The following is a 60948-nucleotide window of genomic DNA, read 5'->3' as shown; positions in this document are numbered from 1 at the left end:
CTTTTATGCACGTCTTAAACCATTAAGGTTTTGCCACTTTTTCCTTTTGTTGGTTTTGTTACTGTATTACTTTTTTACAATATCATTTCTTTTTGCGTTCTGACAAAGAAAAATAAATTGAATTGAATTGAACCTAGCGCAGACATTCTCACCACGCAGCCGACACATAGCCTATATTTAACTAACTGCAGACAGGACGCCACTGTTCCGACCTTAAGGTCTTGGCCTATATTTATATTTTTTGTCAGCTTTCTAACATTTTTTTATCAGGCTACAATTTAGTCTAAAGTCGCCATCGGTAGTCTACACTTTACCACTGTGTCTGTCACAAATCTCACCAGCGCTTCTTTCGTCACTAACCGACACTTCAAGTCAAGTTATTTTGTTTCAATAGCGCCCATGGGCTGTGTCCAAGGGGGGTAAGGGGGGTGATCACCCCCCCACACTTATTGAAGAGGTTTAGAATGACTAAGACGATTTTAGCTTCTTCTTCTTCTAGCCCACTGTCTATAAATCACCCCCCCGAATTCTAAAAGTGGATAGAGCCCCTGATAGCGCCCTATATAATAAAACAACAAGTGAGTCAATAGTTATATCAATTTATTTGTTTTGATAGCGCCATGTAACAGAGTTTAAAAAACTCTCAAAAGCAATAGCCGACGTTGTGTACCGACAGCTCGACAGTTTATTGAGCGCCTGCCGTTAAAAACAGCAAGATCAAACTCGGTGACCGGGCTTGCGTCAGTGGTTCAAAACCTCCACAAGTATGCGAGACTTCCAGAGTTCCAGGATTATACTCTCAAAGAAGCTTTTTCAGTCCGGGCTCAAAAGATTCCCACAATCAATCAGTGGACCAAAATTAAATGTTGTTCGTGTTCGCAATTTCCACTCCAACCTTCAGCCAAGCATTTCGGTGACGTTGCTAATGGTTAGACGACATGCTTGAGTGAACATTTTAGACACTGAACTGAGCAGTGAAAGCCAAGAATGATTGTTCGTTGTGCAATCTCTTGTTTACAAATTTTTAGCCTGGGCTATCACATGAAAGTAAACCAAATTGCGCAAGGTTTGTACCTTAGCTGAAATTAGTATGACATATTTAACATTTCTGTTTGTCTGATGCAATGTTGCAATTTCCAAAGTATGGTATGTTTAGCTATTTTGAACCTTTTTTTTTCTCTTTTGGATGAAATCATTTATATAGGGGTATATCAGAAGAGTCAATAACTTGCAAGATTTTATTTTGACATCCTAAGTGTGGCATCACATATGTATCGTGATCACAAATTAGCAGTGTGGCAGCTTTTGTTGTGGTTTTGTGCTGTTACGTGCAATGTACTTATATGTGCAAGTTGTGCTGATTGTCGATTTTTAGTAGGTGATTTTTAGTAATTTTAGTAAGTTCATTTAGTAGGTGAATGCTGTGCATGAAAATGTTTTCCCCATGTTTTATGTGCTAGAGGAAGAGCAGTAGCCTGTATTAAGTTTTAGGGTGACTTGAAAATATGTAAACTTCAGATGTTTTTCAAAATGCCATTTTAATGTGAGATTCATTCTTCAAATAAAATTCCTGTTACTATAAGTATATTGATTTCTAAAGATGTTGTGATTAATTGCCTTTCCTAAGGGCACAACAAGCAAACTTGCCTACTTTTCTCCACACAACATTAGAAATGCAAGTCAAGCAGAGAAGCTAATGTCTTGTTGCTTTAACAACTGACTGCATTTAAGGTAAAAGATCGTATATAAGTCTGCCATGGGGTGCCACAAAATATTTTTTTCTTCATTTGGGTGCCGTAACCCTAAAAAGGTTAGGAATCATTGCGCTAAACACTAAACCCTGTGTTGACATAGCAAGATTTTTACATAAACTATCTGTCCAATGATAACTAATTCTATGTGTGAAGTAGTTATATTTTACACATGGAATTTATCTAAACCAAGCCACTTGAACTTGTGAATCAAATCTGCCAATGATGAATTTATTTTCCTTGTAGCAAGACTGGATATGAAAACAATTAAAAATTGTTTTTATGTTTATATATATTTAAAAACAATGGTCAATATAAGACATGAATGCAATATTCTGAAAATGTTCTGGAATTGAAAGCAAGATTGAAAATTACTCTTACTATTAAACAATAATTTGAAATGAACATTCTTATTTAACAAGTTTTGCCGTGAGATTTTATAACCTTTTGTGGTCCAAGTGCAATATGATTAAATGTAATTATGTAGCACAGCCCAACGTCATTCCTGGGATGATGTCTACACTCTACATATTACTGCTCAAATAAGTTCAAACACATCCTTGGCAAAGCTTATTTCAAAAAATAGATTTTTTTATTGATTTTAGATGCAATGACATTCTAAAGATCAAAACAAGATACGGTACATCAAGAAATAAAGTAAAAAAAGTGCTCAACAGTTTTTAAGAACATCTTGTTTTGATTACTTCTTTGTGATGTATGAACTTGGATTGCACTAACAAAACTTAGATGTTACTGAATAAATCCTTAACAGTATATATCATATCAACTTATTTTACCATGAATTCTCTCAAATGTGTGATATTCACCACCTGAGTAATTTTATAGCCGGTTCTCAGATTTAACAATGCCCATAAAAATGGGTAAATTGGCATGATCAATCGTTTTGTTTTGTCTTTATTGAGAAAATTTAAAAACAAAATACAATGAATATAAACAAACATACTAGAAGCAATGAAAGATCATGCGGTCATCAACTCAATTGCTCCCACTTAGATCAGCCTAAAATATGAAATATTACGTCAATTCTGTTATTAGTCTTAATTGGAAATAATTAAGTCAGGTAATGTTGGCATACTGCTGGTACCGGTGCTTCAATAGTTGTACTAACTGGAAAATGGCAATGAATATATATACCAGTGATTCTCAAACTGTGTGCCGCGGCACACTAGTGTGCTGCCACAGATTCTCAAGTGTGCCGCGAATCTTTTTGAAATTTTGGAAAAGAACTGTATAAATATTTAAAATAAGGCATTCAGACAAGCATGCGACTTAAAAGCGCTTTAACTCCTTCAATAGATGATAAATAAGCACATGTGACGATGAAACCAATTATGGCATTGCCGATACAGCAGGGTAATTACCACGTCACTATTGGGCTGCTATGTTATAGCTATTGCTATTGCTAACATTAGCCTACTTCCCACCATTTGGAAGCAATGAATCAAGCAATCTTTCTGCAGAAGAAGAACAGCTCATTGATTTACGAAACAACCCATTTTTTTAAGCGCTGTTTCCACAAAAAAACTTGAATGCGTTTTGGCTGTCTGCTTCCAAATTCTATTTCATGATCCGTGCAAAAGCAATCAAATTATATTGCCATTTGCATCTTCATGGCTATGTGAAGATGGCTTTTCTGTTTTGACTGAAATTAAAAGCTGTAAATGAGAGAGACTGCTTGAAATTGACGATGAAATTCGGGTATACGTTTGTCAACAATGCAACCTTGTTTCAGTCGAAGCTTATATATTGGTATAAACTGGCACATCCATCGCATTGACACATGAAAATAATTTTTTTTAAAGCAACTTTTCTTCTTTTGTAAGTCTGCCGCGTGCGTTTTATATTTTTTCTAATGTGCCACAAGCTGAAAAAGTTTGAGAACCACTGATATATACAGTAAAACTCGGTTAATCCGGATTCGATTTGACCGGCGATTCCATCCGGATTAGGCAAAGATCCGGATTAACCGATGACGGTTCTATCAAGCCTGACGTTACCTAGATAGAAGTGTATCGGTAATATTCACCGAAATTGAACGCATTAGTGTGGTCATCTGCCAATTCCGAGACGCGTGATCACCACATTAGCGACTCAGTGATAGAGTTCTTTTGAAATGCATGTAAAATGAATGCATTTGTAGACTCTGCGTCTAACGCAAGAACACACTGGCAAAAGTTACATCTTCAGACATGCGTGTCGGAATAATCTATAGTCACTCAAAACTTTTGAAAACAGTTACCAAAGACGAGTTTCTATGGAGAACTTACAAAAAATTACGTTTTACGTTACGTTTTAGCATAAAATAAATCATAAATCCGGATAAAGCGATAGAGAAAGCGTAACTTTTGTCCGGAATAGGCGAAGATCCGGATTAAATAATCCGGATAATCCAAAGCTGTTTCTCAAGAAAAAGATTACAAATCATTTGTACTTCCAGTTTTATCCGGATTAGGCGAAGATCCGGATTAACCAAATCCGGATTAACCGAGTTCTAGTGTAACTGATAATGTGAGAAAAAAAAATCAGACGTTTAACCAGCATCAAGCCAAGCAGGGGTTACAATACACATTACCACCACCCTTACCCTGCAATACCTTGAACTCTTTAATTCATGCTGAACTCAATTTCTATAGAAAGTAACTTTTGTAACATTAAAAATCGATATTTTATAATTTAAAACAATGAAAACTATCAATACTACAAAAAAGTGCTCAATGCTAAGCAAAAAAGCAAAGCAGAGCAAATTAAATCAAATATAGTTATTACTATCTGAAGCCTTTACAAATTGTTTCACCTAACGGATCATCAGAAGGTCTTTTGAATAAGACCTTCTGATGATCCGTTAGGTGAAACAATTTGTAAAGGCTTCAGATAGTAATAACTATATTTGATTTTATTTTATAATTCATATATACATATTATAAAGATTTTGTTTGCCTTTTGTGGTAATTTTTTTTGGCAATTGTTTTGCAAACAGCACAATTTAGATTTGTTAAAAAGTTTAATTTTTTAATTTATTTTACCTATAATGTGATGATACATTACTGTGGTAATAAAAATGGACTGGTGATACATCAAAATCAGTTACTGCTCACTACAAACCTTAGCAGCCTGTTTTACCTTATTAGGATCATCACAAGGAACTTATTCAAATAGAATTGATGTAGGACTGATGATATAAAGTTGGACATGTTGACACTTTGTTTATAAGATCCAGATGTTTTTGCTTTAGTTAAGAAATCAAAATATGTATCAAGTAAATGAAAGCAGTAGAATGCGTTAGATTTAGGCTTTGGTTTGGTAATGGAAAGCATTGCTTTCTCTTAATCTACATGTTCTTTAGATTAATAATGAGGTAACATATTATAGGATTTGTGTAGTTTAATTCTGCATACCACCAAGGAGGAGAACAACTGGTTTTTAACAAAGATGATTTGATAAATAACGTTTGAATATAAAATGTAATGATGTCTACAAAAGTGAAAGCAAATTTTATCAATCGTCCTTCTAGTGGATCTCAATCAACAAGCACGACGGACAATTTCAGAAACAAAATGCAACATCAAGTTGTCCCCAATCTATTTGCTCCCGATGATCATGATTTAGCGGATGACTTAGTGGAGCAGACTTTGTTTTCAAAAACAAATCTTGTTAGCCCTGGTGATGATGAATATGATATGCTCATGCAACGACTTCGTCAACGAATAACAGAAAATCATGGAGAATGTATTTACACAATAGGAGAGTCTGATGTTGATATTGAAAGTGGGATTTCAGAAGATGAGCTTCTGGCATCAAGGGCAACGCTGCAAAGCTTAGTTCAAGCAATTGATTGTGAATGCACATTTCTACGAGAACGTTCTGCTGAAAAGGGAAAAATTGAAGAGTTTCTGATTCGAAAAATTTATGATGAGAGCGATTTTTTAGAAGTTAAAGTAGCTGTAGTTGGAAATGTTGATGCTGGAAAATCTACACTTCTTGGAGTTTTAACGCACTGTGAGCTGGACAATGGACGAGGTTACTCAAGACAAAAGCTATTTCGTCACAAGCATGAGCTTGAAACTGGGAGAACTAGTAGTATTGGCAACGAAATATTAGGTTTCAGCAGCAATGGTGCAGTTGTTAACCAGCCTAATACTCATGGCAGTCACATTGATTGGAATTCTATTTGCCAACAATCATCAAAAATTATCACTTTTGTAGATTTGGCTGGTCATGAAAAGTATTTGAAGACCACAGTATTTGGAATGACAGGTCACATTCCTGACTTCTGCATGTTAATGATCGGAAGCAATGCTGGGATTATTGGAACAACCAAAGAACATTTAGGGTTGGCTTTAGCTCTTAATGTTCCTGTGTTTGTAGTCATTACAAAAATTGACATGTGTCCTCCAAATATTCTTCAGGAGACCTTAAAGCTTTTAATAAAGATCTTAAAGTCCCCTGGATGTCGTAAAATACCTGTTCTTGTGTCTAATAAAGACGATGTTATTGTCACTGCCACAAACTTCACTTCAGAGAGAGTCTGTCCTATCTTTCAAATCAGTAACGTCACTGGTGAGAACATTGATTTGCTGAAGATGTTTCTAAATCTGTTGAGTTGCAGGACAAAGTTTAATGACAAAGAATTACCTGAGTTTCTGATTGATGACACATTTTCTGTTCCTGGTGTTGGGACTGTGGTGTCAGGTACTGTGATGAAAGGAGTTATTTGTGCTGGTGAGAGTCTGCTACTTGGACCTGACCTTTTGGGAAAATTTGAACCAGTTCTAATAAAAAGTATTCATCGAAAGCGAATGACAGTACAAGATGTGAGGGCGGGGCAAACTGCAGCTTTTGCATTGAAGAAAGTAAAACGTTCTAACATCCGCTTAGGCATGGTGATGGTTCATCTTAAATGCAACCCAAAAGCAGTCTGGGAATACAAAGGAGAAGTATTGGTTCTTCATCATCCAACCACTATAAGTAAGAAATACCAAGCAATGGTTCACTGTGGAAGCATACGACAAACTGCCACTATTAAGCATATGACAAAGGAACACTTACGGACTGGGGACAAAGCTGTTGTTCATTTTCGATTTTTGAAAAGTCCTGAGTATTTGAAGCAAGGAACGAAATTTGTATTCCGTGAAGGTAGAACGAAAGCAGTTGGCACTATCACTGAGCTTATTGAAGACGCTCGCGCTTACCAAACCCATCTGAGAGTGGCTCGTTCATTGAAATCACACAATCAAGCAACAAAACAAAAGAGAGCAACTAAAGATGACCCCATGCCATCTGGGACTCGTCGAGGTGGAAGACGTCGAACCAACAAAACTTTCAACTTTGTTGCAGCTGATGAAGACCCATCACTGCTGCAATGATAATTGCAAAATTACAATTGAATGGCTTTGTGCTGTACTTTCTTTATTTTTGGCTTTGTGCAAACGTCTGGAATATTTTCAATGTTATGTTTGCATTTTTATATATATACATTTAAAATTTAAAGTTTTACTTACTGCATATCCCTCTTCAAAAAAGTTTATTTTCAAAATTAGCTTCCCTAAAAACAGTTGAAGTGATGAGGAAAATAAAATTGAGAATATTTTGTTGTCACATTTATAGCAAGTTTTTATCCATATATATGTATGTTGATATGACGAAATATATATCATACTAGTTTTTACTTATATTATGTAGTTTTTTCAGTATTTTCATAAAAGGTCATGCATATAAAAACCGTGTATAGGCTAAGACATTGTGTATACCGTATACCAGTTTTTTATTAATTTTATTGGTAAACATTTAAAGTATAATACTGGTTTCAATCTTTATAATGTGTATATGTAGATTTGTTTTGTTCGCATCTGTTATTTATTGCCCCACAATTTGTTATCTTTTGTGGTTTAGTGAGAATGTTTGGCCAATCATTCAGGAAGGTTCAGATTAAACCCAGGTTTAGTTTCATTCAAATGCAGTTATAGCGCTCAAAGTAAATTTTGAGAGATCATACTTTCTGATAAAAAGTTTTAATTGTTTCAATACACCTTGAAAAAAATAAAAAATAAACTGTGCTGGAGGTTCTGTATAAACAATAGTAGACATAAAATTGGGCAGCAATATATTTGGCAACTTTCAATTAAATCTGTTAAAAATGCTAGACATTTTAAACCAAAACTTAAGTTGTCAATTGATGATGCAAATGTTAGGTCTGAATGCTCTAGCAAAACCTTTTTTAAGAATCAATATCTATTAAGAAATTTTCTAATGAGATTTTATACAATGAAAATGACTTATTTTGCACAAGATGTGCTTGTTCCTTGCGCAGCTTTTGGTTACTGATATGAGTAAACAGTTCAGTTTGTCTTTGTTGGCGAGAAAGCGAATGTACAAGCACAAAAGGCAAATAGTTCAAACAATAAGTATTAAGCATAGCAGCATAACGTAGCAGTTTAATTTTTCTCCATATTTACATCATAGAAAAAACTTTTTCTGGCGTTTTCATGTTAAATGCATAAAATATTCCACCAAAGTTTATTTATTGCAGAAATATGCAATCCAAAACATTACTTAGAACCTGAGTGATCTCATGTGAGGGGGTAGTCATACCTTAAGAGGTAATGCTGTTTGTGTTTACTGACAATTACTGCAAACAATATCTTGATTACTCATACATGCTAGCCACCTCATATACCAGAAGCATTTGCTCATTGGTACCAATATGCCACAATGCTGGTGATGAAAGGAAAATGCCACAGTTATTCTAGAACTACTATCTTGTCATACCTCTATGTCAATTCCAATAGTTGCAAATGTATGTATGTTAGCTAGAGTCACAGCCATAGCTATATAGTATTTGCACAGATGATAAGCAAAACGTGCAAACAATGAAAAAACTGCAATAACATTATTTTTTATCATAGGTACAGTGCCAGTGAAATTCATTCTAACATTTGGTTCTGTTTTGACTTAGTGGTCCAAACCAACTGTTTACTGTTAGACCTGGTCATCTTCCAATACACTAGCCTATTGGTTGAAATCATTTGCTCATAAACATTTTGGAGTTACATGCATTAATGGCAGATCTTGCAAGCAACCGATTAAGTCGTATGTTTAGTTAATCGATAATCAGTTTGTACAAAATTCTTCAGTGGATCAGTAACGGGGATTCTAAGCAGATTATTATTGGTAAATAACAAATTTTTCGCGAAATACGTTGCTCGATTAGCAGATTTGCTTAATCAGCAAATAACATACTGTTAATGCATCAAACACTAATATATGATATACTGCATCATACTTATTGTATCTTCTCATACAAACTCAGTTATGCTTTTCTGTATGTTTGGAATTCATGATGAGCAATAGTTTTTTAAGGTGTTAGCTCAAGTATGTGGCTGTAATGGTAGGTTGAGTTGTGCTTTGTGATACCTCATGGGACTGGTGCGTTTTGTTGGTGAATGCTGTGGACTTGGTGTTACACAGCCAGTCAACTTGTTTTTCTTGGTGATGAGATCAAGTCTGTCATCAAATTAGTTATTTTTTCTGTGAGGAAGCTGTTTTATCAAGAGTAGTTCTTCTGCTTGATAACACATCTGCTGAGTTTGAGAAAGATATCAAGAAAAAAACAGTAAGAAAGCAAAAGAATTGTAAGACCACTTACAAAAATTATTTATTTATTCATAACTCCCTTACAGTATAGATATATTTTACTTATAGTTAATTATGTGTATTTGTTTTCTGAGAAAAAGTATCTAGGCTATGCATTTTGAATTGTATAATATATATTGTCAAACATTTTTGAAAACGCTTAGTCAATTTTTTTTAAGTCGTGTTTGTATCGTGTGATTTGGCACTTCAACATTATATTTCTATTCAGGTTTGAAACTGCAAAAATACACAAGTGCTTTTGAATCCTTTAACTTTTGAAGTTCTTTTACAATATATTTTTTGTTTGAATATTTATGTCATGATTCTTCTTTGCTGTTCTTTATGGTTGTGTGATCATGAGGGCAACCGAAAATATGTCAAAATTGTTCTATGTTATTTTTGCAGAGAAACTTCCAAAAAACTTTATTTTATAAAAAATATAACAGCATTTACATTTTATTACTTCATAATGAAGTTGAACATTTTGCATAGGTCAATTATTTAGATTTCACATTATCAAAAGACTTCATTTCCGATCGTGTTTCTTTGTGAGGTAACAATCGATCTTTCACATGTCTCCATGATCACAACTTTAACACAGAAATTGTTTGAAAATGCATGATGTAGTATTTTAAAAAATAAACAAATGTAATGTCATTTTTTTGTAAACTGCTTGATTTGGTTACATATTTTACTAGAAAGTAAACAACGTTTTAATTTTGTTTGAGTTGTCGTATCGGGAAGTCACAATAAAAATGGCCCTAGTGATCACATTGGTTTTGCTTATAAAAGACCAGCATTTTAATTGTCAGATGAGCAAAGGACCTTCAATTTCACCCTTAAAAACTAAGAAGTGGTAGGCTTAATATTCAAAAAGAGGATTGGATTATTTAAAGATATCTCTCTCTTTAAAGTTCTTGTCACTCTTGTATTATGACACAATAGCTAATCTAAGCATGTCACCACATTGTTATGTTATAGCTATCCTTTCAGTGGTGACAGTGACCTCCGTGGCAAGGAGAACATTTTTGTTTGGTTTTGCGTTGCATAGAGTTGGTGTATGTTCCTTAGTGCATGGATGTTCTGTGTTTGTTTCTGGCAGGCTACATTATTTTTTCTCTCACTTTAATATTCTTTTGTGTGCTACAAATTTTACGGTACCGTGCTGTGTTTTTGTGATTTCAGTGGCCCTTACTTTGATCAATGTACATTAGTTAATTTATTTATTTAGAAAATGCAATATTTCTGCGTTCGACTGAGTATACTGGCAGTAGCTGTCAGTGTGTTATCTTATGCAAACGCCTACCGGGATAATGATCTAACAGTTGAGGTTCCAGCTGGGAGAAAAGAGTGTTTTTACCAACCAGCACAATCGGGCCATTCACTGGAGATCGAATATCAGGTTAATGAACAAACTTCTCTTTGTAAGATTTTATGCTATTAATATTATTAGTATCGGTTAATATTAGTAGTGAATAGTTAATAAAGAACAAAACTTGTTAACTTGCAAATTTTAAGACTTTACACACATTCATTTTTATAATTTTTGAAGCAATTTTTTTTAAAAGTAGGCTGCAACTTTATGGGATGTGATTGCCAATGTCCACATTTTAGTGATAGCTCTGCTGCAGTTGCTTGCACCAGTACATGCTATTGCTCACCTGACTACCCAGTAGATTGCTGTTTTGGTCTCCATTGCCTCCACACAGAAACGTCAGACAAGCTTGAGCTTCTTACTGGCTAAGAATATACTTGTAAATGATGAATGAAGTTTAAACTAACAACTTGGGTTGAAAGTATCTTGCTATTAAAATGTACTTCATTTTTTTAAGAAATAATTGCCACAATAGAACAAATTTAAAAATAGTAGTTGAGAGCATTTATTCAAGCCACATAGTGATAAGTGAAGCTAAACGCAACAAGCTTTATCAAACTTTCAGGTGATTGACGGAGGTGATCTGGATATTGACTTCAGGGTCAGCGGACCGAAAGGAAACCCCATTGTGACCGAATATCGCCAGACTGATGGCATGCACACGTGAGGAGTTACAGTACATAAGTGTGTTAGTGTGGCTTAAATGCTGGCGTGTTTGAGCGGGGTTTTAGCTACCTAAAACCGCGGCCTGATGCATCTCACTTTGCTAATTGGGTTAACTGTTTGGTTACAATTTCTAAAAAGTCTTATTTTCTCATCTTTTATTGCTTCTTAAGGGGGACATACCGGAGGAATATAAACATCACCAGGCATTGAAAATAGAAAACGTAATATCTAAGAACTCCAATCATAGTCAGCAAAAAAAATTGCATCATTAGCCGCGTTTTCAGGCAGCCATGAGAAACCTATATGGAAGATAGTAAAAGTTGCTTCATGAGTTATTATTGTCCTCCTATCTCTAGAGTTGATCCTACGGAGGAAGGAGACTATGAGATCTGTTTTGACAACATCTACAGTCGGTTCACCAAGAAGAGCGTGTTCTTTGAGCTGATCTTGGATAATAATGAGGGAGGCGATGATTTGGATGACGTGGATGGAAACTGGAAGAAGTTTACATCCCCGGACGAGATTTACGGGGATCAAGTTGCCACATTGGAAGCTGCTGGAGTAAGAAGTTGTTAATATTTGAGAAGATATTGCATTTTGTTCAGTGCGCAAAATAGAACTGTCTTAAATTCCTAAATCATCATATGCGTTTCTGTTTGCATTCACGTCCCAATATATTTTCTATGATCTTAGATTTAACCAGTTGCATGTGTTTGCATCTTATGCTTATGTTTGGTATCTATGCATTTTATATTTTAATTTATCGATAATGGGGGTAATATCCCAACAGGTCTAACAGTAAACCATTGGCTCTGGAGGTTCGCTACACAGCAAAAATTGAATTTGCATGGAGGATTTTTATATCATTGAAATACCGACCGAATTTCGTATTTCTTTAGTTACAAAAAGGCTTTGTTTTACCAAGGTAGCCTAACAATTATTTTGTGAATATAACTATCTTTGTTGTGGCCCAGGCACATATTTCAGGTGGTGTTTCATGACTCTATTTTGCCATCAGGACACTATTAATGTGATAAAGACGTCCATGGCCAAGTCCATCCAGACCCAAGGCCTGCTTCGAGCGTTCGAGGCCAAAGATAGGAATGTGGTTGAGAGGAATTACATGAGGATTAACTTCTGGTCGATAACGAACATCTTCGTGATGCTTGTTGTGGTGGGACTACAGGTCTACATGGTACGGAACATGTTCTCAGATAAGAGGAAAGTCCGTACATAGTTAGGAAGATCTGTTCTGATTTTGCATGCATTCTTTTGTAGTGTTGATAGATAAGGATGAATTTGTTCAACTCAAGTAATCTTAGAAAGTTAGTTTAGTAAAGAAGTTCAAACTTCCATTGCAGTCAGAACTTTACTGAAATTAAAACATAATTTGTATTTTACGTCAGACGGCAGTGATTGTTTGCCAAAGATATTGTTACCTAATAATGCTGTTGTTTTAAAACTTGCATTACACAAACTTGTAAACACCCATTCCATTTCATTACCGTACTATAGCAATGAAATCATGATATGCAGTTTCTACCTTTGTTGCAAGTCAATTAACAAATAATATTCCGCAAGTACAAAATAATCAATCGATTTTTACATTGATTCAACGTCTGCAGATGTTGAATCAATGCACAAAGCGACTGATTTTCTGTTTGGGTATTCACTTATATATTTCTAGACCTAGTAATAAATTGTTATTCATTGAGTGTGTTCAAAACAAAATTTTTATTTCTAAATAATTTTGTTGGAAGCCAACCTTCACTGTTTATTAGCAAGATATTCACTTTTTTGATAAAAACAGCCACGCGTTCTTGTGTTATGCAGTTTCTGTTTTTTCACATTGTCGCCAACCGCGACGATAGAGAATCGCTGGGTAGAAGCAAATTGTCACGTCAGCAACTGGTATGTGACGTCACAAGCACATACTGCTCAACGTCTTGTAATAAAGCTTATGAGGAAAGTATGAAGCCGTTTTTATTGATGTGAAGTCATCTTACTTTCAAAATGTTTATGAACACGATCCACTTTTCATTGTAATGTTTTCTAACAGGCCTATTTATTATGAACGTGTAGATAAATTGTGCCATTTCTTTGACTGCGTTTGTATCAGGACTTGTTTAATTTTGCATCGAAGTTATGTGAGATCATTGAGTTACGGGCGTTGAATCAATGTAAAAATGACGGATGTTGTCGGAAAGCGAATTTTATATTTCACGTTCAGCAGCAATTATCCGAGCTATAAAATCAGCCATTTTTTACATTGATTCAACATCTCATGTAAAGGACGATTGATTTGCTGGTCGGAGCTGGCACGTTTGTGTAGCTTTAACGTCACCAGATGACGTCACCTTGCATGATGACGTCACCAGATGATAGCTTTTTATCATCTTGCATTCCAAATGATGATCAAAAGTGTGCAAAACTTAATTTTCTTCTGGATCTGGAGTGCTCGTTGCCTAAGTATTGCTTCCGTTTGCACAACGTTAAATTACCACTTCACTTTTATTTCCGTTGTTTGTTATTTTCAAGACAGGAAAAGTACCTGTACACCAGCCACATCACACGATAGACCAGCACGCCATTGAATTACTAATGACATCAAAATGTTACACAATCACATGCATGGATGCTTGCCATGGATCATTGTCAATATCAACCGTTCACCACCAAACTTGGATTGTCTGCATTTCCATCAGGTGTTTCTTTTGTCTGACGTTGAACTGATAGCGTGCGGAGGAAGTGCCAAGCGACTTGTTTGTGTTTGTTTTACTCGCCAAGGGTTTATGATATATCCGGAAATGACGTGTCTTCATCCAAGTATCGTTATTTTGTTCAGGGTTTACGTCGTGATTTCTGCAATGTGCAAATCTGCTTGAATCAAGCCTCTGCTTTCACAGCACTTTTGTAAGGGGGGGCATTCCTGTATTTCTTTAGATCAACGCTTGTTTGCTCCAGACTGCAGTTGCCAGGTTTTATGTACATTGTGGATTCAAAACGTAGCCATTTTGTTTAATTGCTATAAATTAATGTTGATTGATGTTTTCAACAATATAGACCACGTTGCAAAATATTTCAACGTGAGTGGCTCTGAAATTGACAGGCATTTGTTTGTCGCAAGACGTTTTAAATGGTTCACACAACCTTAAATTATCTTGATATGATCAGCTGTTTCTCAAATAATGTTATAAATAACATGTGATAAGTTAATTCTAAAATGTATTTTAAAAAGCCGAAATGCAGGTAATGCAATATTTTATGATGTATTATTAATCTATGATATTGTAAGTTGTTAGGAAGATCTAATGGCGCAGTCAATTGAAATGCGTTCTTGATCAAAAGCAAAAAAAGTATTAATGTGTTGAGAATTACAAGATTCAGAAGAAAAAAAACAAAATTTTTCTTGAACATTTCAACATAAAATTCAAACAACTAAATTTATGATCTACTGTGGAAAGCGGTCACACTTGTAAGTTTGAAAAATCCGTTTTATATGGTCAACTCATTAGCAAAGTAAACAACAGCATATGGCAGCTCTGCTATAAATCTGTAAACAACCTGCCGCAAACTTTCCGTAAATGATTTGGGTGGGTTGCTTGACGATGACTTCAGCTTTTATTATGTTTTTGGTGAGCTTTACGCAGTTTTTATAACTGCTGCTACCCAAACTCGATTAAAATCGTCAAAGAAAAAGGTGCAATGTCCCTCATCCCATGCGTATCCCGCCAGCTGTAGCCTATCCATCGCAGATAACCTATGTCTTTTCTCGGCGCTTTATAAAGCACACAGTGCGAGCCGTATAGAGGAGCAGCCAGTACCTTGCCCTAAATCTACACCTTCGCTGAGCATAAAGCAGAAAGATGTGGATTCAAGACTGACACTTTTAAAAAATCTTTGGTCTGACCCGACAGGGTACCGAACCAATATCTACCGATTCAAAGACGGACAGATGTAGATTCCAAATAAGCTCTTATTCCATGAATATCACTTCCAAATGATGACTACGACAGGTTATATCAAAGCAAACTCACAAATTGAACTAAAAGACGATGATATCATTACTGTAGAGATAATACATTGCAATAAACCACGTGACATCATAAAAAGGTAAAATCAATGTGATGCAAAATAATCAAGTCGTAAATCAAGGTTGCGCCATGTAGTGGGGTGATGTCATAGGAGGATGTAGGCTGGTTGTTCGTTTGGTGTCGTGATGTGGCAAGACAATACCCCACAAGCAATCGCTGAGTACATTCCCTAAACACGTTGTGGTCTAAATCAACAAATAGCTATGGCTGAAGAAAAATGGTAGTCCTACAATGCTGCTTCATCAGGGGGGAGGAGGTAGCCTTCAAATAAAAAGGAGAAAGTACAATTGCAATAACGTCGATTCGACAGCGTAAACTACAACCAACTAAGCGAACACCATCTTGAGTAACAGATTAAGAAAAGCGTTTTACATGGCCACCAGCACAGGGCGAAATATTCACTGCAGCTATGGATGCATCCATTGCTGCTTTCCCGCTGAATATAACAAATCGGTTCGATGTTTCATTCTTGGATAGTTCGGCAAAGTACATAAGAAAACATTAAATTGAATTCAGCAAAACGCAAACAACTTTAAAGACACCTTCATCATCGATACCAATCATGGAGTATATTTTCCTTATGGACGAAGACACCGGTGCGGTGCTCGTATACGAGTATACGCACAGTAGCCAAACAACAGCACCATTGTGAAACTTCGCATCAAACAGACCAAAGACTTGCGTGTAAAGCGGAGAAATAGAAACATTTGGCTTGCATGTGGTACTGGTAGCATGAATTTCGAGTTTATATATCTCTTCTGCCTCTTTAAAAACAATGTTATACTTTTTTGTACCACAGACAGGTGTTCTAGAATGAGGACGTATCTTATTGAGGTAGTATATCGTCATTTCCTCATTGCCAGCGTCATCATTTATGACGCTTCTATAACACTCATGCAGAAGCGCTTGACGTATTGTTGTATGTCATCAGTGATTATTTATATTCTCTTTGTTGCAACTACTTTACCATCGCTTGTAAGCCCATGTAGGCTATAAGTTCCTCATCTGATCAATTCAATAAATTTTTAAGGTTTAGACAAGAAAGAAACTATTGACTTGCTTTCTTCATGATTGTTTCTGATTATTAGGTAAATTGCCCATTTGAGGAAGTGTCTTAGGCTACCAGATCGTCTTTTTCAGTTAGCTTTTCCCACTTTTAATCATCTAATCAATGAGAAACACTTCTTTGAATTGGAAGATTATCCAGTTGGCATGATTTTCATGGAGACGCTCTTGAGTGAGTAAGATTCTCCCCTCCAGTCTGACCAGTATATCCCGTCCTGGTATTGGCTCCTGTAATGTCCGCCCCTGCGTACGTAATATTCAACAAAAATGTGCCCATGAAGTGGAATGAGATCTTGTCCTCAAAACGTATTAACCGTTAAAACATGCTGTGGAAGCGTTTAGAAAAAGAACTGTTTTTAGAAAGGCTTTATTGCGCCATACATCGATGACAGACAGGCAAGTCATACATCAGTCCGCCCCGTTAGCTCAGTGGTTACGCGCCCGGCTCAAAATCACGCGGTGCTGGTTCGACTCACGGGATGTGCGCTTGAGCAATGCATTCTAAGGACTGGTCTCCTTTCAGCGGCACCTAGTGAATGGAATAAATTCCCGGCAACAACACTTCAACAATCAGAAATTTCACTCTGTCAATCTCGGTAACCGGCCCTGTGTTGAGCCTCTACGTCTACATAGTAGGTCTATGCGAAACTACCACGACTAACTTATCAAGGCTTCGTCGGTCCGTAGATTAAGATTCAACCAAAAAAACAGACATTTTGTCATCACAATCATAGTAGCTGTAGCCTACAAGCTCAAATAACAACGTTAAAACAAGTCTAAAACAACCAGACCCCATTATCAAATCTACCCCCTCTTTTAACCCAACACACCTGTAATATATCCCATTTAGGTTGGAATGAGCACAGGTGTTGTACCACCAGCCTCCTCGTTGATAATGGGCGCAATTTCTCTCAAATGGGTCGTTGTCTTGATCCGATGTGGTGAATCTCATGTTGTTATGCCAGGTCAGCGAGTCACCGGCATTCCCGCTGGAAAGCAACCAGTTAGCTTATTGAACATGAGTTTACAATAGCAGTTTTACTAAGTTATTAAAATCTAAAGACACTCTAATTACAATAGGCTATTGTAGTAGCCTAGGCTAAATAGCAACAGACAGAAGATTTTTTCCAAACAGCTATTAGGCTAACTACCGGTACTATTTTCTTTCCAACTAGTTTCTTTGTTATGACATCACAACTCACCTGTAATGAGTAACCTTCAGTCTGTAGCCAGTATCTTCTGATTCCACTCTGAAGCTCTGGTACTCCACAAATGTCTTCTTGTTGTTCCAATCTTCCAAATCGATATGAAGTTTAAAATTGACTCCTTTCTGGGTTGTAAGTTGGTGGATGCGTTCCAGACCTGGAGAAGACGCAAAACATACTCTCAGTGGCGTACGCAAGAGGGAGGGGGCATTGAGTCATAGATTTAGTATTTGCTAAGTCCAAAACAACATTGTTATTTGCTTTGGAAGTGTTACCCAAAACAAATTCAATGCCGCATGTTACTTTACTTTGTTAAATTACTGAAACTTTTTAAAAACGGGAGGCAAAGATCAGTGCACCTCCTCTGCGTACTCTCCTGGTCACATAGTTAATAGATCAATGCAAAGGTTTTCAAATGGAGAGCCGTTCACTCCAGGTTCGTCGTTTTGAAATTGCGAGGACATCACAAGCATGCATTGAGTCTCTCTTTAATATATCAAGATTGCAGAAAAACATGCTTATTTCCAAGATTACCAGCTGTTGAAAACGTTTTTTTTTTAAATCATTTGTCGCTGTTTTCAAATCAAATCTAGTGTAAGATTTTAGATCGTTTCTATTAAATCTCATAAACAATTTCTTCACCTGCAGTCCCACCAAACCATATTAAAGTCCAAAGAAAACTGGGCAATAAAAACACCAAATAAACATAAAAAGAGAAAACAAAGTATATCCAAAAATTAGCTATCAAAACTTCGTATGATTGTCGTTACGAAGAAGCAAACATCGACAAAATTGTGAAGGCGGAGTAAGAACAAGCAAGTTCATATCCAGACTTAACTATGTCCGGTGATGCATTCTAAGCACGATTGACAAGACATAAGTTACGTTAATCGAACTGGTCTGCTACAAGCAAAAACACTTCAAGTGAAATAGAAAATTTACCTCGGTAAACATATCTGCGTCATCATTTAAGTTAAAACTTTTCTTCAAGTGGACCAAACTGTGTGAACTAAGCTTCAGAAAAGATTTTCACATATCAAAGATTAATGTGTGCACAAGCCATTCTTTTATTTTTCATACCAAGCCAAAAATCGCTATGTGGTCTTCCGAATCCAGCCTTGTAAGAAGCCATGTTCCTGTAGAAGTTGATTCTTTTTCCCGTCCGTCGTTGGATCACAATCCAGCCTCCTGGATCCTAAACAAAATACTTTTTTTACAGCAAATCATGTGCTGCGGTTAACAGTAAAGAAAGCGGCTAATGTCAGTATGTCACTCGTGCTTGAATGAATGAGGAATAGCAAACGATCTGCTGTAATTACCAACTTTTAAAGATGTTCGAAATTATTTTTACCAAGTAGATTATCATTTCATTTGGTAACAGTAGCCAATCTGGAAAAAAATTGGAGCACACCAAAGTTCCGACGAAATATCATTTTGTGAAGGAAAAGGAACATTACAAAAGTCGCTTTCGCGTCCACTGTTTTTCCGCAGTTTGATCGAAAAATTCAGAAGAAACTTGAAAATGTCCCCAAATTTAAATTTTTGTTCCCTACGACCTTGAAATTTTCCATCTAGCAGCACTGTTCCATGCAGCGTTTAGTATATCACTAAAATAGGCATTTTAATTGATCAATAAATTTTTAGTTATTCTGCAACAAAAGCAAAACTTTGTGTGATGCATTAACGAGCATCGTTTTAAAAAAAACGCTAGACGTTTCGCATTAGGCTGCAAATCCTTTTTTCAAATGATACCAGGCGCGAATAAGTTAAGATTGAAAACAGCAAGGAATGGGGTTGGGGCCTGAAGTCGTGCCCCACAAAACATTGATAATTGTTTCCTCATTTTGTTTTTTTTGCGATTGTGACTAAACAAGACTTCCGCGTTGCACATGCGCGATGTGATCTTTCCATCCAGTCAGGTCAATGGCTGAGCTAGAGCTAGAAAATTGTGCAAAATCTGATAAAATTTCTACGTTTTTTTCTCGTTTTACTTTGGGAGGAGGCACGTGACTAATTTATTGTTTTATATGCTTTCAACTTTAGGTTAAAACTTTTTCTTTCGATTTTTAATTGATTTTTCAGTGAGGACTTTGATTCTTGCATGCCAACTACGCTCACGTTAGTTCTGTACTGTTGATTTTGTGTTTAAATGAAATAATACTATATTCTGTATTGCTGTTAACATTTACAGCATATGATGATTTCAAAACAAAGTGAACTCTTATCAAAGTATTTACCAAACGAGTTGCGGTAATTTTTCAAAAGTTGGGATTGATAAAAGGGCAAAGTATAGCACTCAATTAACCTTATACTTGTTATTTGATGCAGACAACATGAAAGTACCTGAGGAATCCTAATTTGTGTATCAGTAATACCATAAAGCCACATAATAAACTCTTGCAGTTAATTAAGCTCCTCCAACGGATCCCCAGTGTATTATTAAGCTTTTTAAAACCAATATTTTGTGTTTATTTATACCTAATTATCCACGCAATGATTGATCAAACATTATTGGGGTTATAATGGAACCTATTTATTTTTAAATTACAATTTAATTAAACTTGATTTGTGACCTCATAAGAAAGACAATCTACTGCAGTGATCGGCTTACAGTTACACATATACACCTAACACTCTCACAGTATAAGTTTTGGTGGACAGATAGGTGCTCACATTCTTTTAAAGAAATAATATAAACAAACTTTATTTAATAAGCTTCTGGTTGATGTACTGAAGCATTTGCTAGGTTCATCACAAATCAAACAAAGATCAGACAAAACTTTGTTGCTCAGTTATTTCAATAAAGTTGTGCATTGCTCAAACTATTCTTTGTCACAAAAGACATAAATTAAAATGGTTCTTGTTGTATACATAATACTCTACTTTATCTTTATGTTATTTTGATTCTATTTGAAAAGTTTTGATGATTGGGAGATGAATCAAGTGCGTGAAGTTATTACTCACTTGTTCAAAATCGCACCAGACTCGGATTCTTCTGTATCCGGGAATTCGGAGGTTAAAGGTTCCGCTTTTGGTGAAACCTGCTCTCTGTACTTCCGCGCAATCCCGGAATGGACCTGGAAGATAACTGAGTTAAGCTCATTGTTGTGTGAACACAACCGTTATTAATAATCATCATTACGGAAGTTGGTGTAAAATATTTTAAAAAAAAAAAACGGAGTTTTTTGATAATAAAAAAATAACAGTTAACCTCTCAAGTACATGTAGCTCCACACAGAGTGAAATTTACATGCCTTTTGACTCTTTTTTATTTCTTTACAAGTATTATTGACTCAAAAAGAATGTCTACCAGCGTTTCTTAACCTTTTCTGACTCTAGCACCCCTGTAAACAGGCCTGAACAGTCTAGCACCCCCTAACTATCGTTAACATACGACTACTACAGTGCCGGCCAAAAGTTTAGTAGAGGCCGAAATTTTGACATGCTTTCAGAATTCTGGCGGTATATTTTGCAATGACAGTCTCTTGTTGTCTAAGAAACTGTGCTGTTGTTTTAACGACGTTGATTCAGGATTGGTATTAAACTTTGGCCTGCATTATTGAAAGGAAAGCGATGTACAAATTGATCATTTTGTTTATTCTTCAAAACTACTGTCATCATTGGTGATAAAAGAAATAGAAAAACCTGAGAATAGTGAAAGAACATGGTCAAACTTAAGTATACCTAGCTGGGTAACTAGTTATATACATACAATACATGTATCAATGTGATTTCTGTTGTTGCTTATGTGTGACCAATTTCTCAATTCGAGGCTTCGTGTTGGTTAAAGCCACTCTCATATCGTGGAGCAACCCATGTTGAAGGCGATTCCGGCCAATTGTTTTGATTTGGAGCATGGTGGAGAACGCCTTTTCACACAGGTAGGTAGTCGGAAATGGAATGATCAACTCTAATGCTGCCCGTGCCAATGCAGGATATGCTGTCAACTGATCACACCAGAAATCAGCAAGCGGAAGTTGACGAAATTTTGTCTGACAACTCTGATTCACCTGCATATCAATCAGCTCCTCCTTTAATCTATCATCATCACTCATGTCTGCCAAAAATGGCTGCTGTATCCACTCTGGATTTGAGTGATTCGTGGGAAAATATTTTGCCATGGTGGTTTCTAGAAGCGAGAGGTGAGCTACAATATTTTCTACAACCATTGGTACGATTGTATTTTCTGCCAATTTGTTATCCAGGGTAGGAAAGTTTCCCACATTCCCTCCCTGGACTCGACGCTTCCAGAGAGAAACTTTCTTCTTGAAGGCTTCTACCATCTCTTTGCATACAATATTATATGCATGCATGCCTTGCATGGACAAGTTCAAGTCATTCAAATGGCTGAAAATATCAGCCAGATAAGAGAGGGAGAGGATGAAAACTTCATCCTTAAACTTTTCAGCGAAGTCATTCTGATGCTCTTGGAGAAATATTACAATCTCATCAGTGAGCTCTGCAATACGGGTCAGGACTTTTCCACGGGAGAGCCACCGCACTTCTGTGTGGAAAAGAAGTACTTGATGTTCGCTTCCCATCTCCTCACAAAGCATCTTAAACATTCTGTGCTTTAAAGGACGTCCCCGGATGTAATTGATAACTTTAATACAGACTGAAAGAACTTCTTTGAGGTAAGGTGGCAACGTCTTTGCTGCCAAGGCATGGCGATGGAGTACACAGTGGTTTAAAATAAGATCTGGTACCCTCTCTTTTACAAGGGCTGCAAAGCCAGACCTGCTTCCGAGCATGGCTGGAGCACCATCTGTGCAGACTGATCCTACCTTTTCCCACTTAATCTGATGCTTCTCAAAAAAATTGTCCAAGAGTTGGAAAACATCTGCTGCTTTAGTCGTTGTCTGCAAAGCCTCGCAGAAAAGGAACTCATCTTTAATCTTACCATAGTTGACGTAACGGGTATACACAATCAGTTGGCTCATATTGGAAACGTCTGTTGATTCATCTAACTGCAGGCTAATGCGAGTGGGACTTGCCTGAATCTCCTTTACAATCTGGTCTAAGATGTCATAACTCATATCAGCAGCTCTTCCTCCGATGACATCGTTGGACAAAGGCACATCCTTTATCTTCTTGGCTGCCTCTGCTCCTAGAATGAGTTCTACCACCCTAATGGTGCATGGCTTAACTAAGTTTTCTGCAGCTGAATGTGAAGCCTTATTCTTAATGCATTGGTAAGCCACTTCATAGGAAGCTTGTAGAAGTGGTTTCTGCACTGGCTTGAATCCAAGTTGTGGTAGTGTGCCTTGCTGGTCATATCTAGCCCTTTTAGCCTGCAGGGTCTCGAGAGTCTGTTCACGTTCTGCGGATGGATGCTTTAACTGGTGTTGCCGGAGTCTAGCAGGCTTCAAATTTGAGTTGCAAGAGATGAAATGGCAGGTCATACACTGTGCCCGGTCTGGTCCTCCACGATTGTCCAAGAATACAGTGAAGCCGTACTTAACATATTCGTCACTCCATTTGCGAATCTTCGGCATAGCAGATTCACACAAAACAATTAAACATAGATGATTTAAAGCTTTATAAATTGTCAATACAAGTCTATTAGCTTCGTAAAGCAACGCAACATAAATTAGTGAAAATCGACTACAAAAGAAAATCGACTACAGTGCAAACCTTCAAAACAATAGACCTACATAAAATTCAGACCTTCATTAATACGAATCTCCTGCAGCCTACATTTTACCAAACCTTTGACTATGCTCCATTTGGTAGGAGACATACGCACTGTGCCAACTGCCAATAGCCAATGCTTACAAGAAAATACACTTGTGCTTTCTGTTTTAAACTAACAATAATAAATTGCATGCAAAGCCACACAACAGAAACCCTTTTATCAATGACTGATGACAGACAAAGCATTATTATTAGGTTGTTAGGTCTAAATAAACCAAAATTTGTGTGTTTCAATGCGCGCAATTCACGCATGCGGTAGCCATCACGCGGGTAAACACGCATGGTGAGCTCATAAGGTTCTGTAGGTGAATACAGAACTGCAAGTACGCACCCACCAGGTAAGTTCTCACAAACTACTCAGTCTGATAAAGTTGCGTACTTGACTAGGAGATGACTACAATAACAGCAAACCATGTAGGCTACTTCGAAACAGCAATCATTGATATGACAACTGCTGATACTGGCAGAAAGACGACAAAATGCAGAAAAGTAAAATGGCATTTTTTTGATATTATATAGCATGCATATAGCACCCCCTACAGTCTATTCCAGCACCCCCAAGGGGTGCTAGCACCCCCGGTTAAGAAACGCTGGTCTAAACAGACATTACGAAAAGTAACTACGGACAAAGGCCAGTGTTTCGATCTTCAGATCTCTTCAGCGTAGTAAAGTGAAAGTAGAAAGTTGTCTTGAAGCGTTGGTTGAGGTGATGATTTGAAACTTGAGTGATTGTTGTGAGACAATGAGACTGGATTTAAGTTTTAAATTTGGACCTCAGCGAAACGTAGTTTTACAGCCTATTAAAAAGGTGTGATTTTTTTTAAGAGAATTTGTGCTAAGAAATGGCAGGAATTTGTTAAAAATAAAAACTAGAAAAAAAGACAAGAATTTGCAACTGAGCTAGGACAAAACAATCATCTGAGATGGATCTAAAATTCAAGAAATTAGATTCTAGCGGTACATATAAGTATAAAAATTCAAAGAAAATGAAGGGGTGTACCAGCAAACATCTATAGGATTGGCCCATGATACAAGAGAAGGATCCCCAGAGGATACAAACTGATATGAATGAATCAACAAGTGAATAAAAAAATAACAGTTAACCTCTCAAGTACATGTAGCTCCACACAGAGTGAAATTTACATGCCTTTTGACTCTTTTTTATTTCTTTACAAGTATTATTGACTCAAAAAGAATGTCTAAACAGACATTACGAAAAGTAACTACGGACAAAGGCCAGTGTTTCGATCTTCAGATCTCTTCAGCGTAGTAAAGTGAAAGTAGAAAGTTGTCTTGAAGCGTTGGTTGAGGTGATGATTTGAAACTTGAGTGATTGTTGTGAGACAATGAGACTGGATTTAAGTTTTAAATTTGGACCTCAGCGAAACGTAGTTTTACAGCCTATTAAAAAGGTGTGATTTTTTTTAAGAGAATTTGTGCTAAGAAATGGCAGGAATTTGTTAAAAATAAAAACTAGAAAAAAAGACAAGAATTTGCAACTGAGCTAGGACAAAACAATCATCTGAGATGGATCTAAAATTCAAGAAATTAGATTCTAGCGGTACATATAAGTATAAAAATTCAAAGAAAATGAAGGGGTGTACCAGCAAACATCTATAGGATTGGCCCATGATACAAGAGAAGGATCCCCAGAGGATACAAACTGATATGAATGAATCAACAAGTGAATAAAAAAATAACAGTTAACCTCTCAAGTACATGTAGCTCCACACAGAGTGAAATTTACATGCCTTTTGACTCTTTTTTATTTCTTTACAAGTATTATTGACTCAAAAAGAATGTCTAAACAGACATTACGAAAAGTAACTACGGACAAAGGCCAGTGTTTCGATCTTCAGATCTCTTCAGCGTAGTAAAGTGAAAGTAGAAAGTTGTCTTGAAGCGTTGGTTGAGGTGATGATTTGAAACTTGAGTGATTGTTGTGAGACAATGAGACTGGATTTAAGTTTTAAATTTGGACCTCAGCGAAACGTAGTTTTACAGCCTATTAAAAAGGTGTGATTTTTTTTAAGAGAATTTGTGCTAAGAAATGGCAGGAATTTGTTAAAAATAAAAACTAGAAAAAAAGACAAGAATTTGCAACTGAGCTAGGACAAAACAATCATCTGAGATGGATCTAAAATTCAAGAAATTAGATTCTAGCGGTACATATAAGTATAAAAATTCAAAGAAAATGAAGGGGTGTACCAGCAAACATCTATAGGATTGGCCCATGATACAAGAGAAGGATCCCCAGAGGATACAAACTGATATGAATGAATCAACAAGTGAATAAAAAAATAACAGTTAACCTCTCAAGTACATGTAGCTCCACACAGAGTGAAATTTACATGCCTTTTGACTCTTTTTTATTTCTTTACAAGTATTATTGACTCAAAAAGAATGTCTAAACAGACATTACGAAAAGTAACTACGGACAAAGGCCAGTGTTTCGATCTTCAGATCTCTTCAGCGTAGTAAAGTGAAAGTAGAAAGTTGTCTTGAAGCGTTGGTTGAGGTGATGATTTGAAACTTGAGTGATTGTTGTGAGACAATGAGACTGGATTTAAGTTTTAAATTTGGACCTCAGCGAAACGTAGTTTTACAGCCTATTAAAAAGGTGTGATTTTTTTAAGAGAATTTGTGCTAAGAAATGGCAGGAATTTGTTAAAAATAAAAACTAGAAAAAAAGACAAGAATTTGCAACTGAGCTAGGACAAAACAATCATCTGAGATGGATCTAAAATTCAAGAAATTAGATTCTAGCGGTACATATAAGTATAAAAATTCAAAGAAAATGAAGGGGTGTACCAGCAAACATCTATAGGATTGGATGTTTGCTGTAGATGTTTGAATAGATGTTTGCTGGTACACCCCTTCATTTTCTTTGAATTTTTATACTTATATGTACCGCTAGAATCTAATTTCTTGAATTTTAGATCCATCTCAGATGATTGTTTTGTCCTAGCTCAGTTGCAAATTCTTGTCTTTTTTTCTAGTTTTTATTTTTAACAAATTCCTGCCATTTCTTAGCACAAATTCTCTTAAAAAAATCACACCTTTTTAATAGGCTGTAAAACTACGTTTCGCTGAGGTCCAAATTTAAAACTTAAATCCAGTCTCATTGTCTCACAACAATCACTCAAGTTTCAAATCATCACCTCAACCAACGCTTCAAGACAACTTTCTACTTTCACTTTACTACGCTGAAGAGATCTGAAGATCGAAACACTGGCCTTTGTCCGTAGTTACTTTTCGTAATGTCTGTTTAGACATTCTTTTTGAGTCAATAATACTTGTAAAGAAATAAAAAAGAGTCAAAAGGCATGTAAATTTCACTCTGTGTGGAGCTACATGTACTTGAGAGGTTAACTGTTATTTTTTTATTCACTTGTTGATTCATTCATATCAGTTTGTATCCTCTGGGGATCCTTCTCTTGTATCATGGGCCAATCCTATAGATGTTTGCTGGTACACCCCTTCATTTTCTTTGAACTTTTTTTGATAATGTTTGAATTAAAACAAAATTATAACAATATATTAATTTCGATAATTATATTAATCTTGATAATAAATTATAACAAAAAAACGGAGATTTTGTTATAGTTGAAAGCAATTAATAGCAGCAAAGTGCGCAATCAACTGAACCGAAATATATTGACTAATTTGTTTGCTAGGCCTGGAGGTCAATGGTTTGTGAAATCCATTTGTATTTTCAAGGAATGCGTCACATATTAGAGTAAATGATGGGAACTCCTGGTAAATCTAATACAAAAATAAAGTTCAAAATATCATATTCAGCATTTTCGTTGTTTAGTTCATTCAACTTCATTATTATTGTTTACCTTGCATTCAACTTCATTATTATTGTTTACCTTGCATTCAACTTCATTATTATTGTTTACCTTGCATTCAACTTCATTATTATTGTTTACCTTACATTTTATTGTTAGGTCTAATTATTTTCAGTTAATATCAGTTTCATAAAATCTGATATTTTAATTGAATAATTGCCATTTGCTACAGTATTTCAAAATGACAAGAAGTTGCGCAATGCACAGTGTCTGTTTATACGTTGATTTGTCAATTTTTGCTAATGGTAAAATTGTTGTCAAAGGTTTTTTTTACATAAAAGCAACGCAAATAAATATCAGGCAGATGAGTGTTGTCGTTGGTAGGGCAAACTGGACAGGGCTTTTGTTTTGAATTGTCATTGAGCACCTTAGCAAATTAACCGCCGAAACAACAAAGAAGATCTGCCCACAGCAAAACAATGCCCTTGATAAAGTACAAGAGATTCCGACATTTTGGAAAGCGAAACCGCAACTTCGGACAAAGGTCCATGTCAATCATCATTATAACAACATAAATTAACACAAAAAAGCAAAGTGGGTTACAGCTGTATCACAGCCATGAGTGTAACCGACCACTGGAAAAACAAATTCTATCGCACTGAAGATCCCGCAGCTTCACTGAAACCGTGTTTGTGTTTTATTGGAAGATTAACACACCAAAGCGTGTCTTGGTGTGATTTTCTTGTAAAACTACAAATAACTATCCACAGATTTTATTTGAATACGAATTTTCTTGTTATCCCAATAACAGTGAATGAAATAACGTTCGTGCAAACTGGGCGCACCCTGATTTGAATCAGCTTTGCTTACGGTACCAGGTGTTTGTCAATAAACAATATTACTACGGGACAAATAAATTAATTAGACTTGAGTATATTTGGTCTATTTGAATCATGTGATTCTCTTCGAGTTTCAAACGACAAAAGAAAATAAACAAAGTAACCTTGTGTCGAAAACGTTTGAGTTGATTTTTTTAATTAGCTTATGTTATATCTCTGTGTAATACAACATATTAAACCCGCTAAGATTACTTTGTTTTGTTTGTCTATGGTTCAACAAAGCAAACTCTCTACCAAAGCTTTACCATTCCATAAGAAAATAAATTTAGGAAACATAAAATTTTGCTGCTTCTCTCTTGGTTTCCTGTCACAGTCTCACAGGGCATGATATTCGTTCAATAAAGTTAGGGCTTGCTGAATGGACAGCAGCATCCATGTATTTTTTTAATGATGATTAAAAGCACTTGAAAATATCTCCACGCAAGTTCTGCCATGACAAGTGGACACTCCCAGGCAACAAATCAGTCTATTTTACGTTGATTCAACGTCTGCAGCGTCAAAACGGACCAATTTATTTTCTAAGGACAGCGTTAGCACTTCACTATGTTTGGAATGAGGAAGATCGGTTCCTTGAACGCAGCTTAAAGATGGATCATTTACTTAATCTCTGCTATTGGATAAAGTTTTTAAGGCACACTTGCGGCTGATTGGGGTCAAATATCTTCGCCACAATGCCAATGGGCTTTATCGCTTGAGAAATTAACTTGTTGTTGGCCTACAGTAGTTAGACCCTGGTTAGAAACGATAAATGTCCTGATGAACACTTAACTTTTTTAGTATTCAGTTATAGTATGATAGTAATCATGCTCTTGACAAAATCAGTCTAAAATGCAATATTATGAAAAGCATCATCAAGATTCGGGAAAAGTTGCCCTTTCAAACCTGATGTTTTGTAACTAGGCAACTGAAAACAAGAGTTTTTTTAAACTATTTACAATGCTGAAAAAAAATAGAAAAACGCCAAAAATGTATCAAAATGCCAAATTCAAAGTAGCTTGCCAAACGCATTAACAACGCTTAAACTTCTAAAACTTGGCATTAAAACCGCCAACTTCCAGTCCAGATGTTATTACTGTATAGCGACGTCCACGCACCCAATGTTAAATTTACCTTAGGTTCAAGCATTCTTGCTTTAATGCTTATTGGAAACAAAAATCTGGCCATGAGATACTTTGCCTTTGTAAAGTACTGGGGCTGTTTGCTAATTTGTTTCCACAGAACAAGACCAAGCAATGAATTGTAGGCTGCACGTGACTGCAGACACCCTGTGGTTAGCGCTATGCTGAAGCCAGCTAGGAATGGTTTCTCGTTTTTTACATCATTTTATTGCCTGGCTTTGTTGCATCGATGTACATAATGACTGATAACTCTGCTGACTGGAGACTGGGGAGTGTAAAGCTTCATCATATTTCTACGTTGATGCTGGTTCCACGCTGACGTCATCGAATGAGCAATATCGGCAAAGATAACAATTCTGATGAATGAAAATTAAAGTGTCAGCAACGAAACATTCTGCAAAGTTTACCATTTTTACATGTTGCAACGTTTACAATAATCCAGCAATGTGCATCCTTTGCTTTGGTTACAACAAGCTGAGTTTGTATAAATTTTAAGGAAAACTTATTTGTTTTCTGCCGTGATTTAGATTTGTGTAGATTTGATCTGTTCATTTGTATCTCTGGCCATCAAGCAAAAACTAGCATTTGCAATGAATTCATAGCATCCAATTTAGCAGGGATCTAGAAAAAGATAGAAGCAACAAAATACGAACATCGAAAGTCGCCCGAGACCGTGACGTTACTGAATACAAATGATTTAACTTTGTTACAATCCCCCGTGGCCGTTTGTTTCCTCCCGTCGTTTGTAATAATAATAATCGTGTTTTTATTTGCGCCCATCGCGATAACATACAGTACACTGCGATTACAGATGTGATACAACAGACGACAGGAAGCAGCAAAGTCTTCGAGTCAGCTGCTCCCCTTAGTTTGGCTTTGTCGAGACACAGCCACGTGCTCTGGAGAGGTGTCGAACCGACGTCCTTTCAAACGTCGCGCAGACGTTCTCACCACTCGGCTACGCAGCCGACTAAGTTTTTGTGTCGGCACAATCAGGGAAAATCCCGAATCCTCAGTTTACCTGCAGGAGTCGGCAACCTACGGCCCGCGGGCCGGATCCGGCCCGCCAAGCAAAATTATCCGGCCCGCAGCATTTTTGCAAATTGTAGTTGGCGGGCCAAAACGAACATCCCATTATTTTATGCTGCCATTTGGTTTTACATAACAGAATTAAGATTACTAAATGTTATGTAAAACTTTCGCAATTTTTACTTTTCCATATTTATTCGTAACGCTCACTTGTAATCACGTAGCCTGTGTACTTATGCCGCAACAATGCTTAGTTAGGGCATTGTCGCCATTTTGAATTTCCTTGATATTCTTTCTCTGCGAACTGCATTTTAGAGAGAGCGACGTTGCAGGCCTGACAGATAGTCTGATAGATTTGAAGTTTTAAGAATTAGTTTGTTTGAAGGTTGATAATTTAGAAATATGTGTAGCTTAGGAAGCAGGAATTGGCCTTTTTAGTGACAGCCGGTCCAGACTTTTAAATTACTTTATTTTTTAGAGTTATAATTTACTCCCAGTTCCATTTTTCCGTTTTTTTCAACAAGTGATTCTTGTCTTTGAAGAATTTGCTGCTTGTTAGAATCCACCAAGCATAGGAAATTATCACAAAGCGCCTTTGTACCCGCGACCTATCGATCACGGGTCGCTTTGTTATAGTAAACTAGGTTTGGGGCAAAATTTAGCTTAAGCTTGCAGAAGGTAGCATCAAGGTACTTGGCAGTTTCACCTTGAAGTCCGGTTATATTAGCCTATTTACTGCATGCTAGTTGCAGGCTACATGAGTTGCGTTAGTAATAGTCAATTAACCGTATATTTAACGGCAAGTTGAGAACACAACTTACTGATGACCACTTGCAAGATGTTATGATTCTTGCCTCATCCAACCTATCACCTGACCTTCAGAAACTTTCTAGCAGGAAACAACATCAAATATCACATTAATGTTGTGCTGTCAATAAATAAAGTACTTGGTGTTTTTCGTTACCAATTGTTACTAATTTTCTTTATATTAATCTATATAAGCCTATAGTAGCTAAATATGGAGATACTCTGATAAGAACGCCAATTTTAACAATATTATGAAAAGTAAAGAAAACGGAAGTGCAAATGGAAAACTTGTAGGCCTACGGCCCGTTGACATCTGCGCAGTTTTGTTTTGGCCCGCGACTGAAGAAAGGTTGCCGACCCCTGACCTAAGGTTTCTTACCAGACTTCAACGCACGAGCTGCTGGTCGCACCGGGGACGCGGGTGTCGTGACATCTTTTCTTCTTTTCAAAGGTTTCCACTTTCGATTTGCAATTTCCAACAAGGGGTCTACCACTTTGGTGTCCTTTTGAAAAAAAATCCAAATTTAGCAAAAAGAGAAAACAAAATGCAGGCACGTGTGATGGATACGTCATATTTAACGGCATTGCGTGAATATAGCGTCATGCAACGCGCAATCACATCGCGCATGACGTTGAAATGGCAGATGGTGTCAGTTATGATGTCTCAACGGTGCATGTTAACATACTTAATGCTTGTACAGGAATAGATAGCGATGTACGTATGTCTAGACGCGCTAGGCGATAATGGTTTCCCCAAGGATATTCGCTTCAATACACAAAACAATTCTAGAATTACTTTTTGGCTGCTTTAATTTTCAGGAAATAAACTCGCAAACCGTAGATAACAGTTTTTAAGCATGACACTAAGAACGGGAGATAAGTAGAAATTGTTCAGTTAATTTTTATTTTTGGTTGTCAAAACGAAAATATTACTTGCCAAACATCAAAAGAGCGTAAGAAGGGTAGAAACGACAAAACGCAGAAGTCCACATGTGCCCGAGAGCAAAATCAAGATTTGGCATAGTGACATTATCTTAAAGATCGGATGATCATGTACAATACAACCACCGTATTCGGGCTGGAAAATCCCTTCAACATTGATTCAACGTTTGCAGACGTAGAAAAACGAAACAATTTTGCGAGTTGGGTTATTCTATTTCTTCGACATCGAAAATAAGTAATAAAGCAAAAATTTGTCAAATGTGAGATAAAAAGAGGTTGTGCCTTAATATTTATCGGATTGGCCCATGCTGCAAGAGAAGGATGCACAAACGATACAAAGTTGATTTATGTAAGCCGACACATCAAGATAATTAATTAAAAAAACCTTAAGCGAGTAATGTCGGTCTGGAATTGCATGCGGGAAGTGATTTTCTGATGTCTCTGGATTTATTAATATTCAATTGAACACTGAGAATATGTCCTTATAATGTTTGTAATGTATTGTATTGAGTTTAAATTTAACCGTTGTTATTGCGTTCATAAACGTAGTTGCACTGATGAGAATTTAATATTCGAAAACGCGTTCTGCAACACTGTTTTTTGCACTTTGCAATGCCTGATGCAGATTTATCTGTAGATTTCCATCACGCATTGAAGCGGTGATCTGATAATGAAATTTTCTACGGTTCGAGAAAAAGTTTTCTCTGCCTAAAAAACGTTAAATGGTAGTTTAATTAATTATTTCTGAAAGTTCCTTGGTTTCATATTATCTGAACATCAAGAATAAAGAGTTTAATAGATCGGCTAATTTCTTTATTTTGATTTGTCAAACTGCGCCTGAACTCCCCCTTATGCTATTGCGAATGGTTGCCACAGTCGAACTTTTCAAAGCTAATGACAAACGGTGCTTACACGTTTCTTGAAACCGTCAACGACCACTATTAGTTCGGAGAGTTGCTGCGCTTGCTCTTGCATCTGCTCCATCATTGTGACATGGTCTCGCTTCAGCTGTTCATGATCTTCCTGCATCAAACCAATGTAAACATGTAAAGATGGTCGTCGTCAAGATAGCTGCTCAAGCTAACCCTCAAATACTAGTCCCGGGTTAACATCATGGATGTAAAATTATGAGTTTAAAAAATTGAATTTGAAACATTTAAACCTCTATGAATTTAACACATTTGAAAGATGGAAGTTTATAACACGATGATGTCTCAGAAGATATTTTATTTTGCCTTGAATGCATCATTATTCACATTCATGACTACTGAAGGCTACAAGAGATCTTCATCTGTTCTAACAGAAGGACAAGAGCACGGCGTATCATTCACATGAGAACATATATTGGGTGCAATTAATGTAAACGTTTGGGAAGACAAAATAACTTTTTTTCTGTTATTTTTGGATAAATTAATAAATTGACGCCGTATAAAAATCGATTTTCTTCAAACGACCCGGCATTATTACGTAACAGAGTATTCGAATGAAAATATAAGAAGTCGAAATGAAATCTCCTAAATCTAAAATATCATTAAAGCTTTATCACACGATGTTTATCTATCAATCTTATTGAATCAATCGATATAAAGTAAAATTCTTGAAATTTATCGCCTGTTGAACCTTGGGATTAAACCGTGGATTAAACGTATTGAATTAATGAAATTCGATTCGCCCTCGGAAGTGGCGGACAATGCATAGAAACCCGCTTTTCACAAGTTCTCGTCATCCTTCAAACGTTTAACTGCCGGAATGTTGATTAAAACTTAAATTACATCTATTCAATGCAACATTGCGAATCAGGAAACACATTTCACACCTCGTACAGCAAACATACACCACAAGGGACTTTATGGCTTGAACTCTCAACATAAGCCCCAGATGGAGTTTTAAGTTCTCAGCAGCAACAATACAAATTAATTTTGTATGGTCGAGAAAGTGTTTACCAATTTTTACATTTGGGCAACGAAGAGCCAGTGATTGTGGGGAAATTCGTTTAAGATGCGTTACAACGATACAGCAGAAATCATGAATTATTTATTACCATAAACCAATGTAATCGTTTCATTTTATCTTGCTAGTTCATTTCAGCAACACATTCGCAATCGCGCAACGCTAAACCGCAATACTTAGCGGTGTTAAAATGATATTATCTCAAAAATAACATCAATAAAGATTACTAAATATTAATCTCTCATATGAATTTAATATAATTATTGTTAGTGTTTTATATTTAAACGATATCAAGCTCGCTAACCTCATTAGCGGAATTATCTGAGTATATACCAAGACCAAAATAAAATGAGTTGAATGCATTGAAATAAATGTATTGAAGCACTTTTGTGCTTGTTAGAGAGAAATCCCAAATTATCGCAAAACGTCAATTGACAAGATCTGGTTGTAATGGCATAAGATTGGAGATTGTATGATTGGGCTGCACCGAAATTGTATTATATGATTGTACGACAACCAACTAACACCTGATAATAATAATAATGTTATGGTTTTATTTATTGTCGCTCTACAACAGCTAAGGTCTTTTAGCGACAGGGCTCATTTTTTATTTATATCAGGTTTACGGTGTTATCACATTATTACCCGACTCATTCTCACTGCGCTATGCAGGATAGAACACAATCGGTACCGTTTTTAAAGTCTTCGGTTTGACCCGACCTGGAATCGATCTCAGATCTACCAGCATCAGAGCCGAAGGCCAAACCACTCGGCCACTGAGCTGGTTAACCAACACCTGATTGCTGTCTCATAACAGCCAAAAGTTTATATAATAGATTGAGTTTCGCCTTTAGCAGCATGATCTTTGTTCATTTCACACGTGTAGACACCAAACAGCAAAATCCGTTATTTTTGCATTGATTCAACGTCTACAAACGTCAAATCAATGTAAAAATGGCGGATTTTGCTGTCTGGGAACAATCTATCTTAGCCTGATGCTGCGGGATTGCTGTGGTAGTAGCGGTTTATCACCAGCTTTCGGAATACAGTTCTCAAGTCATTGCGCATGACCAGGGAAAGGTGTTTCGAGTCCTATAAACCATTCACCTTTAACTTGTAGTAATCCACGGTCAAGTTCAGAATTTTGTTTTCCAACATTTGGATTTCCAAGGAATTATCTCTTTTATTGATAATTTCGTGCAAAAGTTGCATATAAAGTTGGGAAACTCTGGAATCCATGTTTCGCGATTCTTGTTGCAAAAGGCTAACCTAAGCAAGTAATGATCACAAAAAACAGAGTTTCAAAAAGCAAACAGAGAGAATATACAGAGAGAATAAAGCACAATATTCTATTTATTATACACCTTTCTATCTGACAGAATCGTTACACCAAAGTAGTGTCCATATATACTGCACTGCGCATGAAATTAAGGTTAATTGTAATTTTGATGAGCTTTCAGTGGTCAATGCAATTTGTGGTGTAAAAAGAATCAATGTTGATTCACGCATGGTTTGCGTCAGTCCATGCAAACATCTGTATCATCTCTAAACAATGCAGTTTAGAATAGATAAAAAAAAAATGAAGGTGTGTACCAGTAAACATCTGTAAGATTGGCCCATGATACAAGAGAAGGATCCACAGAGGATACAAACTGATATGAATGAATCAACAAGTAAATGATAAAAAATAACAGTAACTTTTCAAGTACATGTAGCTCCACACAAAGTGAAAATTGCGTGACTGTGGAACTCCATGTACTTGAGAGGTTACTGTTTGTTGTGTCGTGCTTCACTGTTATTTTTCTTATTCACTTGTAGAAAAGATAAGCCTAATTCCGCAAACGAATTTTCAGAAACATCACAATTTTTGGTCTTTATTTCATAATGCCCAGCTATGCTTGGTAATGGGTAGGCTACATGCTGGTGTTTCTAAACCTCCGTTCTGGCATCCCAATGTTGAGAGAATTGCCGGCTCTAAATTTATTAGGATCCCTCAATTGTAGAATGGAGCCAAAACGAATGAAAATCCAATGAATAAAAACAGTCAGGTTTGGTAACCAGTAGCTTAAAGCTTATTCCTTAATTTTTATATAAAAAAATTTTTTATAAGGAAAAGCTATAAATCTTTAATTAAATTACTAGTTATAAACGTTTGAATACATTTTACTGGTTACCAAATCTCGCTATTTTATCAACTAATATGTTGGGTAATCTTCTTTTTAAAATTCGACTCAAAGACTTTCCATACAGCAGTCACATAGACAAAATTTGTAAGAATGTATTCAATTTGTATCATTAACTTACACTTCCTTCTAAAGCTTCAATGGAGTTAGAAGAAGAGGTATCTCTCCTTTCTTCCAGCATCTCTCTCCTGATGTTCTCCACTTGGAATTTGGCGTCGACGACTGAGTATTTAATAAAAAGCTTGAGCAAGTATTTTAAAAAGCTACCATCCACAGGACAGCGTTAGGCATTTTCTGTTCATTGAAGTGTCACTGTTACTCAACAGTCTCCGCACGGGCGTCGCGTGACGTGTGGCACTAAGAAATTACTGTAATTGCAAACCATATCACCAACAATTGCGCTCCACTTCTTTAAAATTAAATAAACCAGAAGGTCTGTGTTCCAGAACATGAGATCAAAGTGGGCGCTCTCTAGTAGCCTTTCAGTGTAGTTCAAACATGAGGTGGTAAAACGAAGAGCCCTTGTCCTCAGGAGCTTATACAACAAAAAAGCTATAAAGCTTTTTTAAGCCAAAGTCCAAAACTTTGAACTTATGATATTAAAGACTGGTCAGGACTTGATTACAAAACTGCAAAAGAAAAATCTCACAACAGAAAAACTTGGGGTTTTATTGCCTCCAACCCTCGACGTGAGGAAAAAACTTAATTAGGCCAATGACGATGAGCCAAAGTAAACTTCATTGCTAAAAAAGAAGTGAGAGTAGGAAAGATACAAAAACTTGGCTTTATACTTATAACTTGCATCTTATTAAAATAGAATCTTACTATCTCGATGCAATGCTGAGAGAAACTGATCATTCTTGGATGACTCCGATGTGTGAGGTCGTGCACAAATGGCTGGGTTTGTTTCTGGCTTCTTTGAAACGATGAACGTGTACGCACAATTTCCTTCCATACCTGAAATCAACATTAAACAATGTCAATACAACATAAATTTAAATCTTGGGCATTTCATATTACTTTTTCCACGGTTAATCATAAAAATGTCATAATATGATAATTAAATCATCATAAACGTGAAAACTTTAATACAGTAGTCCCCGCCTATTAAAGCCAATTTGGTCTGGACCAAAATTACTGAATATATCAAATCACAGCGATAGAGAATCGTCCCCCGCTTAATCGGCCCACCGGCTTAATAAGCTCAAAATCATCTGATTGCAAGGTGGCTTCATAAGCAGGGCTACTGTAGCATCAATGTTCATCATTGCTGCAATATAACGTATGTTGGAACTTGAGCCTAACACTGTCATGAACCCCACACTTTGATCCTACAAACGAAAAAAGTATCTTAGCAATGTTTCGAACCCACGCTCATGTTGAGCGACAGCCTGACCACGATACTCAGCCGTAAGGTTTTCGTGACAATTTTCATAAAATAGATTCTTGGATGAATTGTGATAACAGCTGAATGTGTCATGTGGAAAATCAATAACTTTCATCAGTGGAAAAATATACGAAACATTAAATTATGTCTTTTATTCGTCCTGTATGAAACGTTTGCTAGCCACGGCGACTTTAAAAGAGCTGCTCAAATAAAAGCAAACAAAGATGATGTGAAAAAGACAAATCTCTCAGCCCTTTCAAAAACCCGCATCTTTATTTGCTCTGCTAATTTGAACTGACAATTGCGGCTTGACCAAAGAGCAGTTAATCATTGTGTTACTTAACCTTCTCTTGAAGCAAAACCGATCCTAGACGTCTGTAAGCGTTGAATTAATGTAAAAGGGACCGCCTTGCCAGCAGGGATAAAATCAGAAATGTGATGTTGTCTCAATGAATGATGGCGTGTAAACAACATAAAGTGATCATTTGTACGCTTGACTTGGCATGCATGATTAATTTTCTCTAACTAGCCCAGCTGACTTTCTGGTCGTTTTTACATTGATTCAACGTCTGGAATTTCGGTACCTGGAAAGAAGAAATGAAATCAAATAAGAATTGTAGGCTATTCCTGCAACGAACTTACTCCTTGCTGATTTATCTTCTTGTTCCTCTCGAAGGCTTTCCTCCTCTTGTAAGTGTGACGTGACTGTGATCTTATCGCCACTTGCATCTCGCTTGATAGCTGGCGATCCAGAAGCGCTTCGAGATTCTTCATCTATTGTGATGTCGTTCTTTGCATCAACTAGATTGTGCTGGTCAGTGAGTGGAATCTGTTTTGTTCGCGATTTAACCACCGAGGGTTGAAGACGCTCATTTGTTGTCCCACTAGCTTGGTTTGCGTGTTGTGCTGTTGTTTTCAAAGGTGGTATGTTGACCAAAGGGTCGAATGTGCGCGTCAGATTTTGTCCTGATGCTCCGCTTTCAACCCATAACAATCCAAGAAATAACACAAGCCACTCATTCATATTTTGTCAAGATTTGAGCTCAAGTGTTTTCTCGATTTTCCACCGGATACCAGAGCGTAATATACGGGAAAAGTGTTGCAATCTTCTCGATCGCTTTAACGTTTTTACGCTCTGCAGCAGTGACAGATCAAAAAAGTCTTGCAGCGTCACGCTTTTCCGAGATGTCCTAGCATTACTTTTACATCAAAAGATGTCTCAAAAACAATTAAGTAATCACATTTTGTCCTTATTAATGTAACAACTTATTTTCTGTAACAAAAGTCGTCTGCTGCTGTTGTCTTATAAAAAATCGTAAAATCAATAAACTACATTTAATTTCTCACATTTTGACTTATTTTAAGCTCGAGTGCGCTTTGTGGTTAGCGTTTTGTCGTTTCTTCTACATCCTTGACCGTACTTGGCCCTTGCTATGTCATTTCATTCATTGCTGACTTACATTTACAACTGCTGTCAATGATAAGCAGATATGCAGTTGACCACAGAAAACTAAAGCTTTATCTTATGAATGTTTGAAAGTACCCTGACTCATATACACCATCCCAGTCTATGGCTAACTTATTTAGCAGCTACATTATCGAGCTACGTTATCTGAGTGTGTTTGCTTGAATTATCCACTAGCTCTGTGTCACAGGACTCACGAAGGTTGCTCTTGCACATTAAGCCACGTAAGGCAATGTAGATACAATGTAGCCTACAAAGATGCAGGTTGTGCTGCCTCAATCGCCTATTCACAAGCTGTCTCCAGATAGCGATGATTGCCATCGCCATATTAACGTCGCCATATTAACGTAATTATTAACGTCGCCATATTAACGATTTCTTACGCCATATTAACGTGGCCAGACGTTGTAGCTGATAAAGTAACAATTTTAGTCACCACACAAGAACGACGGGATGTTTTATATGGACGTTGGTATCATGACGGTATGCAAAAATTTACATGTAATTAAGGATAAAGGCCATTAAATCATCGACCCAGTGAGCATAGTTTTTTTTTTTCTGAAACTTGGCCTAGGATCTCTTAACAATTAGCAGTGATTTAAAAAATTATTAGATACAGCTGAAACTGCTTTCAACTCCTTTTATAAAAACTGCAGCAGTCAAACTTTGCCAAATCATAACATGGACTCTGGCTTTGTGACTAAAAACGAAATAAATTATTCCTGATAGTTTCAAAAAATCAAAACACCTACAGTAGAATTCTATTCATTGATCAGTCCGCATCATTGATTCTCTCAAGCAAAATCACGTCAGAGGTTAAGGACAGTTCTATCCATTGTAATGAGGTTTAAAGAATTTGTGCCAAATTACGTAAACTATTAGCTCGATGGATCAATACATACCAATTAATTGTTGGTTGAATCAACGTTTATTTGCACTGAATCAACATTCTGTAGATGGATCATCACCCCATGATGTCATGTTGAAAAAGTAATGTGACTTTGTCTTTATGTTACAAGACGTAAATCTAACGTTTGTGCAAAACAAACTAAACCTTTCTGACTGTGCCTCACATTTGTAATCACAAACTTACCGTTTCAAATGCTCACATTTACGTTGAGAATTTGCATTTTGTTCCTGTTGCGATACTGGTTCTGCAGAACTGAGCACTGTTTTCAAGGTCGGAGGTAAGAACCCTCCCCTGCGGGTTAAACAAAGTTTGGCCAACGAAGAGGACTCCTTCAAAATTCGTAGTTGATTGCGAGTAAGAATGCCCTCCCCTCAACGTTCGTTTTGGGAAAGAGCCCGTCCTAGTTCAACAACAGCAGCAACACACAGCGTCATCTGTCAAACCAGCTGATCCACATTCTATTTCTTGCGATATTTTTAGGATTTTAGACTTAATTCAAAATTCCAAACCGTCTGCCTCAATTCCGGATCTGTAAACTACAAAATTCTCCCGGCTCTACAACGCTGAATCCGCAACTCAACCAGCTAATCAGTCCTTGCTCACATTTATTCCGGACGATGTCTGCAGACGTGAATTCAATGCAAAAAAGACCGATTAGATAACTGGGTGATGAATGCTTCCACAACCATTTCAAGATAGCCTAAGCCTACCTATTTTTTCCCGATAAATGGAACATGCGTTATACTGCTCAGTTCTCACTATCACTCTGTGCTGCGTCCTGTCTAACCAGTTTTCACTACAAGCCATCGTTGGATTTTTAAAAGATTCGTGCTAAAGGAATCGATCAAATTCACACTTAGAGAATAGAACTTGTTGACAGCTGCTGGCAAAGCGGTTGCTCACTTGCCTGAAACTTTTTCGCTGAATTATTTTCTGGCGTCTCTCTAGCTCGCTTTGTGGTCAAGTGGTTGGAGTCCAGTCATCACAGGCGAGTGCCACTTTACCGTCTTTTTCATGTCACATTTACGTTATTTATCAATGATGGACTGAACCAGCTGAGTGGCCGAGTGATTATCGCGTTCTCTCTGGTGCTGGTAGATCTGGGATCGATTCCAGGCCGAGTCAAACCGAAGACTTTAAATATGGTAGGCCTACCGATTGTGTTCCTTCTTGCATAACGCAGTGAGGATAAGTCCGGTAATAATGTGACATTGTAGGCTAAATATGATGCAAAAATAAAAACGAGCCATGCCGCTAAAAAACCTTAAAAATGACAGAGCGACAACAAATAAAACCGTAAATTCCAAATGTCCACTTTTGTTTTGAGTGAGCACTCCCCTAAGTTAACGTAAGTCAATTCAACTCAGCGCACTTCGACCATCAAATAAAATGCAAGAGTTAAGACGTCCTCGAAACCGATATGAATTGAAATATGAAGTAAGCAGTGGCGAACCCAAAAGAACGATCACCCTTTTAATATACAAAAAGTATCTTAGCTTTATTCACGGTATATTTTTAAGGTCGGAATAATGTAGACTTTCATATCATTGTGTTGAAATCGCCCCCTCCCCGCAGGCTACTTACCGGATCAACCCCTGCAGGTGAGAAAGATGTAGCGCGGCTGCAATGCCATCAGAAAAGTTATGGAAATAAAAGAGAATGCGTCACACAATTGGAAAAAGATGATCAAAGCAGACTGATCAAAGAGGCTGGCAGCAGAAAAATGAGAAGATATGACCGACATGCGATGAATCGGTTTTCCTTAAAAAAGAATAAGCTACGGTACCTGAGGAATCGTTTGGACCTTACTTGCTGATACTGAGCGTTATCAGGATGGCGTTCTTACAGATCCAGGGATTCACTCAGCTATAGGCTTTTTGTGGTAAGAACACTGCTAATTAATCACAATCTAACCCATTGCGACACAAAGCAACCGAGACTAACCTTGCAATGCAAATTTGCGCATCAGCACAACCAGACAACGTTTTAAGTCCTACCGGACTATTGCGTGGAGCGAGCAAGCACTGGACATTCCTTTAAGTGTTGGGATTTCTTCGTAGGTTTTAAGAAATAATAGACAGACAATCGATAACAACTTAATTGCATAATTTAAAATTAATACAGAAATGAAATAGATACATAATTTCAAACGTTTTCGGTAAAACTTTCTGCCCTTAAGAAATAAGTTAGTGGCTGCCAACACGATCGACTTCGCAAAAACGAAACGATTAAACATCAGCGGTACCTAGTAGCCTACATGATGTAATTCACACAGGCGGAAACTTTACTCTGTTAATCTCAGTGACCAGGCCTGCGTCAGTGTTTCAAAGCCTCTACAAGTATGCGAAACTGCAGAGGCTTTGTCAGTCCGAGGTTAAAGATTCGACAAACTGAATGATCAAGCGGCGCTGGTTCGACTCTCGGGGTGTGTGCGTGAAAGACGCATTTCAAAGGCAACTCTCCATTTAGCAGCTACTAGTGGATGAAATGATTCACATGAACTTGAACAGTTGAACACATTAACAAGGGAAAACTTCACTTTGTTAATCTCAGGACAAGGCCTGCGTCAGTGGTTCAAAACCTCTATATAAGTATGCGAAACTGCCAAGATTATGTCTCAAGAATTTCTCAGTTCGAGGATAAAGATTTGACCAACCAACGACAGATGGCCATTGAGCAGCGCTGAGGAAGATATGCACCATGAAACTGAATTGTTGGTTTATTGTTTAACACACTAGAAAAACGATTTCGTATCCTATTGAGTACAAGTGTGGCCATTCGTTTATTCGCGATCTTATGATACAAAATCGGGGACCGATGAAATGTTCAAAATCAGCTGTTCAGCGACAATGTTAATATACACTACAGCTTGCCAGCCACACTTGGCGAGGTGCACGAAGTTTCATTGAATAAAGGTGGGTTTGATGCACATAATACGATAACACTTTTAACCCATACCCTCATATGTAGAAGGTCGAGGCTTACTTTAAGGCACATCTTGTTATTGGAACGCTGGGTCAATATAATCGCAATAATAAAAAGGCCAAAAGTAGATAGTAAACTTATGTTCAGTAAACGTTACGGAAACTAAACTGCTAAATAACACTGAAAACAGTTTAGTCTTCGAAACGTTTGCTATCTACATTTTTGATGAGATTATACATATTATTTGGATAACTGCACTGTAGCTTAACATACGGTAAGTAAAATATTTCTAATTTGATATGTTGGTGGCCTTGTAGCTTCAACAAAAAACTAAGGATAAGTTCTTCATAGAACATGAGTAGTCAATGACTAGGGAACTGTGCTCCGAAAGCTGGTGCAAACCGCTATCTTATTACCCTCAGCATACTCGCAGCATCAGGCTAAAACAGGTCGTCAGTAACTACATTGCAAAGTAAGGCAAAATAACTAGAATAGAGCTAAGAAGACCACGGTAAGATATTCTACACCGGTATCATAAAAGGAAGTAGCCTATTTCTAACAATTTCACCCGATGTTTACCATCAAAGAAAACCATCCATAGAAGACTGTAACGAACTAATAAGAACTTGTAGTCAAGATATGCCTTTTCTGTCAGAGTCTCAATTTTATTAAAAACAGTCGGCCGCGTAAACCTCTCAGGCATGCGCAATAAACTGCAAGAAAAACCATTCATCTAGACAAGAGGATCACTTGGATCAAATGGGATGGATGATAAAAACTTTGGAGATCCCTGAACCACAATATAAAGGGCCGATACGGATCGAGGGGTTCTCAAAGGAACGCAATAAGTTTATTTGCAACAGGGACATAAATTTTGTTTAAAGAAACGTAACTTTTGCATGTCTCAACCGAATCATTTCCGTTCGACAATGAAACCTTGTGCAATGTGTAGTAATTGGTGAGTTTCCACAACAGCAGAAAGATATATTCATCGGGGAAGAATACTTTTGTATCATATGTATCAGAAATAGGACTTGATGCTAAAATGACAACTCTTCTATTTCTGTCCATTTTAACGTCCAGACATGTTGAAATGACGTAAGAAGAACAACAATTGCAAGCTGGAGATAGGGTAACTTTCCGTTGGTAATAACGATTGGACAAGTGTATATTGCCACGACCTTTTGCACAGCAAAGCAAACCAGACAGAAAATCAGTCGTATTTTACATTGATTCAACGTCTGCAGACGTTGAATAAATGTAAAAAAGGACTGATTTGCCGACTGGAAAATTACTTGTAACTTTTACACACATAGTTATCATCAAACCACAATGGAGGTTACAAGAAAAAAAGCAAGACATTTCTAATATCAACACTATACGTATGTTAATTCACGTATGAACGACAAACGCAACTTTCCATCGAATGTACGTCAACTAACGTATCATCAACGAAATAGTGTGTTTGTCGCATAGACCAAGTGTTTAAATCGAGATAACAACATTGCACATGAGGTGATAATTAAAATTCGAGATAACATCCTACTAAAGACGCTTTAGGAAAAGTTAGGCACAAAAACTGTTATCCCACAAAGCAAAATTCGTCGTATGTCTACAGACGTCGAATGAATGTAAAAATGACGGATTTTGCTGTGTGGAATCCTCATTCAAATTTTCCCAAGTTTTGAAATACTTCTTCACATGAAAACGAAATATTGGTTGGGAATTTAAAAGAATGATGTTAATATGTACATAGTTATTGTTTATAGAATAGGACGCTTTCATTATCCCTCGTTCAATCTTTGGTAGCCACCTGGCCGCGCTAGGCCTGCAAATTAAGGTAAATATAAACGGGAGCTTTCAACTTTCTAAAAACCACATTGTCTAAAATAGAAGGAAAATAACGTGATAAGCTTTAAAGTTGACGGCGCTTACTATTAAACTTAAAAATCGTACATGAGATATCATGTTTCAGAGCCAGACTGGTTTATTTTCAACTTGATTGAACAGAAGTTTTTGAAAAGCGGCACGAATAAGTGACAATGGTTGAGCCCCGAGCGTAAATCACTCGGCAAAGACCTCCACTGTACGCCGCCCAGTGGATGGAGTGGTTTGTAGCTAAAACGTTCAAGAGGCTTCCTCGTTATAATAATAAACTTGTAGCACTATCACACAAAGCTGAGTAACATAGCCAGTTTTAACATATTTACTTTCAAACACTGATTTTAAACGTTTTTTTAATTGTAAACGTTCGATTTGAAATTTGTTTCATGTAGTTTCTCTGTGAGTGTTTACAATAAATATGCTAAACGGTTTTGTAACTCGGGTTTGTGTGTTTGTGGCACAACAAGATAAACTCTCTACTGAATAATCAAGTCGTTGATGAACACTGGATAGACCATGTAAGATAACAAAAAAAAAACACAACCGGGCATGAACAAAACAAGTAGCTTCCAGCGTTGGGAGAGCCAACCTTACCTTTCGTGTAGACTGTGGAAAGATAAGTTACCCACATAGCAAAACAAATCTATTACATTGATTCAACGCCTGCAGACGTTTTGTTGCCTAGTGATGCATGCTACACCACCACGCATCTTGGAAAAGCAGTTACCAACGTCAGAAAATCACCACTGGCAATTTCATGGAAATCAAGTGTAACAGCAATCCAGACAACAAATCCGTCAGTTTTACATTGATTCAACGTCTGCAGAAGTTGAATCAATGTAAAAATGAAGGGTTTTGCTGTCTGGAAATCGATGGAATGTGTTGATTGGTTTGGTAACATTCGCCAATTGAAACAAAACTGCTCACAAAACACATATCACAATGAGCATGCAATGTTTGAACAGAACTCATGCCATAAAGTGTAAACAACATGCAGTGTCATGCCATGCAGGTTAATCTACAACTATCCAATCAACAGGGAAGCCCCATACAAAATTAGTCCTTTTTTACATTGATTCGACGTCCGCAGACGACAATATAAACGTAGATCTATTTGCAGGCCAGGGTAAATAAAAACTATTCGAATGAACAAGGGGCCGTGGAAATTAATAATTTACACTTTGCCCGACATAGCTACTTAATGCTGGCCTAGCATTAGGGAGCTTGGTGGCTCTATAAACTACTCAAAGAAAACAAATTTGTATTTTCTGATTTGATACAACGTCCACAAACGTTAAATCAATGTAAAAAGTACTAGATTTTCTAGCTGGGATTATATAAAATACATATTTTTGAAACTTTGCCTGCATAGGAAACATTTTATACGCAGCGCATGCACTTTGTAGTTGCATATTAGATAGTTGTAGATAAAACACAAAAACCCGTTACCTTCAGGTGGTTCTACCGGAGGAAGCCCTACATGTAGACAATTAACTTAGCTTTGTTCACTTCGCTCTTTTGATTTAATCAGAAGGCAATAAGAGTGTATTTGGTCACAATGATAAGTTTGTCAGCACGAGTGGAACATTGCCGATACAGCTGCAGTCTTCGAAATTAGCGGCGGCACACGGCAATTGCCGTGGTAAATGCCGCCGCAAACGTCATAATGGCCATTATGCTAAGGCAATAAAAATGCCGTCGCAAAATGAGCATTTAATTCGGACAAAAATTGTTCAAAATTTCTTCCTGTTTGATTTACTCGCAGCGGGAGTTTAATCAGCAGAGACATCGCACCAAGACCTCACCTCGGACTATTTTACTTGCTGTGAACACTCACACAATCTTCGAAATTAGCATATTTTTACTTCGCAAAAACGTTGACGAGGCCAAACGGCAAAAGTTGAAATTGCCTCGGCAATTGCTGTGAACGTTTATTACGAAAAAATTGTACCAAAACGAGAACAGAAAAAAATAATCGAATGGTCTATCACGACCGCACTGTTTGATTTGTTGTGATGTAATAATACCAAAAGTAGAAAGCGAGCAACGCGATACGCACGCTGTTATGGTGATTTACGGTAAATAAATCATTGGGGGGGAAAAGTTAGTTAATTTTGGGTTGATTCAACGTTCGAGTCAGCACAAATCGATTTAATTTTCCCGGCGGGTTATATCGCGTAACAACAATGCCCAATAAGAAATTTACGTTTGTTTTACACTAATTCGACATCTAGCGACGTTGAATTATCATGAAATAACGTTAATTGCTCAATCAGGTACCGGTAACAAATCAATAGTTCCCTGCGCGAAGATTGCCTCGATTTACGTATACACTCACATAATTTCGGCACAATTAGGATACTGCGAGCAACACAAAGTCTGTTGGATAAGGAACTAGTCAGAATCGGAATCATCAGATGCTGTATCGGAGGATGGGGTTGTCGCGTCGTCGCTGGAATACTTGAAGACGCAAAACTGCCCGTTCATGAACGCGCGATGCCATATGATCGGAAGCGTTTATCCAATTTTGTTCCACTTTTTATATTAGCAACGACACCGGTCAAAAATAAGCATTCGATGAAAGAATAACTTTTGCGTAACAGTTAAGCCAGTATTTGTAAGGTTGCAAACTTTTTACAGTTCACAAGAGCATTGTCAGCGCATAAAATAGCTTGCCTGATGCTCAGTCTAGGCTACCGCCGTTTAACACACAAGGAAGAAGAAGCGCATACAATTTCGTTTGATTAAAGCATACGGCAATTGCCGCCGCAATCCAAGGTTTGTTGATTTGGCGACGGCAATGTTTTTGCCGTCGTAGATGGAAGTTAATTTCGAGGGCTGCAGCTGTATAGCCAGTGGCATTGACAAAGGGATCCAGTGGACCCGGGACAATTTTAAGGACCCGGAGAACTTGAAAAGACCATCACATATTCTTTGGATACAGCGGGCTTTTCTTAGAAGCTTTTTGATTTGGGTCCGAGGACTTCATTAGTACAGGGCCCAAATTCTTCCTCTCGACGGCCCTGTGCGTAGCCATGAACGTTTATGGTAGAAGTTCATTTCCTGTCAACCCCACATAATACCAGCTTGGACAAGCGCGAAACATTGCAATGGGATAGTTCTATTGACCATTACGTCGAAATTCACACGACGATTAATTGAGCATGCTTGTGTGGAAATGTTGATCCGCAGAAACCACAGGGCGCCACATCTGACCAGGCAGTGAGTGTTAATTCGAAGCCACAAAAGTTAGTGGCTGGTAGACAGTGGCACGACAAACCTCGCAGATTACACTGGTTAGCACAATTTTTGGTGCAATAAAGATAAGAAAAGTTTTGAGGGTGGGGAATCCGAAAATGAAAAGTCCGTTTTTACCCAGCGACCAACTTTACCCTAAAAACAATCTTTTCGTTCATGCACCAAAACGTTGGTTTCAAATTGTTGACCTGTATTATGGGAACAATTTTGAAATAATTTTTTGGGCCAACATCCGCGCTTTGCTGAAACATTTTCTGCTGAACAAAACTTCAAAAAGAATGACATTTTACAAATTTTTTAGGTCAGTCTAAGACATTTTTGGGCCCACATGTTTTTTCGAAAGGGTCCCGAGACCACGAAGAGATGACAGGCCACTAACTTACATGACTCTCCCATTTAACAAGCAGTACAACTTCCGTTATTTCAGGACAACTATTTTTTGATAATTGAAATGGTAGAAAACACAGCAAAGAAGTTACCAGACACCGTAAAGCGAGTAATGTTAGTAAAGCGCTAATCAGCCTTGTAGGCACACAACCTTTACACTAAGCAGTCTCATCTTCGAAGCGCTGGTATCGGTTGTTATCACGCATCAGGCCTGAGAAGAAAAGACTAAAGTTGGTAAACAATTAATACACTGAAAGCACTGAGGCACCACTGTACACTAGTGATGAACGAATGGTCCATCACGTGTGGTACAGTAATACAGCTACAAACTACAGTTATGGTGTTCAGTTCCAGTTGCAAGGAATGCTCTAAAATTTATAATTGTGGTTTTATAATTCAGTGTTTACACGTTCTAGGCATCCAATCATTGGGAGTGTTGGTTGATGCCAATGATGAAGTTGTTTGCTGGAAAGATTTGAATATTCCACAAAAAACATTATGCTGTTTCATATTGGCTGTGTGTGCATGGGGGTTTGAATTACAATGTGGATAGATTTGATATCGCGGTGATGCTGAGTGTAAAGTGGATAGATGGTGAACTGTGGGTGATGGGAATCATCAAGTGAGAGATCTAATTTATCCGGCCTGATTGGTCGGGATTGTCAAATCATATACTTTGAATCACCGCAGCAGCCAGTTGGTCATGCTGAATGCTGATGGCAGCAGACAGATTGCACTGATGATTGGCTTAAGGAGAGGTCACACCCAGTCATAAAATCATTCCATTTTTACATTGATTCAGCGTATGAAGATGTTCAAATCTAAAAAAAAGGACTGTTTCTGTTTGGTTCTGCTGGCTAAATAAAATATTAAAAATTAACTTTAAATTGTGGTAATCATTCTAAGATTTGAAGCTGTGAAATTAAGGTTTTGTTGAACGCTTGACTTGCACAATGAAGGCATTCTGTCATTGCAACTTTGATGGGAGGATGGAATTGAGATATATTACCTTCATTGAAGAGGTTCAAGTTAAAAAAAAAATTGCACAAAACAATATTTTTCATCAAAGTTAGAATGACAGATCACCCATGTTGTAATTTTGCTGAAAGCCGAAAGCTTCAGTTGATTGATTTAACACACAGATTTTGTTAATTGAATTGCGAAGTCCAGGCCATTTACATTGTAGTCTTCGTTTTGGAACTGCTGGTATTGAGAGGTGCCTCCAGTGGCAAGCCCTGGTTGCAAACAATACCAAATATTTTAAAAATTTATCAAGTAAAAAGTGTTGCACAGACATAAACATCACGAGTAAATAAATCAGACAAACAACAAAGTTTTAATTTCACAAAAAGCAATAAAGTTCTAAGAAAATTTCTGCCACTGTTGAATATATACCTCAAACTATAAGCAAAAAGTTATGACAACCAATTGCTTTGATTTTACAAGTGCTAGCATGGTTGCATCCAACTGACAATTGCAGCCCGCGAACTATAAAGTCAATTACGTTTATAAAACATGCCACAAACAGGAGCAAACACAGTTTGCCTTGATCAGTTAAAACAAAGCAGTAACTACATTCGACATCATATGACCGAAATCAGCTGAAAACCATGGGCATTGAACCAGTGGACCCATTGTAACACACATCAAAGCTTAGTTTGCGACCTAATATCATCTTTAAAACAAATACCCCATCAAATGAAATATCATTACTTGATGAAATCATGCATTTTATGATTGAAAATAAAAATCCACGTCATGTGTATTACGACTTTTCCGCCCACAAGCAGACACAAAATAACATAAAGAAGCGACATCTCACCATATTTCCGCCTGATATCATCGTTCTTTCGCATGCGTTCCTGTTTCCTGTGGCAAGAACATAAGTTATAGTTTCTCTCAATCTGTGTCAGTAGCTGGTTATACTAGAAAAGTTGTTGTAAAGCCAACAACCAAACCTTTCCAAGAATAGACCGGCTGCACGTATTCGTCATTAAGACAAGTGAAAAATGGTGCTTCCACTTCAACGAAGCATCTCACCGCAATGGTGGTGAAAGGGCTCGTATTAATGAGATAACGAACATTATGCACTATGTTCAAAAGCCAATCACAGACAGTATTGTGTTCTATAAAGATGACGCCTGGGGATTGATTTGAAGTGAAAATGTCTTCCACTGAAATAAGATTCCAAAAACATAAGTTTTCAACTCAGACAGCAAAACTTAATATTGTTTCAATGTCGCTATACGTTGAAATGACGTTAAAACCGTGGGAGATGGTGTGTACTAGTTACCTTTCATCTTGGCGCATCGATCGCTCCTGTCTCTCTCGTTCCAGTCTCATTTCTTCAGCGTGGTACCTGGGACATTCATTTAGAATTTTAAGTTTCAACGCCGTTTTAACGGTTTACATTGCAACAGAGAAAGTGATTTATTTAGTAGAAACAACACAACAAATTACATCAACCAAACGTTTCAAAATAATTTGACACATCAACTGTAGCTAGATCACAAAATGTTATGACACAGATGGTTTAAGTTTGAGTTTTGTGTAGTTCTTGGAACTTCTAGTATCTGAAACACCTCAGAAGCACAGCACCACTAACATTTGCTAATAAAATAAGAACTAAGCATCGGTGAAACAAACGATATAGTGCTAGACCCAAGTGAATATTCTGCAGAAGTTGAAACCTTATTCACTATTTCTTGTTTTGAATAGTTAATAGAGGACTCTTAAGCAAGTGAGCGCTGTAAACATTCTTGTGGCACAATCAAACATAAATTGCAATTCTACAGAAATTACTTTGTTCAAAAATACACTGCTTGGCTCATCGGCTGTAGAACAGGTTGGATTTGCATGGTATTTTACAAACTGTAAAAAATTTATGCTTTCAGGTTTCAAAAAGAGAAAGAGTCATCCAAAAAGTGTCGATTAAATAGCACATGGGAACTCAACAAAAAGTGTCGATTAAATAGCACATGGAAACTCAACAGTACAAAGCTTTCGCTTTATTAAAATGAAACTTAACCTTACTTGGCATCATTTCTTCCAAAGCAGAAACATTTGCAGCACTTGCAGATGCACAATGTGATGGCGATTAGGATCACCCCTCCAATCACGCTCACCGAAATGATCATAGCTTCAAAATTCACTGCAATGTAGTGATGATGAATCTAGAGGTAGTCGTTAAAAAGCTGCTAAAATTGACAATCTTAGTAACACGCATTTCAAAAGAAAATAATAAATTAATTGTTTGGCTGCAAGCAATCCTTTTTGATGAGGGTCATATTAAAATCATGCTGGGTGCAAAAGAGTTTTAAAACCAGTTTAAATGCAGGTTATTCAGTTTGTGATGTTGTCTGAACTTGATGCAGAATGTACGTGACAGCAATAGCCCACAAGTATTCTTAAACCATATTACAAATATATATTTTTAGAAGATACAATACAAACAAGTATATACAATTTGTACTGAACGAAATCTGTGATAAACTTACGCCAACAGACACCCCATCGCGCGGCTGAAAGGCCGCAGTCATCTGACGTAGGAATAACATGCTTCACAGGATAGTCTATGCATGCTCTGGGGTTGTTGCACCACAAGCAGGAGACATTCTTCAAACAGGTGGAACAGGATTCGTTGAGCATACTACATGCTGAACAATGGTTTGTTATTACACAGAGTGTCGTAACAGAGTGTCATAAAAGTCGATATGAACCGCAACATTTTATCACATTTTCTTTGTAATAGAAAATTTAAGTATATATTATTAAAAAAAAGACATAAAGTATGTAACACTTATGGCTATAAGTGACACACAATGGAGTACACTGTTGGAGCACTTCAAAAGCATTTCTTTGTTTAAGTTTAAACATTGGCCACATATGACAAACATTTCCAAAGTTTGGTCCTAGTAGCCTATGTATTCAAACATTTGCGATGGTTTTCCCACATATACATATGGGTACCAATTGATCAGTGATATTAATCACCTATGATTCCAGTATTTGCTAAATTTGATTATTTAAATTTAATGATGATTTAACTGTCATTGTTTTACATATTCTTGTAGCTAAATAAAGCATTGGTATAGCCTACTAGTACTATATAATACAGGGTGTCTCACAAAACTTTTAACCCGTATAACCTTGCATAACTTTGTCAATTTTAATGCTTTTTTCATTCTTTTTCAGATTTAACTAAATTAGCCCATAACAAATTTAGATCTGCAAGGATGAACTACACCAAGGAGGAGAAAATTTTCCGTGTGACTTTGTATTTGGAGTCAAAATCGTACAAAAAAGTGCAGTCAAAATTCAGGCAAAAGTATGACTTCAACAAATTTCCATCAAAACCACTCGTTTTTTATTGGGTCAAAAAGTTTCAAGCTACTGGATCCTACAACACCAAAAAATGGGAGAAAAAAGACAGCTAGGACTCCAGAAAACATTGCTGCAGTTAGGGACTCCGTTGGGAGAAGTCCAAAGAAATTGATCCGTAAATGGGCCCAAATGCTTGGTCTGACCCGGTCCTCTGTACAGAGGATTCTGGAGGAAGATTTGAAACTCTATCCATACAGGATCCAGATAAAGCATAAACTTACTGATGCAGACAAGGCTAAGCAAGTTACCATGTGCCAGTGGTTCATGGACATCGTCGAAGAGGACCCTGACTTCCTTACAACCTCTGGTTCTCTGACGAGGTTCATTTCATCCTGTATGGGTATGTCAACAGTAAAAACAATGTGTTCTGGGGCACCTCTCCTCCTGATGAAGTGCTACAGAGACCCCTGCACTCAGTCAGATGCACTGCCTGGGTTGCAATTTCAAAACATGGCGTCATTGGCCCAATCTGGTTCAAAGATGAAAATGAGAACGCAGTCACCGTCAACAAGGAGCGTTACCTCGTGATCCTCCAGCAGTTCTGGACCGCTCTGGGGCGTAGAAACAGAGCCAGAGGAAGAAGCCCGTTTCTAAGAGCAGAGCAATGGTTCCAGCAAGATGGTGCCACCCCCCACACTGCTAATGTTACCCTGGCGTGGTTGGATGAGAAGTTCTCAGACCGCCTAATCAGCTGCCGCAGAGACTCTGAGTGGTCCCCCCATTCCCCGGACCTCAACCCCCCTGACTTCTATCTGTGGGGCTATATGAAGGACAATGTGTACCAGAATAATCCTCAGACCATCCCTGAACTAAAACAAGCCATCACCCAGAAGATCAGGGCCATCCCAAAGAAAGAATGTGTTCGGGTCATTGACAACTTCGCTCGCCGTGCTCACATATGCCTCCAGCACAACGGTGGCCATCTGGAGCATGTTTTATGAACTGCTGTATTACTACTGTGGATGTAGTATTACATTGTAGGCATGTTGTTTTTCAGAATTGTTAACATCTCAGCTTTCCATTTCAGTTTAGTTTTTGTAACTATGTTGATTGGTTCATGAAATAAAGCTATTTGAATGGGTTAAAGGTTTTGTGAGACACCCTGTATTAATAACATTAAACAATGAAAACCATTATTACTACAAAAAGTGCTCAATGCCAAGCAAAAAGCAAAGCAGAGCGAATTAAATCAAATATAGTTATTACTATCTATAGTAATAACTATATTAATAATATTATATATGGTATATACAAAATACATACATTACATGACATGAAAATTAGTCACTAGTTCACTAAAAACCTTACAGCCTGTTTCATCTCAATAGGATCATTAGAGGTAATTCTATTTGAATAAGTTCCTTATGATGATCCTATCAAGGTGAAACACTGAAACAGGCTGTTAAGCTTTTTAGTGAACTATTAACTAATTGAACCATAGGCATACGAATATGATACGATAACCATAACCATAACAAGACAAACTCTCTACCGAAGCTCTATTAACTAATTTTAATGTAATTTACTCTGCTTAGCTTTGGCAATGAGCACTTTTTGTAGTATTAATAGTATTTACACATTACTGAGCTGGCACACCAAACTTACTCTGGCTACTCATAACTACGAGTCGATGCATTGTGATGCGTAACAGCACAACTTTAGTAATGTTGACAAAACAGGTTTCAACAATAACATACAGAGGAGTAGCATTCACAGCACCATAAGTAAAGCCACATCCATCAAATATCTGTATCTACTAGTACTATCTATATGGCACTTTTTTGTACATGTGCATTGTGCAATTGTGCATGGTTATAGATCTTGTCAGCTGCGTAGCCAAGTGGTGAGAACGTCTGTGCAATGTTCGAAAGGACGTGGGTTCGTCACCACTCCAGAACATGCAGCTGTGTCTTGGCAAAGACACTTATTGGTAAGCCAAAATAAGGGGTGCAGCTGGCTCAAAGACTAAATTATATGTCACTTTGCTGCTTCCTACCGTCTGTTGTATCGCATCTGTGATCGCAGTGTAGTGGTGTACTGTATGCTATCAATATATATACTGTAGTTAGAGCTCAACCGATATATCGGTCAGCCGATATTTGTTGGCCGATATCAGGAGTAGCCGATATATTGTATCGGCTATTTTTCGCCAGCAAAAGCACACTCAAAACCAGTCATACATGCCTTTAGAACAGTGGTCGGGAACCTTTTTGAGTAAGAGAGCTATTAAAGCTACATTTTTAGAAATACATTTCCATGAGAGCCATAGGTTATACTGTAATGCTTTAACACTTGATACAATTAACATGTGGTGAAGTTTTGAAAGTGGGAACAGGTCTTAGCAAGAGAAAAACAGCGGGAGGTTTGGGGGATCTCTTCCACCAAAAAAAAAAAACGAAAAATTACAATTAATTTGGTGCATTCTGAGCGTATTTTCAGCTCTAAATTGTAATGAAAAGTTAAGATAAAACTTTTGCGGTTTGCACTTTAGAAGATTGGATTTTTTTGCGAGCCAGATGCCGTCGTCAAAAGAGCCATATATGGCTCGCGAGCCATAGGTTCCCGACCTCTGCTTTAGAAGAAACACAAGTTGCTCAAATGCACATTTAAACTCTCGCGTTTTAATTACATGCAAGTACAAGCGGCTGCACACAATCCATTTTTGCATGCAGCACGTGGGTATGCTTTTGAATTTCTTGTTTTGTGCACGTGGAAGGGCGCTCTTCCAGCTGCTTATTTAATTGGTGCTGCCTGGTTGTGCTTCTGTTTATCGGGCTAGTGGCGGTGACACCGGTCTTTGTGCGAATCCTACCAGAAACTCCTGTCGTGTTGGACTGATTTACGATGACAAAAGATGTTCTCATCTTGGCATGAATGCTGAGAAACTATGTTTTTTTGAACTACAATTTGAAACTGTTGAACTTTGATTATTGAATTGAACACAAAACAGTATTGCATTTGGTTGTTTCTTTTTTGTTTGGTGTTTTTTCGTGATTAGTGTTAAGAATGATTTTTCCATTACAGCAACCAATGTATATATAAACTTTCTTGCACTGGTTTGTTGCTTAATAACTTTGTTGGTAACAAATTTTTCGTAGTTGATATATATCGGTTGAAATACATCGGTATCAGCCTGAAAAAGTGATATCGGTCGAGCTCTAACTGTAGTTGCAAATAAAAACATGATTATTATTATATGACAGTCACTTCTACATGCAATGCAGTTGCAGTTAATTCATTTTTTTAAATATATATCATCACTTACATGATGTACTTGGCTTGGGTGTAGTATCAGATGCAGCAAATGTTGCAACAAAACAAATGGCAAAAAACACACAAAACAATACACAGAAATTTAATTTCATCATTCTGTAACAAATAAAGTTCCTGAACAAAATAGATAAATAAAAGATTACGGTATCGTTTATATTGAAAAAAAAAACACTTTCAAGCTGTGTCAAACTGACATTCTACAAAGTAAGTAAGTTTTTCTTTGTTGTGAAAGGCGGCAAAATAGCAACTTTATGCTCACTTACTTAAGGGATCATACCTTCAGAAGCTAGGGCTACCATGGAAACCACAGGCACTGTGTATTGAAATACAGACAAGATTCATTATTGGCATACTGCTTAAACGTATCAATTGTTGTATTGCATCAAACACAGAAATCCCACACCAGAATCCTAGCAAAGTAAAACCATCGATTAATTGTATCTTGCTTGGATGGGTCTACTTTATTAATTTATATATCATATATATGGCGTTATTGGAAAACATGGTATAGGAAAGTGCAATAGCAACGGTCTTCTTCTGCTAAAAACCTGTGCCACTCATGGCCTAGCTATCACAAACACTATGTTCCGTCTTCCTACCTGCAACAAAACATCATGGATGCACCTCCTATATAAACACTGGCATCTCATTGATTATGTCATAACCAGTCAAAGACAAACATGACGTACGTGTGACCAAAGCCATGTGTGGTGCTGACTGCTGGACTGATCACCGCTTAATAGTCTCCAACCTATCGCTTCACATCAAGCCCAAGAGAAGACCTCAAGGCTAAACAATCACAAAACGGCTCAATATCAACCGGCTGAAGTCCCCTGACACTGTGAAGGAGTTCCAACGTGCCCTGAGAAACAATCTCCCAATCACAACCAGTAGTGATAACAACATTGAAAGTTAATGGACCACTTTACGAGACACATTACACTCCACCGCATCTGAGGTACTAGGGTGCAGTCAGAAACCATCAAGACTGGTTTGATGAAAACGATGCAGAGATCATGGAAATGCTGAAGCCAAGCGACTTCTAATTCGAGATCACCAGCGCAACCCCTTGGGTGTTTCCAAGAAAACTGCCTTTACCAATATACGCAGCAAGATTCAAGCCAAGTTGCGAAACATGCAAGACTCTTGGCTCAGTGCTAAAGCTGATGAGATCCAAAGCTATGCAGATAGGCACGACACTAAGCGCTTCTACACCGCCTTAAAAACTGTGTATGGTCAGTTCACCTCTAAACCACACCCTCTCTTTAACATCGATGGATCAACTCTACTCACTACCAAGAGCCAAATCTTAAAAAGGTGGGCCAAACACTTCCATGACGTCCTCAACCGGCCTTCAGAGATAAATGACAAAGCCATTAATCGCCTCCCTCAGGTAACCATCAACCGTGAACTTGACGCCCTCCCAACAGTTGATGAAGTTCAGAAAGCCATCGACCTTCTACCCCTGGGAAAAGCCCCTGGACCTGACTCTATACCAGCAGAGATCTACAAATCAGGTGGCAAAGGCCTTGTTGACAGTCTTACTGACTCATTCCAGTTAATGTAAGTTACAGGTGTACTTCCTCAGAATTTCAAAGATGCATCTATACTACACATTTACAAACGGCAAGCCTTAAAGCAGCCGGCGGCCATGGCCGCCAAGTAGTGCTTGAATGACCGCCGGTGCTACCTTCTCAATCGGCCAAGTTTGGCCGCCGGTTTTTTCTAGCCAAATATTTAATTTTGCAATAGAATGAGCGTAGATTAACTGTCGAAAATATGTACTATCAAAGAGTGACGCAGAATTAGGTCAGCGCATAACAATCACCACTGCTGTATTGTGCGGGAACATTTGCTATTGTATATGGAATATAACCAGCTGCGATCACCAGCTGTAACCGCGCATTCGCAAATGCGTGAGCGCATTAGGCCAACGCGCATTCATCCATTGTGCGCGAGTAATAGCGTTAATTACCGTGACGCGAAACCACAAGTCGCAGGTTTGCGATTTTTTGCATGATTATAGAGCAGTACTAACTAGACGAACATATGCAATTGATTGAGTTTCGCTTTTAGCAGCATGATCGTTGCTTACTTCACAGTGTAGATTCTAACGATCTGTTTAAGCCAGATGGTGCGAGTTAGTTGTGGCAATATCGAATTACACGAGCTTTCAGAACACAGTTCCCTAGTCATGTGCTATGACGAATGGTGTTGAATTCAGTGAGTGGTTCTTTCATGTGGCTCTTTGGTTTAGCTTGAGGCTGCCGGCTGTTGAGTTTCTGTGCTGTTAGGCGTTATTGCTGTGAGGTTTTGTTGGATCAGTTGATTAGTAGATTAGGTGACGTAGTTCTTCCCTTTCTTTCATTTTCTCTGGCAGAGAAAATGACGTGGTACAATTACGTTTCAAAGAGGCCATATTCATCAGCAGGCAAAATCCAAAAATCAACAACTGTGCCGAAAGGGAAGAACTACGTCACCTAATCTACTAACAACTGATTCAACAAAATTTCACAGCAATAGCGCCTAACAGCACAAAAACTTAACAGCTGGCAGCCTCAAGCTAAACCAAAGAGCCACATGAAAGAACCACTCACTGAATTCAACACCATTCGTCATAGCATATGACTAGGGAACTGTGTTCCGAAAGCTCGTGTAATTCGATATTGCCACAACTAACTCGCAGCATCAGGCTTAAACAGATCATTAGAATCTACACTGTGAAGTAGACAAACATAACTGAACAAAAACAAAACGAATTTTCCGCTTATTGAATGATCTACAATAAAGTTTTTGAAAAACCTTTGCGCATTAGCCTGTTTGACTAAGTCTTGTTTCTAATTCCCGGTTTATTTTAACAAAGTGTTAATCTGAAGTGCTAATTTACATCGGTTGGCACTTGTCAATATTGTTGTTTTTATGTCGATGCAAGGTTGTCGGACATTGAATCTTTGTTAAAAAGGAGAACTAGGTTAGTTGACATGAGGGGAAAACACGTGTCTTCATAGTTGAGAAATGTTCCCGCTATGGGTTAGTGACTTCACACCCTCAATGGTGACATCATAACGGTATAAGTCAGGGGTTCCCAACCGGTGGTACGCGTACCACTAGTGGTACGCGGGAGCTTTTCAGGTGGTACGCGAGCAGCTCTCCGTTGCATGCGATATGTAGTAGTATTGTCAAATAAAGTAGGCCTATTGCAACAATTATTTCATTTTGAGTTTCTAAAATATGCGAACAACACTTTTATTTCTTTCCATACTAAATTCTCTGCACTCAGTAAGCTACTTTTGTCGATCTTGCTCCCTTCTGTCATTGTTATTAATACAATGCTGCTGCACGAACTTAATGGTGTTTGTGACGAAACTATTACGCGTGCACTGTGGTCTGTGCAATTGCAGAATTGTAAATTCTAATGTTGGTTTTCCGACGTGCAGTAGCTGAATCCTGAACAGCATTACATTTTTGTCTAAATATTTGAAAATGTCGAAGCGAAAGTATAGCGCAGATTATATTAAGTATGGCTTCATTGCTATTCAACATCGTGGTGATAGCTTACCTCAGTGCATGATCTGTATGAAAACCCTTTCAAATGCAGCTTTGAAACCAAATTTGCTTAAGCGGCATCTTGAGTCCAATCATGCAGATAAGATGAATCGAGATAAGAGTTATTTTAAGCGACTTGGGGAGAAGTGAAGCGACAGCGCATGGATCACACAGGCCAGTTTTACCAAAATAATGCCGGAATTGTGAAGGCATCCTATGAAGTATCTCTTCTGGTGGCCTAAAACAAAAAGCTCATGTCATTGCGGAGTCACTTGTTTTGCCAGCAGCAAAGATATTAGTCAGAAATTTGATTGGAGAAGATTCAGTGGCAAAGTTGGATATGGATACTAGTGTATCGCTTTCTAACAGTACTGTGAAACGACGCATCGAGGAAATGTCAGTTGATATCACTGACCAAGTGATTGCAGGAGTAAGAGATTCGAAGTTTGGATTTTCCTTACAACTTGATGAATCTACAGATGTCACAAACTGCTGCCAACTGCTTGTCTACGTCTGCTTTACACAGAACGATGCTGTAAAAACGGAATTATTGTTGAATCATGAGGTGTCCACTACATAAAAAGGAAAAGACATTTTCAACTCTTTGGATAATTTTTTCAAGGAAAATGAACTGGATTGGGGAAATCTTGTCAGATTTACGACAGATGGGGCTCCCTCTATGCTCGGTAGAAAGTCTGGATTTCAAGCCCATGTCAAAGCTGTGTCACCTCGCGTCATAAGTGTTCACTGTTTCATGCACAGGTTTGCTCTTTGCACAAAGGTTCTTCCTGCAAAGTTGTTAATGTGCTTGAACAGGGTAGTCAAAATCGTAAATTTTGTTAAAACATCAGCTTTAAATACTCGATTGTATAAGGTTCTATGTGAAGATCTCGGTTCAGACCACACTTGTCTCCTCTATCACACAGAAGTGCGCTGGCTCTCTCGAGGAAATACAACTAAGCGGCTTTTTGAAATGACGAATGAATTACTTTTATTTTTCCAACAGAAAGACCATGAATTTCAAAACGATCTGGAGGACGAGGAATTCATTGCAAGATTGGCTTATTTGTCAAATATATTTGAAGCTTTCAATCATTTAAATCTGTCATTTCAAGGGCAAAACTGCACTGTCGTAGACTTTGTTTCAAAACAGGGAGCTTTTATCTGAAAGGTGGAATTATGGAGGAAAAATGTGGAAAACAAGCGCTATGGTATGTTTAAATTTCTATCAGCCCTTGAAATGGAAATTAGTGATGACTTTTCCAGAGAAATTACCCAGAACCTCTCGCTGCTTAACTGCAGCATTAC

At 37.5% G+C, this 60948-nt stretch overlaps 4 protein-coding genes and 2 pseudogenes across 9 annotated transcripts; 4 read left to right on the top strand and 2 right to left on the bottom strand.

Annotated features, from left to right (window-relative positions):
* Positions 1-5199: 5199 nt before the first annotated feature.
* On the top strand, positions 5200-10586 carry LOC145774365 (GTP-binding protein 1 pseudogene; annotated as a pseudogene).
* Positions 10587-10590: 4 nt separating this feature from the next.
* Positions 10591-14521, top strand: LOC145774367 (transmembrane emp24 domain-containing protein 1-like). Its single transcript, XM_082585598.1, has 4 exons — positions 10591-10803; positions 11342-11439; positions 11799-12003; positions 12461-14521. Exons 1-4 carry the CDS (start codon positions 10636-10638, stop codon positions 12677-12679), a joined length of 690 nt encoding a protein of 229 aa, XP_082441724.1. The 5' UTR covers positions 10591-10635; the 3' UTR covers positions 12680-14521.
* Positions 14522-16334: 1813 nt separating this feature from the next.
* Positions 16335-38850, bottom strand: LOC145774366 (angiopoietin-related protein 1-like). The gene is made up of 11 exons (XM_082585597.1): positions 38252-38850; positions 37048-37179; positions 36344-36444; positions 35147-35308; positions 33002-33112; positions 31527-31650; positions 20771-20883; positions 18887-19001; positions 17804-17963; positions 17432-17590; positions 16335-16844 (listed from the first exon to the last, which is right to left on the bottom strand). Exons 1-11 carry the CDS (start codon positions 38631-38633, stop codon positions 16736-16738), a joined length of 1668 nt encoding a protein of 555 aa, XP_082441723.1. The 5' UTR covers positions 38634-38850; the 3' UTR covers positions 16335-16735.
* Positions 38851-42685: 3835 nt separating this feature from the next.
* LOC145774299 (pituitary tumor-transforming gene 1 protein-interacting protein-like) lies at positions 42686-56204 on the bottom strand. Of its 6 annotated transcripts, XM_082585506.1 has the most exons (8): positions 56087-56204; positions 51936-52094; positions 51472-51589; positions 50732-50797; positions 50261-50307; positions 48590-48649; positions 46243-46269; positions 42686-44737 (listed from the first exon to the last, which is right to left on the bottom strand). In XM_082585506.1, the coding sequence occupies exons 1-6, from the start codon at positions 56187-56189 to the stop codon at positions 48597-48599; spliced, it is 546 nt and encodes a 181-aa protein (XP_082441632.1). In that variant the 5' UTR covers positions 56190-56204; the 3' UTR covers positions 42686-44737; positions 46243-46269; positions 48590-48596. The 6 variants fall into 6 exon arrangements, with proteins under 6 accessions (XP_082441632.1, XP_082441629.1, XP_082441631.1 ...); XM_082585503.1 differs by lacking the exons at positions 46243-46269; positions 48590-48649 and adding an exon at positions 49618-49673; XM_082585505.1 differs by lacking the exon at positions 46243-46269.
* A 1025-nt stretch (positions 56205-57229) lies between these two features.
* On the top strand, positions 57230-57661 carry LOC145774512 (uncharacterized). Its single transcript, XM_082585768.1, has one exon. It carries the CDS (start codon positions 57230-57232, stop codon positions 57659-57661), a length of 432 nt encoding a protein of 143 aa, XP_082441894.1.
* A 1916-nt stretch (positions 57662-59577) lies between these two features.
* Positions 59578-60808, top strand: LOC145774511 (zinc finger BED domain-containing protein 5-like; annotated as a pseudogene).
* Positions 60809-60948: the final 140 nt, after the last annotated feature.

This window comes from Aplidium turbinatum, chromosome 7 (genome assembly GCF_918807975.1).
Source record: "Aplidium turbinatum chromosome 7, kaAplTurb1.1, whole genome shotgun sequence".
Lineage (NCBI taxonomy): Eukaryota > Metazoa > Chordata > Ascidiacea > Aplousobranchia > Polyclinidae > Aplidium > Aplidium turbinatum.
The sequence above is the reverse complement of the archived record's forward strand: the minus strand, read 5'-3'. Positions and strand labels throughout refer to the sequence as shown.

Excerpts from the sequence above, each read along its gene's own strand:
- LOC145774367 (XM_082585598.1), top strand. The coding sequence starts at position 10,636 with ATGCAATATTTCTGCGTTCGACTGAGTATACTGGCAGTAGCTGTCAGT. Across the intron at positions 10,804-11,341 it reads CACTGGAGATCGAATATCAG|GTGATTGACGGAGGTGATCT; the intron begins GTTAATGAACAA and ends TCAAACTTTCAG. Across the intron at positions 11,440-11,798 it reads CAGACTGATGGCATGCACAC|AGTTGATCCTACGGAGGAAG; the intron begins GTGAGGAGTTAC and ends TCCTATCTCTAG.
- LOC145774299 (XM_082585501.1), bottom strand. The coding sequence starts at position 56,189 with ATGATGAAATTAAATTTCTGTGTATTGTTTTGTGTGTTTTTTGCCATT. Across the intron at positions 50,798-51,471 it reads TTTGGAAGAAATGATGCCAA|GTACCACGCTGAAGAAATGA; the intron begins GTAAGGTTAAGT and ends TGAATGTCCCAG. Across the intron at positions 44,738-46,242 it reads TCCGGTAGAACCACCTGAAG|GCCTAGCGCGGCCAGGTGGC; the intron begins GTAACGGGTTTT and ends CTTAATTTGCAG.
- LOC145774366 (XM_082585597.1), bottom strand. The coding sequence starts at position 38,633 with ATGAATGAGTGGCTTGTGTTATTTCTTGGATTGTTATGGGTTGAAAGC. Across the intron at positions 36,445-37,047 it reads CTCAGCATTGCATCGAGATA|TCGTCGACGCCAAATTCCAA; the intron begins GTAAGATTCTAT and ends TTAAATACTCAG. Across the intron at positions 35,309-36,343 it reads TTGAAGCTTTAGAAGGAAGT|GTTAGCCTTTTGCAACAAGA; the intron begins GTAAGTTAATGA and ends TTACTTGCTTAG.
- LOC145774512 (XM_082585768.1), top strand. The coding sequence starts at position 57,230 with ATGCAAGACTCTTGGCTCAGTGCTAAAGCTGATGAGATCCAAAGCTAT.